General features: G+C 46.1%; 2 long non-coding RNA genes and 1 pseudogene across 4 annotated transcripts; 2 read left to right on the plus strand and 1 right to left on the minus strand.

Moving 5' to 3' along the window:
- The first annotated feature begins 12,894 nt into the window (after positions 1-12,894).
- On the plus strand, positions 12,895-57,036 carry LOC124901156 (uncharacterized). 3 transcript variants are annotated; one of them, XR_007059090.1, is made up of 6 exons: positions 12,895-14,010; positions 33,178-33,279; positions 39,725-39,904; positions 48,860-48,987; positions 56,368-56,502; positions 56,965-57,036. It is a non-coding gene; the product is annotated as an uncharacterized LOC124901156 (long non-coding RNA). The 3 variants fall into 3 exon arrangements; XR_007059091.1 differs by lacking the exon at positions 48,860-48,987; XR_007059092.1 differs by lacking the exons at positions 12,895-14,010; positions 33,178-33,279; positions 39,725-39,904; positions 56,368-56,502; positions 56,965-57,036 and adding an exon at positions 45,134-46,301 and having other exon boundaries at positions 48,860-49,418.
- LOC124901157 (uncharacterized) lies at positions 48,518-54,895 on the minus strand. The gene is made up of 2 exons (XR_007059094.1): positions 54,383-54,895; positions 48,518-49,381 (listed from the first exon to the last, which is right to left on the minus strand). It is a non-coding gene; the product is annotated as an uncharacterized LOC124901157 (long non-coding RNA).
- On the plus strand, positions 66,110-66,637 carry RPL23AP45 (ribosomal protein L23a pseudogene 45; annotated as a pseudogene).

Below are 72,089 nucleotides of genomic sequence, written 5' to 3' on the forward strand. Positions count from 1 at the left end.
AAGTTTTGGCATGAGTTTAGTAAAACTGTCTGTGAAGCCCTTGTGGACTGCTTGGTCCATGTAGGCATTTGATAAATGGTGGCTTTATATAGAGTAGGGAAATGCAAGCTATCTCAAAAAGAAATCAGGGAAATAAGAATGCCATCTGAAATCTGTCATATGAGAATGAAAGGAGCATAGACAGGTTTTGAGTGTGGGGTGAGGAGTAGGGGAGGGGAGGAGATAAGTGAACTGCCCCTCAGACTTCCAGGGAGGAGAAAAATGATGTCACTGGGAACTGCAGTCATTTGAAAAGATAGCAATCAAGCATTTCTTTCAGAGCCCTGTTCATCTTTCAGTGGCTTTGCTTCTCCAGATGCTTTTGCTCCTTCAATTATCTCTGCCTTCTCCCACCTCCTCTCCAACCATCTCTTCCCTTCCTTAATTCACAATTTTTCTCCCTCTTTTCAAGGCATAGTGCTTTGATTTATAAATTAGTTCTATGTTTCTGTTTTCTAATTTATTAGTTTCTGCTTTCTTATTTATTTATTTTGAGATGGAGTGTCACTCTGTTGCCCCAGTTGGAGTGCAGTGGCATGATCTTGGCTCACTGCAACCTCTGCCTCTCAGGTTCAAGAGATTCTCCTGCCTCAGCCTCCCAAGTAGCTGGAATTACAGGAGTGCGCAACCAAGCCTGGCTAGTTTTTGTATTTGTAGGAGAGACAAGATTTCACCATGTTGGCCAGGCTGGTCTGGAACTCCTGACCTCAGGTGATCTGCCTGCCTCAGCCTCCCAAAGTGCTGGGATTACAGATGTGAGTCACCGTGCCTAGCCTGCTTTCATATTTATTAACACATTATTTCCACTTTCCTAAGGATAGTTGTTGTTCAACCTTTACTAGCTTTTTTGTTGTTCATACTTAATACATTTATTTTTATTGTGCTATAGCTATTTCCCACATGTGATTTTTTTTTTTTTTTTTGAGATAGGATCTTGCTCTGTTGCTGAGGCTGGAGTGCAGTGATATGATCATGGCTTGCTGAAGCCCTGAACTCCTGAGGTTGGGTGATTCTCCCACCTTAGCCTCTCAAGTAGATGGGATTACAAGAAGTACCACTATACCTGGCTATTTAAAATTTTTTTTTGGCGTGTGTGGAGATGGAGTCTCCCTATGTTGTCCAGGCTGGTTGCGAACTCCTGGTCTCAAGTGATCCTGCCACCTTGGCATCTCAAAATGCTGGGATTACACATGTGTAATATTTTTATTGTCACTATTTTCCACATATTCTGGAAATTTTATTTGGATTTCTTTTTTTTTTTTTTTTGACAGAGTCTTGCTGTGTCACCTAGGCTGGAGTGCAGTGGTGCAATCTCAGCTCACTGCAACCTCCACCTTCTGGGTTCAAGGAATTCTCCTGCCTCAGCCTCCTAAGTAGCTGGGATTACAGGCATGCGCCACCAGGCCCAGCTAATTTTTGTATTTTTAGTAGAGACAGGGTGTCGCCATGTTGACGAGGCTGGTCTTGAACTCCTGACCTCAAGTGACCTGCCCACCTTGGCCTCCCAAAGTACTGGAATTACAGGCATGAGCCACTGTACCCGGCCTGGATTTCTTTTTGACATAGAATTATTTAAGAGAAAGCTTTTAAATTTTCATGCTGTAATTTCTAGTTTTGTTGTGTCATAATCAGAGAATATAATCTGTAGCATTTCTACATTCTCTACTTTGCTTAGATGTTTTTAGGGTGGGGTGTGTAATATGTACTGAATTTTGTAAACATTTTATGGACATACAAATTTCAATGTTTACTTTTTCAGGCTATAGGCTTTGCTACATAATCTTTGTGTATTTTTTGGTCCTCATATAGATTTTTTAATTACCTTTTTGCTGTGATAGAGATTAGAAGGGTAAATTAATGTCTCATTTACCATCATTTTTCTTTCTGTATCTCTTTTCATTTCCTGATGCTTTGGCTTTATGAAATCTTTATGTATAAAAATTGTGCACACATATCTTTATGCACAGTGTTTTGGATTTTACCCTTCATAATGAGCTTTTTTCTCTCCTTTGAATTTGACCTGGCCTGGTGTTAACAGCCCAGGTGTAAAATTCCAGTGAGAAAGAAGTCTGATGAGGAGTCAGTAGGATCTTTGTGTTGCTGAGAACTGCTCAGTAACACGGACAGCTCCCTGCACTCCAGGAAACATCCTGATTCAGTGTCTTGAGTATTGTGAAACACAGTTAGAGCAGAAACATGGAGAATCACCTTAAAATGGCAAATTGGCTTCTGGTCTTGCATAAGACTTCATTGAGGCCTAATGGGCTATGCAGGTCTACTGTCCAAAGTACAGAGGTTATTCCTAGTGTCTTTAATATTACTGTCCCTTTAGGCAAGAGTATCCTTATGATAAGGGAGACTGAATTAAGCTATTTTGGCTGAGGTATATTTTTATAAATTCATCCAATTAGCTTCCCTTGTTGTAGTTTTGGCTCACCAAACATTGTTCTGATTATAATTTAGCATCCCATATAATTTCATCTGCAGGGAGAGTCTGTACTAGGCATGGCGATGCTTACATGTCAGCCCGTGTGACTGCAAGAGTCTCAGTATAATTTGATAACATGGCACTCAGATTCTAGACATTATTCTCTGTGTGCTTAGTGAGTGTGATGACATAACCTTCAGAAAGATTCATCCTTTCTCACATATTGATAAATCAACTTTTACATCTACAAAGTTGAGAGCCAGAAATTAAAACCTGATTAATTCACTAAGGCATCCCTATGACGGCAGTCTTCCAACTAGCTCCATTCTGGGGCACTCTGACATCATTATACACTTTCCAATGAAAGCAGGGAGTGTATGTGATTAAAGGGAGAGCCCTGTGGCACTCCTGAAAAATCTCCCCTCCCAGTTCACAGTGACTTATTAACCAACACTCATGATCATGTGAAACTCTAGAACTGGATCTGGGTGCCTGGCAGGATGACATGGTGTGAGGCTCAAGCAGCACTGTGGGAATTCAAGCATCTGTTTATTTCTGAGAGAAAAAGTGTAAAGCAAAATAATATCTTTTAACAAATGTTTGTATTTGACTAAAAAGGAAGCAAGCACTTAATTTATGAATTTGCTAATTGCTCTTCTGAGCTGAGAATATCTGTGTTGAATATTAGTCATTATCCATATTTGGCACAGAATAATCCCGAGGGCTAAATGACATTGTTCCTACAGTGGGCACCTGAAGACTGGCTATAAAAGCAATCCTGGCCAGGGGCGGTGGCTCACGCCTGTAATCCCAGCACTTTGGGAGGCCAACGTGGGTGGATCATGAGGTCAGGAGTTTGAGACCAGCGTGGCCAACATAGTGAAACCTCATCTCTACTAAAAATATAAAAAAATTATCTAGGCACGGTGGCAGACACCTGTAATCCCAGCTACTTGGGCGGCTGAGACAGGAGAATCACTTGAACCTGGGAGGCAGAAGTTGCAGTGAGTCAAGATTGCGCCAATGCACTCCAGCCCAGGCGACAGTGTGAGACTCTGTCCAAAAAAAAAAAAGAAGAAAAAAAGAGAAAGGAAAAAAAAAGGAAAAATAAATAAATAAGTAAATAAATAAATACATAAAAGCAACCCTAACACTACTGAGGCTATTGACAGTGGCACTTTGCTCTTCTGTTAGAACCTTGGGAAAATGTTTTCCCCCTGAATACAGTATAATAAACTTGGTTCTTATTTCTCTTTCTCTCCCCCTCCTTTTTTCTTCCCTCCCCACTACCACATGCACACACACAAATAGACAGATTTGTTTATATTTGACTTTCTAAAAACCTGTTACTAGAAAGGCACATTAATACATTTCTCCTGTGCTGATAGTAATCAGGCAACTCTGGTTTCTATCGGAGGCAATTTCTTACGTATTAAATGCCAGAAAAAGGGCATCCCTCCGTTTTTGTAGAGAGCCTTTCTTTATGAAGACTAATGACCACATTAGTTAGTCAGTCAGTCAATAATACTTACCAAATGTCAGTAGAGCCGAAGTGAACACCAACAAAAAATCACATTTTACAAATGCAATTTACTTGGTATCCTAACATGCCATGTCATAATAATTATTGAGGCTTTTCTTCTCTGCTGCATTGGTCTAATGAAAGTGGCTAGAAAAATATGGGTGCCCATGTAGCCTCCTGGAAGCACCTGTATGACTTTTCTAGAAGCGAGGTTCCTGGATAAAGATGAATTTTTAAAAGCTGGAATGAATGAGCAGCAATAGCAGAAGGAGAAAAGTGAGTGAGGGCTCTCCAAGAAGCCATCTGGCAGGCTAAGGGTTCTGAGGGAAGCTCTGGTTTCAGAAGCAACTCAGGAATTACTTCTGTCATATTAGGATGGGATGGTAGGAGATTGGGAACTCTAGGGACTAGAAGTCATTTAATTTCCTGTCTACAATCCTTAGAAGAGGTTTTGAGACTTGCAACCTAGGACCTTAACTAATCATCTTCCCTCAGCATTGATAGAATTCTTTATTATACATGTTAATATCAGATTAGTCAGGATGGGCTGGATTATGCTGTGTTAACAGCCATTCTCTAAATCTCTGTGGCTCAACATGGAGCTCTGCCTGTCATGGTCACTTGGGACCCAGGCTTTGGGTATAAGGCTACAGCACATGGAAAACGTATGAATGTCTCTCAGATTCTTAAAGCTTCTGCTGGAAGTGACATGTCATTCTGCTCACAGTTCATTGGCTAAATGAGTCACGTGGCTCTCTCTAACTTCAAGGATGGTATGAAATTGCAATCCTACCATGTTTCTAGAAGGAGAACCAGCCCTAATCACAATGCTACATGTTTATAGCTTGCCTCATAGAGTTTACTGTATTCTCCTGGTATAATTTTCTTACATGCTCAACTGGAGAGGAAGCTCTTAAATAGAAAAAAATCACAGTAAATTTCCTTTAAAAGATCTATTTTACAACTCTAGCATGATGGAGCACAATGGAGTCCTTAGTAATGGACTCCATCTCTTCCATCAGATAAAATGTTGAGAACTGAAGTTAAAATTTGAATAATGAAACCAAAGGAAAAAAAATTAAATGAATTTTAAGACAATTGAGATAAGAACAACTGTGGCATCAGCATAATTCAATTTAATAATGTATTAAATATTTTGCAGAAAAGTGAAAACAAATTGATAGCCAAATCAATGCAGCATTAAGCCACCATGTGGTCTAATTTCTTGCTGAATTGACAAAACAAAACACTAGTTTAGTTATATAAACATGGCTGATGTTTATACAAACAACAGAATTTGCCGGTAGCATTATCACTGGAAAATAAGATGTGTACTTAATTCTTGTATGTTCTGAGCCCATCTAGGAAGAACATAAAAGACGAAGAACAAAGCAATCACAGGATGTTATCATGAAAATATCACCTTTGGCTGGAGTAAAGTTTTGGCTAAATGTGGCACTAGTATTTATTACAGCTCACCTTTTTATAATGAAGGGCTATGGACTGAACATTCTTATTATTTCCCATTTTCTTACCACTCTATCCCAACACACATGCACATGCATGCACACACGCACACACACTGGCACCCACACCCATGCATGTGGGACACACAGAGCAGCCCAGGCAATTTCAATTGTTGGCAGCTTTGCTTTTATTAGGTATTAGTCTACCAACTTGCTTTCTCTTTAGAGAGACTAAGTGAAACCAAACTCATTTCCACCCAGTTATCCTGCTGGAACCTGTAACAGTTACTGTAATGTTAAAAGCAGTAAAACAAAATAAAAACCAGTCAGTTCACTTACTCCCGAAGTCCGCAGTTTGGTGTTCAGCTTTAAAACGTGCTCTGGGCGTCCTGTGGTGGCTACCAGAGGCTTTGGTGAGTCATTGTCAACCCAGTAGCTAGAGAAGTGCTGGAATGCCCCTGTTAAATACAGAGCCAGTTTGTCCTTCAGAATGGCTGCTTGAACGAATTTACTGCTCAACTCGAAAGGCCATTTTTTATAACCCACTGCAGTTGTGCTTCATGTGTTTCTCCACCTATCCTGTAAAGTGTATTGTGAAATTAATTTTGTAGATTTCCTCACACTGCAGTGACTAGGGAAATCACCCATTCATTATTATCTAATGAGGAGAAAGTGGAAACATCTAGAAGCACTGCTCCCATCCTCCTCCCCAGCCCACACAGACACCTACCTCAGGCCCTCCCTGTCCCAGGTGAGCAGAGGGCCCCACCTTCGGAGGTTGCCTCCCTTCCACCTTCACCAATCCTATGACCAGATTATCCCCAAGGAAATGTCAATCTCCAGGCAGCAAGGGAATCATATAAAGATAAGATCATTGAGAGATTTTTTTCCTCCGTGATTGGCAGTTTATATTTTCTTGGGTCTACAAATCTGACAGCATTTATTAAATTTTCTAGTTTGATACTGACCTCTGTCTGATGCTGGGCTGTCACCATGCCCAAGACTGAGGGGACCCACAGTCTAGCTAGAAGGCATGGATCAATTCCAACTGCCCTACCCCTAGCCTGTGTGCAGGAGAAAGCTCTCAGGCTCTGGCAGAGGAGTCCCAGGGGAAGGATGCATGATCTTCCACTGTGCCTCCCAGCCATGCTGAGCAGCAAAGCAGACCATGAGCAGGTCTCCCTTAAATTCATTTGCTTGATTTGTCCTTGAGTGTCCTTGGATGGGTTTGTTCCCTCCTTGTCCAGTATGTCTTGGTCATCCTGATTCCTGGGCTTGGCTCCCAGGTTGATTCTTTCCCTGACACAAAACAGGCACTATGGGCAAAGACACCTGCAGCCTTGGAGAGACCAGTGATGCTGGATGTTTCCTGTTAGCACTCAGGAAAGCTCAGAGCTTTTGATGAGCATCTTTTGATCCATTAGTTAAAACCACGCTGGGTTCTTTATAGTGGTTAGTTAGCTCTGGGCTATGGGATTGTGGAAGACATTTATTTCTTCTTTGGATTCACCTGGATTTTCTGCAACGGACATGTATCGATAAAATACATGGTGCTTTTCAGAAATTGCCCCATCATCATGTTGCTGTTGTTGTTATTGATATTGTTGTTTCTGATGGATAGAGATCTAGGCCTGACACTCCAAGCAGTGTGAACAGCATTTACCTTGATAAGCATTCTTACATCTTAACCCTCAGGAATTTTAAATAGAAGTGTTCCGTGTGATTAAATTAACAGGTTTAGAGATGGGTGTCCTGGTTATTTCCTTTGTTCTCCTCCTGGTAGCTGCCTGCACTCACAGCGTGTTGGGAATGGTGATTATAAATGTAACCATGCTCTCTTCTTGTAAGTGGAGAGCCCAGGTACCTCTTATCCAGCATGTGACCCTCTTTCTACCTCAGGATAGTCATACTCTTAGGCTTCCTAGATTTATTCAGGGCCAAAGGAGTGGTCAAGGTCCTTTTTGTTTTGCCCTATTCCCTTTGGAAAACATTTAGTTTATGCCCATGTTACAGATTGCAAAATACAGGCACATATTCTCACTAATGTGGTCTGCATGTCCCTTTGCAAGGACATGCAATGTGACTTCACTACTCCTTTCATCAAGAAAAGGAGCCTCTTGGTCGGGCACGGTGGCTCACGCCTGTAATCCCAGCACTTTGGGAGGCCAAGGCAGGCAGATCACGAGGTCAGGAGATGGAGACCATCCTGCCTAACACAGTGAAACACAGTCTCTACCAAAAAATACAAAAAAAAAAAAAAAATTAGCCAGGCGTGGTGGTAGGTGCCTGTAGTCTCAGCTACTTGGGAGCCTGAGGCAGAGGAATGGCGTGAACCCAGGAGGCAGAGCTTGCAGTGAGCCTAGATCGCGCCACTGCACTCCAGCCTGGGCAACAGAGCAAGATTCTGACTCAAAAAAAAAAAAAAAAAAAAAAAAAGAAAAGAAAAGGAGCCTCTTTGCCTCTTTACCCTAATCTGGGCAAGCCTTGCAACCTGATTTGCCAAAAAAAATATGAAGGAAGCAATGTGATGTGATTTTCCAGGCTAGAATGTAAGAAGCCTTGGAGCTTCTGCATTTACTGTCTTCAGATGCTGCCTGAAACCACTGTAAGAAGCTCTAACCTACTGGAGGATAAGGGGTGAGCCCAAGAGCATCAAGGCTCCCATCAACAGCCAGTCCTGTGAGTGAGGCCATCTTGGACCTGCCAGCTCAGTAAACCCTTTTGCTGAACACAGCCCAAGGAAGGAACCCTTGCAAAATGAAATCATGTGGTCAGTTTGCAGGGTGGTTATTACACAGCAGTAGATGATTGAAAAGGCCCAGTGTCTTCCTGGGGACTGAAACACCCACCTCCTGTTCATGTTGATACACGGTGAGCAGAATATGGATGTGGGAGTGGTGTTGGTTGCAGGTGAGGTAGAGAAGCACTGAACAGAGCACAAAGACCTGATGTTCCAGGGTCGGGAGTTTAGACTTGATCCTAACAGCGGCCATAGGCGGATTTAGGCAAGAGAGTAACGTGGTCAGATTTTCATTTTAGAAAGTTACTCTGACATCCATGTGGAGAATGAACTTGAAGGTCACAAGGCTGATGGAGCCAGGAAGACCATTTGGGAGGTGATCGTAGTAATCTACTTAAGAGTTCATTACGAGCTGGGGAATGGGGAGGTGTTAGAGAAGAGAAAATGGATTTGAAGAGCTGAGGGATGTTAAAAAGGCAAAACTGGGCCAGGGATGGTGGCTCACGCCTGTAATCCCAGCACTTTGGGAGGCCAAGGTGGACAGATCATGAGGTCAAGAGATTGAGATCATCTGGGCCAATATGGTGAAATCCCCTCTCTACTAAAAATACAAAAATTATCTGGATGTAGTGGCACACACCTATAATCCCAGCTACTTGGGAAGCTGAGGCAGGAGAATCGCTTGAACCCAGGCAGTGGAGGTTGCAGTGAGCTGAGATTGCACCACCGCACACCAGCCTGGTGACAGAGCAAGACTCCGTCTAAAAAAAAAAAACAACGGAAAATTGTTGGGACTTGTAATTAATTGGGTGAGGAAACTGAGTGGCAAATGGTCTCAGCTCTACACATGGAGAGCCCTGGGGACATAGGGAGAGCACATTTGGAAGGAAAGATGATGATTTTAGTTCTTAAAATTTTGTTTGTGGAGGAGGCATTCAGACAGAGAATTCTGTTGGGCAGTTTTATGTAGAGAACTACATCTAAAGAGGTCAGAAGTGAACTTCAATAAAATTGAGGTGACCAATGATCATCAGTTTTAAAGAGGACATATTTTCTTTTTCTGTTAAAGGGAACACACCTATGAGTCAGAAAGCCAGACATTTATTTTTTCTCGCCAAAGGTTATTGTACAACCTACGGAAGAGAGTGTAAACACTGGTCTTTAAGATGAATTGTAAAGCTCTAAAGAGAATAAGAAAAATTGTGTTTCATGATTTATGATGGATAACATTTTAGAGTTGATTTCATAAGAGAATTCATTAAGCCAATAGACAACCATGGCATTTTAACTGTAGTGTTTAAGTATCTTTAGCTCTGATTTTTTAATTAGCAGAAGCAAATAAAGAGAGCTTCATTTTAACCATGAGAAATCTCTCTTCTGTATTTCATGTGACTAAATTTGTCCAGACGCTGAAGTTCAAATAATCACAGTGATTGCCAACATAATGGTTAATTTTCTGAGAAGTAAGTTCATGCTTTGCCACAGTTTGCTCCCCTGTAAGATCAGACAGAAAAATAAGAATAAAACCGACTAATAGCTATTGATTGCTTCTGGAACAGCTATCAATATAAAGAGCCAGACAAAACACATAATAAAGAATTGTGTTAGTGCCAGAGAGACTTTAGAGATCATTTGCCCATCTCTTTACCTTCTCCCACTTCTTTCTGTCCCTCCACCCCACCAGCTCTGATACAGACACACAGGATATTAGTAAAGGATAGTATTTGTTGAGAGCCTTTTGCATGTCAGGCACTGCTTCTAAACGTTGTATAATACCAGCTCATTCAATCTTCAAATCAATGCTATACAGTAGGTACTCTTCTTCTTTTTTTTTTTTTTTTTAAATTTTACAGCTGAGGGACTGAGGTATGGAGAGGTTAGGTAACTTGTTCAAGGACACCAAGCCAGTCAGGCTGCCACTGGACCTAAGACAAGGTAACCTGGCTCTGAGACCAACCCCACAGAGAAGTATGTGGATGCTGACAACACTGTAGGAAGTTACAAGGAGCAAAAGAATAGCAGCCTCAGCCCTGAATTCCACTGTAAGCTTCCCTCTAATCTTCCCTGCCTCACTCTCAATCGAATAAAGAGCTGATCAGGAAGCAACTATGCACGGTCTTCCCCTCCACACCTCCAGCCCCAGCTCCCTTCCCCAGACTCAGTGCCAGCCTGTGCCAGCCCCCAAGATGGCAGTGTGGAGCCATGCACTAGGTCTGCCGCGCACCCAGCAGTCGGCTGTGGGTTCTTTGTATCTGTCAGAGTCCTGGCAGGAAATGGTTTCATTCTCAAAGGGTTAACTAGGAAGAATTTAGTGAAGGGTCAGTTTACAAGGTTCAGGAACTAACGGAAAATGGTGAAGCACCCAGGGACTGGCACTGGAGCTTCCCCACAGGAGCTGAGGCCAGAGAAGTATACATCCATTGTTGTCTTAAAGAGTGGTTAACTATCTATTTGCTCTTACTTTCAACATTTCTGCTGGGGCCTTGCATTGAGCAAACTCAACTGTAATCTAGAGAGCAGGGACTCCTGAGTGGCACATTCAGTGGGAGTCAGCTTCCTAGGGAATCATTTATTTATTTATTATTTATTTATCAGAGTCTCACTCTGTAGCCCAGGCTGGAGTGCAGTGGTGCGATCTTGGCTCACTGCAACCTCTGCCTCCCGGGTCTCTGTTCAAGCAATTCTCCTGCCTCAGCCTCCTGAGTAGCTGGGATTACAGGCACGTGCCCCCATGCCCAGCTAATTTTTGTATTTTTAGTAGAGACGGGGTTTCACCATGTTGGCCAAGCTGGTCTTGAACTCCTGACCTTGTGATCTGACTGCCTCAGACTCCCAAATTGCTGGGCTTACAGGCATGAGCCACTGAGCCCTGCCTTCCTAGGGAATCTTGTAGGAAAGACAAAGGTAGAGAATCTGTCTGATGGCAGAAGCAAATGAATGCCCATCACATGCACTTTCCTCCAACAGAGCAACTCGGATGCTATGAAACAATGCTAAGTCAGTCTCAGTGTCTGTTGCAGTAATATTGTACATACTGTAGGTCTTAATCATAGGAAATTACATGCCCATTGCCCTGTGCATGGACCGGAGCGCACTTATGGGGGGCCGGTAGTCCTCCTTTCAGACATCTTTTTTTTCTCTGCCCCAACAAGTGGCCTTTCCATAGAAGACTGCCCAGAGAACCCTATGGCAACCCTACCCTCTTATTCCACTTTATTTTTCTTCAAAGTGTTTATTACTCCCTGTTGTTATGTTAGACTCTATATTTCTGTATTTGCTGTCCTCCAACTTGAAAAGAACCTCTGAGAGGGGAGGGACTTTCCTGGTCACATTCACTTGTCCCAGCACCTGCGATGGTGCCTGACATATCTCAGGGGCTCCTTAAATATTTATTGCTAGACAATGGGTATCATGGCTCAGCCTCCTCTGGGGTTACGAGGCTGGAGGAAAGAAACTTTAGCATGAGTGCAGTGAGAGTAAAAGAATTCAGCAGCTCTAATCAGGGAATGAATCTGGTGTGTAATAGGATCTCAAGGCTTGACTCCTAGTCTAAGACCATTTCTGGAGTTTGCTGACTTGATCCCCATCCTTCATCATTAGCACTTTGCAGGGAAGGAGCTGAGCGTGGATCTTGACTCTGAATTGGCTGGGACATGCAAAATCGGGGGCATGCTTGGTGTTGCCCAGGCTCAGCTCTGCCTAGACACACGTGAGGGCCAAGATCTGGTTTGTGTTTCATGAGCTCTCCCAGGATGAAGACCCAGCCAGGCTGTCTGAAGAAGGGGTGTTCTTGAGTAGGAGGGAAGTACTGCTCCAATACGAAAAATCTAACAATAGCATAGTCCTTAAGAGCTTGAGCTTTGAAGAGGGAGAACAGACCCATTTAAGGCATGAAAAATAAAGGAAACTCTTGAGTCCCTCCAAGGAAAATTCCAGCCACCTGGCTAGCCTCAAGAAGTAGATGAGCACCCTGATAAGTAAGAAGGTAATAATAGCTTAAAACAATAGTCAAGAAAATTAGAGCCACAAACTAATCTTAAATGACGAGTTAATGGGTGCAGCACACCAACATGGTACATGTATACATACGTAACAGACCTGCACGTTGTGCACATGTACCCTAAAACTTAAAGTATAATTAAAAAAAAAAGAAAATTAGAGCCACAAAATGTTTGTTTCCCTATAGAAACTAGAGATAACATCTTAACATATGTCCCTGAGTTGTTTTGTAGAAACCCAGACCCCGCTAAATGGAAAATACCACCTGTTGGCTCGTAGATCTCAGATAAGGAGGAACTGAGGACTGAACACTCACAACTGTTCTTTGTTCTAAATTTCTTCCTGAGGGACCTGGAGGAAGTCACACCCACAGGCCAGAGCAGAACATTCCTTTCTGCTGACCCCAAGTTTGTAGCCAAAACTTAACCAATCACAAATCAGAAAATCTTTGGGTTTTTGTTTGTTTGTTTGAGACAGAGTCTCACTCTGCTGCCCAGGCTGGAGTGCAGTGGCACGATCTCAGCTCACTGAACCCTCTGCCTCCCACGTTCAAACGATTCTCATGCTTCAGCCTCCTGAGTAGCTGGGATTACAGGTGCACACCACCATGCCCAGATAATTTTTGTATTTTTAGTAGAGATGGTGTTTTGCCATGTTTGTCTGGCTGGTCTCAAACTCCTGGCCTCAAGTTATCCACCCACCTTGGCCTCCCAAAGCGCTGAGATTACAGGTGTGAACCACTGCACCTGGTCTCAAATCAGAAAATCTTTGAATTCATCTAATGGTCACCTATCCTGTGGGCCCTCACTTTGAGATATTTTGCCTTTTTTGGCCAAACCAATATGTAGCCTCCATGTATTATATGACCTTGCCTGCAACCTCTGCCTTCCCACCTTTAAAAACCCTTACACATAAGCCATCAGGGAGATTAGGCCTTAAGGATTAGCTGCCTGATACTCCTTGCTTGCTGCCTGCAATAAATTCCTCAACTTCTGTCTCAGCAATGCCGATATCAGTGCTTGACTTTGATAGGCTGGGTGGGTGGACCCAAATTTGGTTTGGTGACCCTTTGAGCTTAGATTCAAAATTCTAGTTTTGTCACTCTGCAGTTTTGTGATCTTGAGCAAGTTACTTAACCTCTCTGAGCCTTGTTTGTCATGTGTAATGAAAAGAGCTATACTTACCTTGTGAGGTAGTCCTCAGGATTCAATGAGATAATAAGTACTCACTAAACAAAACTCGTTATTACAAAAGAATCACTTTGTCTCTGAAGTGGGCAATTCAACCCATTTCTAGGAGATTTTAAACATGATTTTAGATATTTGGTGTGATTTTGTGAATGGGTTTATCGTTAATAGCTTTCATGCTCCAGAATTTTCTTGAATAATAGGTTTTTGCAAAGTGCATTCCATGGAATACTCATTTGGGTGACGTTAATAGACATCACTCAAAAGCTGGGTGAATATTACAATGTTTACTTCATCTGTAACAAGCTGAGTAGCTACAGTACATATCTAAGAGGGGGCTCTAATTCTCAATATTTTCCAAATTTATTAGATCACAGACTTTTCTTTTAGTGAAGTGCTTAATGAAACTTAAGTTCTGTGAAAAGTACTTTGAGAAATATTGCTTTAAAAAGAAAAAGATTGAGCCCTGTATCAGGGGAAATATCTAATATTATATTAAACAAAAAAGTCCCACTGAAGAAAATCATCTTATTGTTCATAGACCTTAGTTTAGGTATTGGGGCCAAAGGATGGATGACCATTTCAAACGATCCAGGCTAAGCCAGGAGGAGAGCTCAAAGTCTGATCTGGTGAGTAAGTTGTGAAGGGAATGTGATGAAAAAGTACACTTCTATTGCAAAGAAATCATGAGCTAGGTTTATACGCTATGCTGTGAATGGCCAATAGATTATAAATTCAACAGTCTCCCTGTCACAGCTATGGTAATGACGACTGTTTAGGCCTTAGGGGAGCTTTAGGGAGAGGCAATTTCATACTTAAGTCACACTGACTTAAAAAGTGAAATATTTGAAATCATTGTTGAAATCACGTGGAGGTCGTCAGCAAGCGGATGAGGTTGGAATGCCTATCATTTTCCTCAAGCTCATGTCCTCTCATTTTCTTATTTGAAAATCTATTTGGCTCAGAAAGGACACCTAGGGTTAGTCAAAAATCACCTCCTGATGTTCCTTTTAAAGGAAGCTTCCAAGTTATTTGAATAGCTTCCAAGTTATTCATCGAGAAACAAAGCAAATTCAAAGATTATGTCCGTAAGCACAAACTGGATTTTAAGAAATCCTGGCTGCATAAACAATTGTCTTATAGAAAAGAATTTCTGTTCCTCTTTTCCCTCCCCTTGTCAATCCTATTTGTTTCAGACCTGGGTTCAAACACTAGCTGTAGAGGCTATAAGCTATTGGAAGCACATTTGAGCCTGAAATAAACTGAACCTCTTTTGCCTTGGTTTTCTCACTTGTAAATGGGGATTTTTGTGTCTACCTCAAAGGTACGTTGCAAGGATCGAGGGACAGAGCGTGCAGCAAGTGGCCAATGAATAGAAGTCTGGTTTTCTGAGCATCCTTGCAGCTGCAGGCTTCAGTCTACCAGAGAATGTGAGGTGTTATTCTTCTAGGGCAGTGGTTAGAAAAGAAAATGAAAGTAGCAGTACTCTTTTCCTAATGCAACCATAGATGGATGATCAGAATTTGTAATCCATAAGGTAGAAGCTGCTGTGCCTGAAGAAATAGAAAGTGGGCAGAGGTGGAGGGGCAAGGTAGGGAGTGGAGTGGAAGGTAGGGAGAGTTTGATCCTAGCCTGCACTGCTCCTCAGAGGTACTTTAGCCTCTTTGGAACAGTATTAGAAAATCATGGTTCTATCAACTCATGTCTGAAAATCAATTGCTATTTCAGAGCAGGAGGTGACCAATCTTGGAAATAAGGAAGGGAGAGAGGCAGCCAAGCCAGCAGCTCCTAGGATTAGTCACTGCCTGGAGCCAGCTCTTGGAAGTTCCCCAGGAGCTGTCCAGTCTTATGTCATGTCTAGTCAGCAGAGTCCCAAAGAAGCTTGTCATTCTCTAGGCATTTGTGCTTACATTCTGATGGGCCTAATAGCAGGGAGATGACATGGAGCCCAGGCAGAACAGCTGAGATTTCTACTGGTCATGACCTCCATCTTCTCCTTCACACCTTTCCTACCTTTCTTTTTCCATGCATTCAACAGACATTTATTACCCAATAAGTGCCAGGTAGTAAGCGAGGACCTGGGGAGAGCAGATGAGTAAGACACCGTCTCTGTCTCTCAGGAGCTCTCAGATTCTTAGGGACACATGTACATCCTAATAAACACAGTGCATCTCATGAATGTGTAAGTTTAAGTTATTGATATAGGCACACACAGACAGAGGGACTTCGTTCCCTGCAGGTTCTGTAGTATTTCGTGCCCACTCCCCTTTCTTCCCTTGCTGCTCACATCATCCTGCCTTCAAGGAATCTGGGGGGATGGTAGACTGAAAGTGGCCCTTTCTGCATAATTCTTCTTGAAAATAAACATTTGCTCTCTTCTTAGAGGCTGACTATACTGAGAGCTACCACTCCTTGGCTGCTTATTAGCCATTGGGTTATTGCTAAGCCCTTTACATATGTTATATCATTTAATTGTATTGAATCTTCACCATAACACTTCAATGGAAATATTTTTCCAAATAAGGAAAGGTGAGACTCAAAGTAGTTGTATTAGTCTGCATTGCTATGAAGAACTACCTGAAACCGGGTAACTTATAAAGAAAAGAGGTGGGCCGGGCGCGGTGGCTCATGCCTATAATCCTAGCACTTTGGGAGGCCGAGGTGGGCAGACCACGAGGTCGGGAGTTAGAGACCAGCCTGGCCAACATGGTGAAACCCCGTGTCTACTACACACACACACACACACACACACACACACACACACACCTGTAATCCTAGCTACTCAGGAGGCTGAGGCAGGAGGATTGCTTGAACCCTGGAGGTGGAGGTTGCATTGAGCCAAGATCACACCACTGCACTCCAGCCTGAGTGACAGAGCGAGACTCCATCTCAAAAAAAAAAAAAAAAAAAAAAAAAAAAAGAAAGATGTTTAATTGACTCTATGTTCCACAGGCCATACAGGAAGCATGGCTTGGGAGCATGGCTGTACTCCAGCCTAGGCGACAGAGTGAGACTCTGTCTCAAAAAAAAAAAAAAAATCCCCATATCCCCATTCACTGTCCTTTTCTCTAGAAAATACCCCATTTCATATAACTGTCTAAACAACGGTTTAAGGTCTACACAAGATTGTGAAGTGAACCTGCAGGATTAGGAGGGTAAGGATTCCCACCTAGGTGGGCTCACTTGCTCTGCCATACCTGGGTAGGATCCCAGCCTGCTTCTGTGATTGTCAGGAGGCACCAAAAAGGCTACCCTAGGTTTTCTGTCATTCGGCCCAAACATTTCCTCTGCTGGGCAAATGTGGAAAAGAGGCATTAAGCTGGTGCTCCCACAACTGAAAGGAAAGCAATTCTCTTTCTGTTGTGGTTCCTTCCTCTTTGGACTCTTTTCTTCCATTCCAGCCTATCCCCTTCTTGGAAAAGCTGTTCTACCAATAGCAGGGAAGAAACAGCGCCGTGTACCTGATACGCTACCCTGGGCACAGGCGATCAGACCAGGGATAGACACCTGAACTGATCTGGGCAGATGCCCTCTTCTGGCCATTGAGAATTGACAGCATCAGACATCTAGAACATAATAGTATTTTTAAATTCTGCAGGGACATCCACCAGGCTGAGGGGGACCAATTTTGTTTTAAAAATGTATCCTGAACTTGGCCAGGCATGGTGGCTCATGCCTGTAATCACAGCACTTTGAGAGGCCAAGGTGGGCGGATCACTTGAGGTCAGGAGTTTGAGACCAGCCTGGCCAACGTGGTAAAATCCTGTGTCTATTAAAAAATACAAAAATTAGCCAGGCGTGGTGGTGTGTACCTGTAATCCCAGCTGCTGGGAAGGCTGAGGCAGGAGAATTGCTTGGACCAGGGAGGTGGAGGTTGCAGTGAGGTGAGATCATGCCACTGCATTCCAGCCTGGCCAACAAGAGCAAAATTCCATCTCAAAAAAAAAAGTATCCCAAACTTGGAAGTAAAAATAGGATGACTGCACGTCTTTCTAATGCCATACTGGAAGGTTGCCTAACAAACCACCAAAGCTTTTTTTAACTCTCTAAGGGAAGGTACTTTTGTTTGACTTACTATTTACTATTGATTAGGGCCCAGACTCTGCCAAGTTACATGTTAATTTTTGTCTGGTAGAGATACAAATGATTTTTGTCCTGTAAAAAGATTTTATTGCTCCACAGGACATTAATGAGTGAGGTTTCCAAATTAGCAAACTTATGTCAGCATGCTGTTTCTGATGGTCTATCCAAATCTTTCTCCTTCCAATTCTCTTTTCAAACAGCTTTACCATCCTCTGGTTCTTTCTTTTGTGAAGTAAACAGATCTTTATACACACTCCCTATAGACTTATATAAGAATCATGTTTTCACTTTTTGAAAATGATGCTTTGACAATTCCACTGAACAGGCTGGGGAAAATTTTATGAGAATTGTTGGATCCTGCTCAGAAGCAAAAAGATAAAACCAGGCTATCCTCTATCATGGCTGATCTGGGGTTCATTCCCAGAAATGAGGGTCTTGGATCAGGGTCAAATATGTGGGTGGGGTGGGCTCAATTACTGAGATACCCATCTCATGAGGAAGGATGGGACCCATATTATGGGAAACAAAACAGGAAGAATGAGAGTGAAAAGATTAATCCTTTCACTAAATTGGGAAAACAGGAGAAAGTGTTGTTGGATAAAGAAGGAACTTTAGCACAATGAGCAGAGACAAGACGGTAAATGTTCCTTATCCAGTAATCTCTGATGAAAGGCCAGTGCTCACATCATTAGTAATGTCCAGAAATGATAATATCAGTAGTAGCAATACTCACAATGTAAATAAGTAGCTCTCATGTTTTGATTGCCAATAGTGCTAGCAACCTTACATGTATCACTCTCTACCCCAGCCCTGTTAATTGGTACTATGATGAAGAAAGAGACTCAAAGAAAATAAATGACTCACTCGCGTATTTTTACACAGCTAGAATTGCTACAGAAAGGATTAAAGCCAAGTCTATCCAAATCCACTGTCTATGTCCCTCCCTCCCTCCCTCCCTCCCTCCCTTCCTTCCTTCCTTCCTTCCTTGCTCCTTCCTTCCCTCCCTTTCTGCCTCCCTCCCTTTCTGCCTCCCTCCCTCCCTATCTCAAACATCTATTGAGTGTCTACCATGTGCCAGGCACTGTGTCAGGCTCTTGGGATACAGCAATAAGCCAAGTCCTTGCTTTCAGGGAGTTTACATTCCAGTGAGAGGGTCACAGAAACAAATGTATCTCTATGGCAGCAAGTGCTATGAAGAAAATCAGCTTCATTTTTATTGTTTCATGCCCATCATGCAGGTTTCCCACAGTCCATCATCCCCACTCCACCCCCCACCCAATGTAGTGCTTTCCTCTGTCCTGGAGAATCGGAAAGACTTCACAGCAACATCTGCAGTCCCTTTGTTTCAGTGACTTTGGCACAGAGAAGTGGACATGGTGGCAGACAAAGCTGCTGGAAGCTGTCAGGCTACTGGCAGCCAAAAGCTTAATCACACATTCCAAAGGCAGTGTGTGTGTGATGTTGCATCTCTGGCCCTGGAAGGGAGATAGAGGTCACCTTCTTGGGAGTCAGAGTTGGCCCCTCAGCTCCCAGGGGTTCAGCTGAGCAGCTTCAGAGGGCTGACTGCAGAGACCAGGAAGGGGCCATTCACTCTGATGGGAATTGGGAATCATTGATGCTCGAGCAACAGCTGAGTTAAAATTCATGCTAAGAAATCAGCATTCACATGTGTACATATTTAAGTCAGGATCTCAGTGAAGAGGGCATGACAGCAGTGAAAAGAGGTGCCAGACCTGAAGTAGGCTACCTTATGGTTGCTGCTTCACCTGTTGCTCTACACACACACACACACACACACACACGATTCCAGAAGATAGTGGGACAGTAGCAATTTGAAGGCTCTGCCAGAAAAGCATTTGCTTAAAGTGTTGGGAATTTTTTGTTGGATTGTTGTTTCATTCATAGGGCTTCTAAATTTCACTTTTGCATTTTAACCATTTCAAGGAATTCCCCCTGATTTTGAGTGTGAATGGGTACAAAAGACCAGGGGTTGTTAACCAAAAGCCTGGAACATTCAGGTGAACGGCTGTTCTGCAGGGAAGGAGGGAAACAGCAGGGTGAGATGGATGGTCAACCTTCAAAGGCCTTACACAGTCCCGGCCAGGATAATCTTCGCCTCTCCCTTCTGCTGGGGAAAAGTCTGGATTGCTAAGACCAGGGTCTCTATAGTGGCATCTCCAACACTCAGGCCGAGCTTCATGGCTGGGTTCCTGTTTTTTCATTTGCTCATGCCCCTCAGTGGTATCATCTGACTCAGCTCCTTTCCCTCCTGTTGGGCCAGTACTTACAGTGGGTCTCCTGATGAAGCTGAGGTCATGGGTTCATGAGCCCAATTATCACCATGCTGACCGCACCACTAACCTGGCTCCGTGTAGTTGCAAACTTGGCTGCACATTGGAATTCCTAGGGAGAGTTTTAAACATCCCAACGACCAGGCTGCAATGAAATAAGACCGATGAAATCAGGATCTCAGGGGTGGAATGGGACTGGTAATTTACAGAATCTCTCCAGCTGATTCCATATTCAGACAAGTTAGAGCACCAATGCCCTCAGTCCTGAGAGTGAGGGCTGGTCTCATGAATCCATTCACACAGATGGAAGTCCATCCTCACAGCGGTCAGGCCTCACACAACATCGGGCATGTTGGTAGGCATATGCCTAAGTTTCTGTGCAATGAATGCATGCCTTACTGGTGATGCATCAATAGCAAGGCATTCAGGGGAGAGAGTACCCTGCCTCAGTGCCTAGCATGAGACATACATCCAGGACCATGTTTTTATTCCCATCTTATGGATGAGAAAACTGAGGTTCAGAAAGGGTAGGCAAAATCCCCTAGCTCACCTGGCTGGAAGGGGGCAGAACTTCCCTGTACGTGCTGAGAACACCACTGTTCGAGCAGAGGGGAAACCTCTGCAAATTTCACTCTGTGTTCAGTGGGTGACTTGCCAAAATGACTTGCCAAAGCCCTTTAGGGCCAATAAATTAGAGTGTTTGCATCAAATTTCCATGCACAAGAGCCAACTCAAAACCTTAGATCCAATTCCATTGGTTCCCATAGCTCTGAAGTGGAGAGATGCTAGTAATAAATCCTACAGGCTGATGGCAGGACTTTGATATATAATATTAACTCTGATCTTGGTGGTGGTCTGACTCAAGACAGAGGGAATATTAAAAGCAGTAGTAATCCTTCTAAAAGTTCCATGCGCTTCTGCCCAGATATCCAGGGTTTCTGGCTGAATTAGCCTGCAGAAGCAATTGTGCAGATTAGGTGATGTTGAACCACGAGAAAGTGTCTTCCCACTTAGCAAATCAAGGGTCCATGGGATGGAGAGAAAGGAGGGAATAGAGTTTGTCACTTGGGCTGTACTGACCCCAGTGGTGATGTCTTCCCTTTGATGGGTGGTGTTGGGACAGCAAGGCAGTCATCATTTAGCCCACTAGTGCTAAGGCGGAAGGCATCCGCAGTACATGGTCTGGCATCCCCAGGCAAAGACAAGAGGATGGGCCCTGCAGAGTGTTTTGGGTTAGAAACAAGCTGAGTGAACTGAGTGTTTCTTCAGGGAGCGCACTAAAGATGAGCCGACAAATCCACGACAGTGGGGAGTGAGGTGAGGCAGGGACACAAATCCACAGCTGACTCACCCAGCACATTCCCACCTCCTCAGCATAGAAAACCACAGGGACAAACTGACCAGAAGGCTATTCATCCATGGGTCTATCCCGTGCCTTGATCAGTCTTCCTAAATCCCACCTTTGCCAAAGTCACTCCAGTCTGTGAATTTTCCATGGCTTCCTGATGCATATGGAAAGACGTTCAGACTCCCAATCTGAGGTCCAATGCTCTCCAGAATTCCATCTTTCCCTACCTTCCTGGAATCATTTCCCATTGACTTGCCATCTACCTGGACAAGCTGGAATGGCTGCTTTGGCTGTCTTCTGAAAATGCCCTGAGGTGTCTCTGCCCCAGGCCTGTCTCCTGTGCCCCCAGAGCTGCCCAGGCCCCTGCTTCCTACAGAGACCAGCTCACAGTCTTCTTGTCAGTGGTCATCTAACAGTGGTCTTGTAAAAGCAGAGCAAGTTCCAATCTTATTTATAGCATTCAGCAGTTTTTTTTTTTTTTAGAGCTGGTGTCTTGCTCTGTTGCCCAAGTTTGAGTGCAATGGCTCAATCACAGCTTCACTGCAGCCTTGAACTCCTGGGCCCTAGTGATCCTCCTCTTTCAGCCTCCTGAGTAGCTGGGACCACAGGTATGCACCACCATGCCCACCTAAACACAGTCTACCTTTATGTGTGTGTGTCCATCCATCACCAGATGCTCACGGAAGGTAGGGCAGAAACATTTTGAAAAATAATTTTTACCTTTGAAGAGTAATCTTAATGATAACCTAGCAGGTGCTCAGATACATCGGGTCGATTCACTTCCTATGGCTGTGTAACAAATTACCACAAACTTGGTGATTTAGAGCAATGCCCATTTATTATCTCAGGGTTTCTATAGGTCAGAAGTTTGGGTGTTGCATGGCTGGATTGTCTGTTTAGGATCTCACAGGGTTGAGATCGGGGTAGCCAGGGTTGCTTCTCATCTGGGGCTCCAAGTCCTCTTTGCAAGCTCACTGGTTGTCAGTAGAATTCAGTTCCTGTGGTTGTAGGACTGAGGTCCCCATATTCTTCTTGCTGTTTGTCAGTCTGGGGTGCTCCCAGCAACTCAAGGCCACTCTCAGGTTGTTGACACAGGGTGCCAACATCTATCTTCAAAACCAGTAGGAGGATTTCTCTTGCACTGAATCTCTTTTGCATCTCTGACATTCTCAGTCTCTGACCTCTAGATCCAGATTTAAAGGGTTCACTTGATTCTGTCAGACCCACTCAGGACAATTATTTTGTTGTGCGTCCCTTTTTCTGGGAAGTGGGTCTACCACTTCTATCACGTTCTTAAAAGGGTCTGGGAATGTTCACCCATCACAGACATCCACACCAGGCCAGTTAAGTCAGAACTGCTGGAGATTCCACATTCTCCTGGGCAGCCTGGGTGGAGAACCACCTATGTGGAAGGAACACTGGGCTCCAAAGATAAGGGGCCTTGCATTTTATTTCATTACCAGTGTCTATTGGCTCTGAGACCTTACAGAAATCACTCAACTTCTCAGGGCCTCATTTGCAAACACGGATGATAATAGTAAGCTCCATCTCTCACGGTTGTTAGGAGGATTAAAAGTGTATAAAGATGCTCTGCAAGCTCTGAAGTATTAGCCAACCGTCTAGTCAGTGTGAAGAGACACTGAAAAGTGAGGTGGGACAGAGCATTTTAAGTGAAAAAGAAGGGAGAAGCTTATCTTTATCAAAGTTAAATATTAGATACTGAGTACTTTGTAAAGTCTGTTGCTGCTGGGGATCAGGCAAATTGTTATAACCTTCCTGGAAGGCAATTTCCCATAATTATCAGCAGTTTACAGAATATCCAAGCCATTTGACCCTAAGATAATGTTTCTAGGGATTTCTCTTAAGGATTTAATCAAGGACACATACACAGATTATAGCAGTTCAAAATTGGAACCCATCTATTTAACAATAAGGGATTGTTTAATTACACATGAAATATTATTTAAACTTGAACATTATATTGCCTTTAAATATTTGACATGGAAAGAAGCTTAAAACTCAGTCCTATTTCCTTATCAATGTTCTATCAACAAGGGGCAGGAGGTGTCACCTCCTTGGGAATCAGAGTTGGCCCCTCAGGTAGGTGTTTGGAGCTTCCTGGTAGGGGCTGGGGACAAAGTGTGGATGGGGCACCTGCTGGACCTGTGGCAAGATCATCAGGGATTGCTATTGGTCTCAGCAAGGGAGTGAGGCTGACCAGTTCTCAGCTGCATTTCAGAGAAGGATGAAATGCCCTAATCAGAAGTCAGCTCCCCTCATGACCCTGGAGGGAATTCTGCCCACTCACAGACTCTTTCTTATTCTGGGCCTCTGCTGTTATCTGGGTCTAGCTCCCTGTCACAGTCAGTTTGGGGACTGATCCTCCAGGAAAGTCCTGGGACCTCTCGGCAGGCTGAATGCTTCTCCTTTGTGACTCCCCTGCCATGGCGGTTGTGCCCCTTCTTACCTTCTACAGACACGACTTTTCATGGGCCTCTTCCTTTCTCCCCACCGGTAAATCACCACCCTTCAAAGGCAGGAACTGTCTCTATTTCATCTTAGTATCCTACGGGCCTGGCCCAGAGTAGATGCTCCAAAAAACTTGTCCTGAACTGAATGGGCGTGAAGCCGGGGCCTGTTGCACTGTGTTGTTGTGGGGTGGGGTGACTTCCAACCACACTGGGAGCCATCTCCCTCTCTCATTCCGAGGGAAGAGTCCGCAGCACAGATGGGTGCAACCCAATGTCAGGAGCTGACACTGTGATCAAAGAAAATCATTTCCATTGCTCCTGTAGACGAAAAGAGTCAAACTCAGTAAAATATTTGAAGAGATGTATTCTGAGCCAAATATGAGTGACCACGGCCCTTGCCATAGCCCTCAGGAGGTCCTGAGAACATGTGTCCAAGGTGGTCGGGGTACAGCTTGGTTTTATGCATTTTAGAAAGGCATGAGACATCGATCAAGTACATTTAAGAAATACACTGGTTTGGTCCAGAAAGGTGGGACCAAAGCAGGAGGAGAGGGGCGCTTCCAGGCTATAGGTAAATTTCAGTGAGTTTGTCTAAAGACCTGGGATCCATAGAAAGGGAATTTTCAAGTTAAGATAAAAGATGGTGGAGACCAAGGTTCTTTTGAAGTCTTATAGAGGCTGTCCTCAGAGACAATAGATGGCAAATGTTTCCTATTCAGATCTTTAAAAGGTGCTAGACTTGGCCAGGCACGGTGGCTCACGCCTGTAATCCCAGCACTTTGGGAGGCCCAGGTGGGTGTGGATCACAAGGGCAGGAGTTTGAGACCATCCTGGCCAATGTGGTGAAACCTCATTTCTACTAAAAATATAAAAATTAGCTGTGTGTGGTGGTGGGCGTCTGTAGTCCCAGCTACTCAGGAGGCTGAAGCAGGAGAATCGCTTGAACCCGGGAGGCAGAGGTTGCAGTGAGCCGAGATCATGTCACTGCACTCCAGCCTGGGCGACAGAGTGAGACTCCGTCTCAAACAAAAAAAAACAAAGTGCTAGACTTTCAGTTAATCTCTTTAGGATTGGGAGGGCCTGGAAGAAAAATATCTAGCTATGTTAATAGAGATTCTTTACAGATACAAATTTTCCCCCACAAAGGACAGCTTTGCAGGGCCATTTCAAGATATGGACAAAAAAGCCTATGTTTTGGGGTAAAATATTTTGATTTTCTTCCTTGTCTCATAATGTTATGACAGAGTCAGTTTGGAAAGTAAGTCACAATATATAGGGTTAAATAAAATCCATCTGATGAGAATTTATGGTTTGTAGGACATCACTCCCCAGACCCTTTAGATAGGGAATTTGGGTAAGATAAAAAAAAAAATCAGAGCTTAGTCTTCACTTGCAAGGGTGCCCCTGTGTTCCTCCACTCTCCATCCCCAAGCTGGGCTGGGATTTCTTGAGCCAGATGAGTTGAAGATGCTGCAAAGTTAAAATGGCCTTGCCTTCCTGTGCAGTCAGATGGAGCACCCCCTTCCCTCATCTGGGCCTGCTGAGTAGGGTCTCACTGATCCCCGCACTGTGTGTCCCTTAGACCTTTCCTGAGACCCAGCCCTTCCCCCGGTGGAAGGGAGAATTATTTGAAAAGTGTGGGTTTTGGTGTCAGACAGACTGGGACCCAGGTCTAGGCTACTGAACCAGTGAGCTGTGTGGCTTTGTGCATGCTATTTAGACACTCTGAGTTTTAATTTCCTAATTTCTAATTGCCAGACAGGTTGGTTGGGAGGAACAGCTTAGATTGACCTATGAAAGCATTTGTAGACTCGGAAGTGTTCTCATGGCACTTTGGATGAAATCGTTCCTGCTGCTTCAAACTACTGTGTGATGAGTTTCCAAAAATCATTGCCTGTGATCTGCAGGCTCGTTGTATGTCACAGATCACCAGATGTGCTTCCATTCCATGCTTGCTTCTGCAGTCCTGTTCTAAGCTCTGGCCTAATATTCTTCCCGCCCACGGAGCTCTTGCCACTGCCTCACCGCAGAGACTGGAACCCTGTCCTTTAACTCCCAGCTCAGAGTGTAGGGAAGTGTTTCTCAAAGTATTCTCTGTGTTATCTGCTTCCAAATTGCCTGGATATTGGTTAAAAACCAAACCTCTGGTTCCCCTTCCAGACTGAAGGATGAGAATTGGCTGTGGGAATGAGTGGGAATCTACGCTGTTGTGAAGTTCCCCACAGGGATCTCCTGCATCTTAAGGCTCAAAGGCCATGGACCTAGCCCCTGGATACTGGGCATAGGCATCTCAGATGCTGTCTGTTTCTTCACTTCCCTGACTGGCCTGGGCTCTGGGGTTGGGCCCTTCTCATTTCTGGATTTGTGATACTTGTCTTGTATCCCCTTTTATCATAGTGTGCTTTTGCTTACAAGTGAACAAAAACCCAATCCAAAGTGATTTAAACAAAAAGAGCACTTATTGTAAAAGTTCAGAATAAACTGCCTTCAGGCATGGCTTGATCCAGGGGCGCACACTGTGTTACCAGGAGGCAGTTTCTCTCTGCCTCCTCACTTGGCTACATTTTTCTCTCACTTGTGCATCCTGAGCCATTCACAGAGCTCAGGAGGATGAGTGTTCTGATGGAGCAGGGTACGCTGGTGGTTAGTGCCATCAAAAACAGAATGAGATAATGATATGGCTCAGATGACTGGAGGAGCACCAGGGTTCTTGGTCTAGCACACACTTGGATAAAATGACACAGACACACCTGGAGTGGTTTTAAGGAGCGAAAAGTTTAATATACAAGAAAGAAGGAAGGAAGAAGAAAACAGCTCCCCAGTACAGAGACAGAGGGAGAGGGGATTTGAACAGAGAGAAAACCCCGGTGGGGAGAAGGGATGTGGGGGGAGGGCGTGTGTGTGGTGTAATCAGCTAGTTATATGAGGAGGCTGGAGGAGGCGGTGCTGGCTTGCATAGGGCTCAGAGGATTGGTTTGACCAGGCAGGTCATTCACATAGCCTGCGAAAAAGCTGGCCCTCACAGTCTAGCCTTTTAAGAATGCAAATGCAGGGCGCCATGATGTTCTACACACGTGGGGATATGTGGGGGCGGCCATGTTGCCAGCCACCTGTTGGGGCAAGGAAGAAACCTGGAATCTCCATGTTTGGGTGGACTCAGTTTCCAGTGGCCTGCGTTTGCATATCAAAGCTTGCCAGTGGCTCTTAGAGCTGGCGCTCTCCTGTTAGACAAGAAAGGTTTCTGGATCTGCTTTAAAAGAAACAAAAACTTCCCAAGGACCTCTTTTCCTCTCTATCTGCCTAAAATAATTTCTTAATAACTCCTATAACAATAAGGGGGTGGTCCATTCCCACATGTAAATTGAGGCTTTTCCCAGAAATAGGGTGAATAGATGCTGAGTTACCCCAGTCAGCAAATGTCCATTTATCTCATTTGTGAACTCTGGACTCTGCACAGAGATTGTGGTGACACAGGCTGTCCTGTGACCCTGTGGCTGGGTCAGCTCCTGTGTCTGCGACAGGATGCCCTGAGTCCCCATGGATTCCTCAACCCCACACCCTGTCCTACTTTTAGCCAAGTCAGCCATGCCCCTCTGAGGGCTACGCTGCTTCAATAGGCCTGGCTTCCTAAGTACCTTTCATTATCACCCAGGCTCATACCCAGAAGCAAAGCAGAAATTTCTTTTGAGATCCAGGGTGGGAAATGGTCAGTTGAATTGAGTTGCAACCGAAGGTGAGGAAACGTCTTTTATGAAAACCCATTTCCCTCTGTCGGAGGTGATTTCAGTCACATTTTCCAAGCTCAGGATAATTTACCCCCTACCAGGGTGCACTGCAGAAGGTCTGGCTGGAAGGCCCCGAGCACAGGAGTTGATTGCTAGCTGCTAAGAGGCTGCGCTTTGTTCCCGAAGGAGAAAGCTGCAGGTTAAGAGAACATTCCCCACCTTGCCAGGGGTGACAAAGCAGGGGACTGCTTGAGGGCTGACACTGGAGTTAGAGATAATGAAAGGAGAGGAGGAAGAAGAAGCCAGGGCCTGGCTCAGCATCTCACCGCATTGGTGGGGAGAGGAGCTGCTCACCTTCTCGCACCTGTTGTTGGGCTGAGACAGATTTTCAGAGAGCAATGCCTCCTGGACAGAGGCTCTTCCCCACAGGGCAAATGTAATTAGATGAGAGAAAAACAAAGCTCTGAAACCCTAATTAGGTGCCAAGCCCTCAGGCTTTATACATCTAAACAGCTAAGGAACAGAGGATAAGATTCTCCAGTCGGCACTCCCTTGCCAGTCCTGGCTGAGCTAATGGTGAAGTGAGAGCTGTGCCACAGATCCCATGGTTGGCTTTTTGTTGTTGTTATTTCAGATGGAGTTTCACTCGCCACCCAGGCTGGAGTGCAGTGGTGCAATCTTGGCTCACCACAATCTCCGCCTCCTGGGTTCAAGTGATTCTCCAGCCTCAGCCTCCCGAGTAGCTGGGACTACCAGCGCCCGCCACCATGCCTGGCTAATATTTTGTGTTTTTAATAGAGACGGGGTTTCACCATGTTGACCAGGCTGGTCTTGAACTCCTGACCTCAGGTGACCTGCCCACCTCAGCCTCCCAAAGTGCTGGGATTACAGGCGTGAGCCACTGCACCTGGCCCCGTGGTTGGCTTTTACTCCTTCCATTCTGCCACCCTGAAGCTGATCCTCTGGAATTTGCTTGTTTTTGGTGTGTCCAGAAATGAAGGTCTATCAGTTCTTGAAATTGGGTTGTTTTAAGTAACTGATGTGCTGGGATGACAGTGAAGAAGACAAGATAGGGATTCCTCTTCCTAAACTTTAGGGCCTGAAGGGACTCCTCATTGACAGCAGATGGGATTTTTAATTTCACTCTGGGATGGAGGAAGTGGAGAGGTGATCCAGGCTGGATTGAAATCTCTCAAGCCTGGGAGATTTTGCCCAAAGACTTTTGACATGGGAACAGTAGAAACATTGGGAAAATTGGACTTTCAGGTCAGCATTCTGGGTATTTCCCCAGTCTTCCCAGGGTGGGATCATCTGGCCCCAGTTATGGGAATAAGACCACATAAATAGAAGATGACTTGGGAAGTCATCTTCCCAAGGTGTCAGGGAGGAGGTGGAGGACCACTGTTCTGATCAGCCTCCTTCAACCTCACAGTGGGGTTGGTCTCAGATGGTGCCCAGGAACCTGCCAGCAGCGGCACTTTGATGGCACCAAGATCGTGGGTGCAGGGACCCAGATTTGCTTCCTACTCATGTCTCCCTACCCACTGAAAAATGGAATATCAGTGAGGAATATCTTAGAGGGCTGCCTTTGCTCCTTTTGCCAGAGAACCAATATTGGTTATTAACAATTGGGCCACATCTGGTGTGCAGAAAAATGAATATTTTAATAGTGCTTCATAGGGTATCGTAGCATCTTATAAAAAGTGGCCCATCAAATTATTGATTCAATCATTTAAAATGCATTAGCAGAGGATGCCTATCAGACTAAGACATCCATGTTTCTGATCCAGTGAAAAGGGTCCAGGTAAGGAACACATATGAAGCCTCTTGGCATCCTTGTGTGAGCACGGTGCATGACGTGGCCATCAGTATCATTGTTTTCTTTGAGTTTTTGCTTGAGTGTTGAGATGTGTGAGGGATAGAAGATCCTTGTTTGCTTCTAGTCCTGACCTACACTGTCCATTAGGGAAATAATTTGTTTTCTTGAACCCATTATATGAATAATTTTGTTTTTAATCAATAGAAACAAATGGTCTTTATTTAACTAACAGAAAAAATTCCAATGAGGCCAGGCCACATAGGGGTTTCTGTAAATGTCATATCATTTCTCTTCTGTCCCCTCAGCTAAGAGTATAAAAAGTTCAGGCGACCTCCAGGGGCTTTTGCCTACTTAAATAGTATTACTTAGAGATGAGCTAGTACTTGGTTTTAAAAGTAATTTTTTTTTTCTTTTTTGAGACGGAGTTTCGCTCTGGTCGCCCAGTCTGGAGTGCAATGGCACAATCTCGGCTCGCTGCAAGCTCCACCTCCCGGGTTCAAGAGATTCTCCTGCCTCAGCCTCCCAAGTAGCTGGGATTACAGGTGCCTGCCACCATGCCTGGCTAATTTTTGTATTTTTAGTAGAGACGGGGTTTCACCATGTTGGGCAGGCTGGTTTCAAACTCCTGACCTCAGGTGATCCGCCTGACTGAGCCTCCCAAAGTGTTGTGATTACAGGCGTTAGCCACTGCTCCTGGCCCTAAAAGTAACAGTTCTAAGCTTTGTACTTACGACACCAAAAACATACAGACTGACATCTAAGTAATTAAGTCAATCATTAAGATATTTAGTTATGTCATGCAAAATAATAATCTCCAAGGAGTTCTCAAAGAATTCAGTAGTTTGATGTTATTGCCAGCACAGCCTTTACTGAGTCCTCTTATAAATCTTAAAGAAAAATTTAAGATTTTTAATTTTTAAAGATTTAAAAATTTTTAATTAAATTTTTTTTTTAGGGCTGGACTCTTGGTCTGTCGTCCAGGATAGAGGGCAGGGATGCCATCACTACTCACTATAACCTCAAACTCCTGGGCTCAAGCAATCCTCCCACCTCAGCCTCCGGAGTAGCTGGGACTACAGGCATGCCCCACCACATTCGGCTAATTTTTAAAATTTTTTTGTAGAGACAGGGTCTCACTATATTGTCCAGGCTGCTCTCAAAATCCTGGCCTAAAGTGATCCTCCTGCCTCAGCCTCCTGAGTAGCTGGGTTAGATCCTGGCAAATGAAAGGGCCCCAGCTTTGAACTACCTTTGGGGACGATCTCACTGCACACGGGTTCTCACACAGCACACCCCGTCACACACATGAACTCACACTGAGAACATATGAACACTACACACATGTTCTCACACAGCACACGCCCCGTCACACCCATGAACTCACACCGAGAACACAACATCACACACAGGGACTCACGCACAGAGGACATGTGAACACTACACACACGTTCTCACACAGCACACCCCGTCACACCCATGAACTCACACCAAGAACACAACATCACACACAGGGACTCACGCACAGAGGACATGTGGACACTACACACACGTTCTCACACAGCACACGCCCCGTCACACTCATGAACTCACACCGAGAACACAACATCACACACAGGGACTCACGCACAGAGGACATGTGAACACTACACACACGTTCTCACACAGCACACACCCCGTCACACCCACACCCCCACATGCCTAGACACACACATCCTTACTCTGCGTGCATCCCTGGCCTGGTGGACGGAAGATCGAGCGCTCTGGGTGGACTTACGGCCACAGGACGGGGGCAGAGTCGGCAGGGAGGCCCCTCCGAGGCCCAGTGGGCCCTGCGCTGGCCCCGGCCGCAGACGCCCACCTGCTGCTGTGCTGGCTGCGGCGTGTGCCCCGGGCTCTGCGGCTGACCTGGCCTCCACGTCTCACCCATGAAGCAGGCATGAAAGGCTGGCCAGGTTGGCTAAATGGGACCACAGCAGAAGCATGAGCCCCAGAATGTGCACGAAGGAAGAGAGAGCCGGGGGAGGTGGCGGGCTGGGTGTGCAGAGTGGGCCTGAGCTCCGGCCTCCTCCCTGGACGCCCTCCCGTGGCCGCAGCCATCCCCGCACCCACTGGTGTGGCCTGACCCTTCACCCTGAGCCCACCCTTCGCGGCCACTAGGGAACCTCAGGAGAGGCCGCCGCGGTGGGGTGGGCGGATTCCCCCGGAGCAGGCCCAGGCCCCTGCTCCTGAGCTCTCCTGCAGCGCCGTCTGCTGGCCACAGAGAACCCACGTGCGCCGGCCGCCAGGCCTGGGCATCTCCTCTCCTGCAGCGCCGCCTGCTGGCCACAGAGAACCCGCGTGCGCCGGCCGCCAGGCCTGGGCATCTCCTCTCCTGCAGCGCCGCCTGCTGGCCACAGAGAACCCGCGTGCGCCGGCCGCCTGGCCTGGGCATCTCCTCTCCTGCAGCGCCGCCTGCTGGCCACAGAGAACCCGCGTGCGCCGGCCGCCTGGCCTGGGCATCTCCTCTCCTGCAGCGCCGCCTGCTGGCCACAGAGAACCCGCGTGTGCCGGCCGCCAGGCCTGGGCATCTCCTCTCCTGCAGCGCCGCCTGCTGGCCACAGAGAACCCGCGTGCGCCGGCCGCCTGGCCTGGGCATCTCCTCTCCTGCAGCGCCGCCTGCTGGCCACAGAGAACCCACGTGCGCCGGCCGCCTGGCCTGGGCATCTCCTCTCCTGCAGCGCCGCCTGCTGGCCACAGAGAACCCGCGTGCGCCGGCCGCCAGGCCTGGGCATCTCCCCGGGCCCTAGTTCCCCCCCTCACCTAAGGGGAGGGACTCCCGTCTTTCCATCCACCCCCTCCTTGCCTCTGCAGAGCTCCAGGGAAGGCTGGCACCCGCTCACTGCATTTAGACTCCATCAGGTTCAGACAGTGGGTCAGGGTACAAGGCTTCAGTGGCCAGGGATGTGGCCTCTAATTTGTAGAGAGAAAGAAGGGCAGAGGCAAAGGTTTGGGCCCAGGGACTGGGCTCCGTTTCCAGAATCACTCTTGGAGCTGGTGAGCAGAGGGCTGGACACTGCCCTCCATGACCAGCACTGCCCTCCACCCTAGCTCACTCCCCTAGCTGGCCCAGGGGTTCAGGCTTTCCTTTCATAAAGTGGGGTCGAGGAAAGGCAAAACCTCCTCCCCTGGGCCACACGAACCGTGGTGCACAGGCTCCCACTAGGTGGGCCAGTCAGCTCATCCCATGGACACACCAGGGGCATCGAGAAAGGAATAGCGACCTGAACCCCATACCCGAAGGGTGGCCCTCAGGACCCCCAAGGCAGGGAACAGGCTGCAGAGGGTTTGGGGGAGCATCTTGGTGCATAGAAAACAAACACTCTGGGAAGCCGCTGTGAGTGTGTGTGGCTCTCAGGCCTGTTCTGTCCTGGGTGCGCTGCGTTCCCCAGGCGGCACCATCTCTCTGCCTCTGTACCCTTGAATTCCCTCTGCCTGCACCCGGTCCCCACCCACCTCCTGCCCAGCCCCACAAGCCCTTCCAGACCACTGCTGGGGCATTCCTGGGCCCCCTCGGTTCTTGGTGACTACCATGCAGTTCTCTATGGAAACTGACTCTCACTGAAAACAAGTGTAACCGTCTACCTAAGAGACTCACACAGAGTTCTCAGCCAGGTCTCCAGGACAATCAGACGCAACTTGTCATTCTCACTCATCCCATCACCCGACTAGCTTCTCAGCCCAGCCCTGGGGGAGGTTTTCCCCTTACTTGAAATGTCTCTTGGATTTGAAAAATCCCAGCGTTCACCCCTGGTGCCGACACTTGCCTCTGTAACCTTCTGCCTGCTGCTTTGCTCTCATCCAGACCGGTTGGCACTTGGCCCCCTCTGGCCAGCTGGTTCCCCAGAGACAACCATCTTGCCCACCTTGTGGAAGGCCCCATGGCCTGCCTCACCCCTCACTCCCATTTCACAGCTCTCGTGGTGCTCTACAAGAAAAATCTGCTTTATAGATGAGGAAAGACCCTTGGGGCAGACAAGACAGTCCCTGTTTGACATAATTCCTTTATCTCTTCTCCCCCAGCTCTGCTGCCCCCTGCCCCATACACGTGATGGAGCAGAAAACGTGCTGTGTGAACCTGTGACTTCAGGGCCTGTTGACGTGGTCGTGCTTGCATACTCTCTGGTGAGGGGTGGGGAGAGGGGGTGGGAGACGGGTAGAAATAGATGAAGTAGATGATGGGTGGATTGCTGGCTAGATAGATGATAGATAGGGATAGGTGGTATATGGGTGATAGGTAACAGGTGATGGATAGATGATAGAAATAGATGATGGATAGATACTTGATAGGCAAATTAGATAATAGATAGCAATAGATGAACTAGATGATAGATGGAAAGGTAGGTAGGTAGATATATGATAGATGGTTGATAGATAAAAATAGATGAAATAGATGGCATGGTTAGATAGGTGGGTAGGTAGATAGATGACAGATAGAAAGACAATAGACCACTGGGGGCTGAGCCTGGCCTGAGCCAGAAAGGTGAGAAGGGGACAGCGGTGAGGACCCCACAGGTCCCTGCTCTCACCCCTATTAGCCCCAGTGTTTGGCCTGAGCTCTGACTGACAGCTCCCTCTTTCCGAGATGAGACTCAAGAGGAGGAAGAGGGGACTTCCTAAGGACAGGGATTCTTGGTGTCTCCTTGGGGGTGGTAGACACTGCCTGCCTCGCCTGCTGTGGCCTCTCTGCACACAACCAACGACCCCTAAAGGGCTCCATGGGCGCCCATGCTGCCCCCATCAGCTGACACCCCCTGTGCGAAGATTCTCCTCCTCCTCTTCCTCCTGCCTTTCTGTCCCCTCATCCTCCTCTTTATGGAATTAACTTCCCTTGGTCAACATCTTCCTGCTTCACTCACTTCCCTAAACTCCTCCCTATCCCTTCTCAATCTGCAAGAAAAATGTAGAAAGAATATGGTAAAGGAAAGCTTTGAGCCCATATTTGGGTCCAATGCCGACACCACATGCCCCAAAGCCCCCTTGAGAGCATCCACGTCCGTGTAGTTGAGTATTGCCCGAGCTGGAGTGAGATTTGCCTCTCTACGGAGCTGCCTTCCTGCAGTTCAAGAGCACTGTCTCTTTTCTGGGCCTCCTGCCTGGTGCAAGGGCCCCAGCTGAGCCTCCTCCAGCTCTGACCTCTGGTGGTTCCGGGCTGCCCCAGAGGGTCTTGCCCAGGCTCTGACACTTGGCATGGTCTGGGAGCTCCAGCAGCCACAGCCCAGCCCTGGGGAGGCTTTGTGGTCTCTGAGGGGGCAGGTGCACTCCCCCAACTCCAGTTCATGTTTTTCCCTCCAACTCTAAGCCTTTTTCTTCCTCTGCTATTACCCAGGCACCCTACCCTGTCAACAACACTGGCCTTCAAGACCCTTTGTAGCATAACTCCCACCTATAACTCCCACCTGAAGCCAGCCCTTCCCACCTCTGCGCCTCTGATGCCCAGGACAGCTCTGACCATGGGCAGCTCTGACCCAGGACAGCTCTGACCTTGGGCAGCCCTGATCTGGGGCAGCTCTGACCTCGAGTAGCTGTGACCCTGGGCAGCTCTGACTCTGGGTAGTCGTGACCCTGGGGAACTCTCAGCACGGGGGTTGCATGCTCCTGTTTAGACAGCTGCTGTCCCCCAAGCTGGCTCACTATCCCATGTTGGAGTGCACTGTTCGGGGCTGCCTGCCTGGATTGATGCAGGGAAACTTGGTTCCAGCCCACCTCCTCCTGCGGAGGCTGAGTCAGGGGCTCTTCCCTCGGCCAGGCTGAAAGGCAGCTGTTGGTCCCCCTGTGAGGTCTTCCACATGGCCTGGGAGAGTCTCCCCATCTCTTCAGGCAGAAGGGAGGACAGTCCATAATGTTCCTTCCAGTCCTCTGACTTGTCATTTTTCTACCCCAAATCTTGCACTTTAACCCCATAGAGAGCTCCTGAAGGGGGAATTTTAACTGGCAAAACTCAGAACTCCATCCAAACACAACCGAAACCATCCTGGGTGGCTTAGAGGTGGCTGCCTCCCAGACAAGTCCATAGCCCCACAGAAACGTCTGGTCCTTCACCTGCCAGAGCTCAGGCTTTTTGGTTGAAGCCGGAGACAGGCCCAGCTCAGAGTGTGCCCCGGTTTATCCTGAACACCGACTTGGTGCGGTGTGTGTGACAGACCAGCGAAGCGGGTCTTGCTGCCTGTCCTGTGGTTGGCCCTTGGCTCCCAGCCTCGAGTCCTACCCTTAGGCCAGGTCAGAGCAGGTTCAGCAGCAGGACTGGCTAGGCACCACCCAGGCTCATGAGGTGGCTTTGTGGGGAGGAAATGAGGTTTTTTTTTTTCCTCTTGTAAAGTTGCTTGTTGTTAATTTAAAATTTTAATTTCATTTCTGAATTAACATTCAGCAAAACTGCTATTTTTTGGTGTACAGTTCTATGAGTTTAACACATTTATAGATTCATGTAGCAACACTGTGGATACAGAACAGTTACATCACCCCCAGAACTCCGTTCACAGTCACGCTCCCCGACCCAGCCCCGGCAGCTCTCCCTGTGGTTTGTCTTTTGCAGAGGAAATCCCGCAGCTGGCGGCACCTGGAGACCGGCTCCTCGCCGAGCCGACCGCGCGTGCGCGGCTCCCTCCTCGTCCGTGCTGAGCGCCGCGTGGGGTTCCGCGTGGAGGCGCCTGTGCCGCTGAAGCGTGTTTGGGTTGCTTCCAGGGTGGGATGGTTGTTGGATAGAGCTGTTTGTGCATTTGCGTTGTAGGTTTTTGTGTGAACATAAGCTTTTGTTTCTCTCGGGTACATACCCAGAAGTGCAATTGCTGAGTCATGTGGGAAGCGTGTGCCCAACTTTACAGGAAAACACCACAGGCCGCCCCTTCGCTTTGCGCTCCCGCTAATCGGGAATGAGTGCCTGCTGCTCCGCGTTCTTGCGGGCACCCAGCATTTTCCGTGCTTACATTTCAGCCATCCCGGAATGAATGAAAAGCGTTTCCTAGTGGCTGTAATTTGCATCTCCCTGGTGGCTGATGGAAGCTTATTTCCCATCCATATCCCTTGCTTGGTGACGCATCTGTTCAAGTCCTTCCCCGGTTTGTAACTGGATTATTTGGTGTTTTTACTGTTGGATTTTGAGAGTTCTTTATGTATTCTAGATACAATTCCTTTGCCAGATATGAGATTCACAAATATTTTCTCCAACTCTATGTCTTGTGTTTTCATTCTCTCAACAGTGACTTTTGCAGCATTCATAGGGATTTTATGTTTTCTTCTCAAAGTTTTATAAACCACTATATTTAAAATTTTAATTTAAAAACTATAAACCTATTATAGTTTTTAAATTAAACTGTAAACCTCTTATATAGATTTTCTGTTTAAACTTATGATTCCTTTTAAGTTAATTATTATGTAAGTTGTGAGGGTTGGGTCAAGGCATTCCTTTGCTTAAAATCCCCAGCTTTTCATTTCTCTCAGACAGAAGTCTTGACCTGCAGGGTCAGGCTCCCCTGCTCTCTGAGCTCGCCCTCCCCACGCAGCGCTAGCCCCTGGACTATTCTCACCACTCAGGCCTTGGCCTCCATACCCGCTTGGCACCCACCAAAGGGTCCGGGGACCCCTCCACAGGGCAGCGTTCTGTCTGTGAGGTGAAGCGGGAGCAGAGGGCCAGGCAGAGCCAGGCTGGGACCCAATCTCTGCTTCAGGCTGGTCTTTTTTTTTTTTTTTTTTGAGACGGAGTCTCGCTGTCGCCCAGGCTGGAGTGCAGTGGCGCGATCTCGGCTCACTGCAAGCACCGCCTCCCGGGTTCACGCCATTCTCCTGCCTCAGCCTCGCGCGTAGCTGGGACTACAGGTGCCTGCCACCATGCCTGGCTAATTTTTTGTATTTTTAGTAGAGACGGGGTTTCACCGTGTTAGCCAGGATGGTCTTGATGTCCTGACCTTGTGATCTGCCCGCCTCGGCCTCCCAAAGTGCTGGGATTACAGGCGTGAGCCACCGCACCTGGCCAGGCTGGTCTTTTTTGCCAGAGTTAGTGTTGTATTGAGGGACATGGAGGGAGAAAAGGGGGTCAGTTAGGGGCAAGTTTACTTGTGCAGGTAACCAGGGTGAGGGCTCGAGGGGAGAAGAGAGATAAGGAGGGCAGAGCTCAGCCAAGTTGGCCTGATGACATGACCAGAATGTGATCACTAGATCCCCTGCCTGGAGGCCCAAGTGTGGCCCCAGGTCTGGATAGTTGCAGCCACTGTGGGGAAGCTTCAGTTTGGGAGCCACAGAAACCAAGAATATTGTCTGGGAAGCTGATGTGCAGAGAGGAGAATGGAGCGGATGGAGGTGCGGTGGGGGAGAGAGACAAAGAGACAGAGAGGAGAGTAAAAGCCTGTTGCTGGCTCCACTATGTTGGGCTTGTCAGCCCAGCTTCTTCTTGTCCCATCCATAAAATGGGCTGGTGTCGCCCATCCTGGTTAGGAGGCACAAGGAAGTGTTGCGCTGTGTGCTCGGCCCAGCTGACTCAGCAGCTCTCCAACCTTGGGGACTCTCCAGACAGGTGTGTGCAGGTGAGGTGCTGGACCAAGGAAGGGCAGGTGGAGGACATGGCCGAGGGGAGCTCTGTGAGCTGAGCTGCCTGCTTCGAGGGTGCCCTTGAGGCCCAGGACTGACCCCTGGAGGGAGAGGCTTCCTTCCTTCTGTTGGGGCTCAGAAAACAACGCCCCAAAATGAAGTCCTCAGCAGCAGCCTCAGAAGCAAAAGTTGTCTCTGACCTTCTCCTGCCCTCCTGTCTCTCAGTCTCATTCTCCCCGAAGGCGCTGTAGAAACCAGACTCTCTTTTTCCCCAAGGCCGGTCACAGAAATCAGAACCCCTTCTCCCCAAAGCTGGTCAGAAAACCTAAAAATATTACTCAGTTTTCCGTCTACCTTTCTATATAAGAGCTGACTAGAGAGAAATGATCCAACATCCCTTGTTTGACTGTAGGTCATGAGACTGTCATTCCAGAGAGGGCCCTGCCCCACGTCCAGAGAAGAAAATGCTCAGAGACGAAGACAAATCTAGACAGACCTTGCTGGGTTCCCACTCAGTCTATTCACATTAGATCAAGCCCTTTGTGTCCAATCCTTTTTTTAGAGGACTGTTCATACGTTATTAAACCTAAACATAAAAATGGACAATTTCCCCCATCGTTGGGTCTTCGTTCTAAAGGTTCTTATATGTACACATCACATAAATTTGCATACCGTTTCTCCTATTAATCCATCTGTCTCATGTCAGTGACTTCTCAGCAAACCTTTAGGGGCCAAGGGGCCCCACACTCTCCAGCGGCAGGCACAATGGGCCTGGGGTGCAGTTGTGGACACTCGGACCCTCCTTGGAGCTGGTTTAGCTGTGCTGTGTGCTTGTGGGAATGGATTGCCATGATTTCTGGGCTCTAATAAATTGTGCTTCAATCGACTCTTGAGGAGTTAATGAGAGGCCTCACTTCAGACCATAAACACCCTCCCTGTGTGGGATAGAAACACACATCGTCACAGCCAGGAGGTCAGTCGGGTGAGGGTCTGCTTTGCTTACAAGGTCCAGAAACCCAGCAGAAAACCCTCGAGGCCACATCAGTGAAGAGTAACTTATTTCAGCAACATTTCCATGTGTGACACAAGACACACATTTCCTGCATCCACCTTTAAAGTCAAGAAGTTGAAGCTGAATAAAGCCAGCAGGCAGCGAAAATCACCTGCACTCAGTTCAGTTGTGGCAGGAAAGGGAAAGAGCCATGAAGAAAGGAGAGGGGGATGGAGAGGGAGAAAGGAGAGGGGGATGGAGAGGAGAAAGGAGAGGGGGATGGAGAGGGAGAAAGGAGAGGGGGATAGAGAGGAGAAAGGAGAGGGGGCTAGAGAGGAGAAAGGAGAGGGAGATGGAGAGGGGGATGGAGAGGGGGATGGAGAGGAGAAAGGAGACGGGGATGGAGGGGGGATGGAGAGAAGAAAGGAGAGGAGGGTGGAGAGCGACAGCTGCAGAGGGAGGCAGGGAGGCTGGCTGGGCGTGGACAGCTGCAGAGGGAGGCAGGGGAGGCCGGCTGGGCATGGACACTGCAGAGGGGACACAGCCACTCTGGGAACAGCAGCCAGTGGCGGATCTGCCTGGAATGCTGTTCCCTCCTGTCCAGGATGGGCCTGTCTCTGCAGACAGGGGCCCTCCCCTTCCTGGCCTGGCTGTGCACTCCCCATGTGCATGGTGGAAGCTCTGCAGAGGCCGTTCTGCTCCAGAGTGGGGCATAGCCTCGGGCGAGGTTCACAGCTTGGGGGGCTGGTCCTGCCCTGTCCCACATGTGGCTGTGTGGGCAGCATGGATCTTCTTCCGCGGTGACCCTGTGTGCCCACCCCCCCCAACTTATGCCTGCTTCCCAAGGCCATGGGCCTCACCCTCAGACTTCACTTTTGTGTATATGGAAAGACACAATTATCGGGACAGAAACAGATCAGTATTTGCCAGTGGGTGAGTGAGGGGAGAGGAGTTTACTACCGAGGGGCCGAACTGGGGCCATTTTTGAGGGATGAAAGTCTTCTGTGTGGCTCTACAGAGTTGGGTACGTGATGCTGTGCTTGTCAAACCCCACAGGACTGGACCTCACTGTGGGAACAACAAGATCAACAAGAGGAGCAAGAACAACATCAAGAGTCAGGGCCCGGGGGTCCTGACGGGTACAGGACGGGTACAGACCCACACAGGAATCCCAGAGTGTGTTCCACAGCAGGACACGCCTGCGCTGAAAGAGTGGGCAGAAAGGAGCTGACCTGGGTAAGTCCAAAAACAGTGTTTTGATTAGATTCTGGAAAGAATCAAATAACTCTGCATATCTAAGCACTAAACTCCAATTGGTAAAATTGTTTCCCACAGCAATACATGTTAGCAACTTTGAAACTACTTTTATATATACTAAGGTTTCACAAATAAGTCAATACAGTAGTAAGAGTCAGGGTTCTCACAGCTGGATAAGGAAGTCATGGAAAAGCCAGCGGGGACCCTGAGGTCCATATATAATATATATTATACATATATACAGATCAGAATGGACCCTAAGGTGGTCGGTTATAGACAGATATGCCAGCAGGAACTCATGTTTACATGATACATATATACAGATCAGAATGGACCCTGAGGACCATATATAATATATATTATACATATATGCAGATCAGAATGGACCCTGAGGTCCATATATAATATATATTATACATATATACAGATCAGAATGGACCCTAAGGTGGTCGGTTATAGACAGATATGCCAGCAGGAACTCATGTTTACATGATACATATATACAGATCAGAATGGACCCTGAGGACCATATATAATATATATTATACATATATACAGATCAGAATGGACCCTAAGGTGGTCGGTTATAGACAGATATGCCAGCAGGAACTCATGTTTACATGATACATATATACAGATCAGAATGGACCCTGAGGTCCATATATAATATATATTATACATATATGCAGATCAGAATGGACCCTGAGGTCCATATATAATATATATTATACATATATACAGATCAGAATGGACCCTGAGGTGGTCAGTTATAGTCAGATATGCCAGCAGGAACTCGTGTTTACATGATACATATATACAGATCAGAATGGACCCTGAGGTGGTCGGTTACAGTCAGATATGCCAGCAGGAACTCGTGTTTACATGATACTTATATACAGATCGGAATGGACCCTGAGGTGGTCAGTTATAGTCAGATATGCCAGTAGGAACTCGTGTTTACATGATACATACATACAGATCAGAATGGACCCTGAGGTGGTCAGTTATAGTCAGATATGCCAGTAGGAACTCATGTTTACATGATACATATATACAGATCAGAATGGACCCTGAGGTGGTCGGTTATAGTCAGATATGCCAGCAGGAACTCGTGTTTACATGATACATATATACAGATCAGAATGGACCCTGAGGTGGTCGGTTACAGTCAGATATGCCAGCAGGAACTCGTGTTTACATGATACTTATATACAGATCGGAATGAACCCTGAGGTGGTCAGTTATAGTCAGATATGCCAGTAGGAAATCATGTTTACATGATACATATATACAGATCAGAATGGACCCTGAGGTGGTCGGTTACAGTCAGATATGCCAGTAGGAAGTCGTGTTTACATGATACATATATACAGATCAGAATGGACCCTGAGGTGGTCAGTTATAGTCAGATATGCCAGCAGGAACTCATGTTTACATAATACATATATACAGATAGGTTAAATATATACACACACACGTGCGTGTGCATACATGGCTTAGCACACACATCTGTAGATCCTGGGTTTGTCCTTTGAGAGGGGACACCCCAGTAGCAGCAAGCACATTCCATGCCCAGATGTTAGTTTCTAAATTTCATCTTCAATAAAAGGAGCCAAGTCTCCCTGGAGAAATGGCTGATAATTGGGATGTGGGAGAGAAAATACAAGATGAACCTGGAGCATCTTGTAGTCCCAGGAAGTAAGAAAATGCTCAAAAATAAAATTTTTAAAAAGCTGTGGGCATTTCAAAAGGGCATGGAACCCAAAATGTAAGAGCTCCCAGTGGCCACAGCTACAATGATTTGAGTGCACACACACTCACACAGACATACACACACACACACACACAAATCGGATTATGCCCCAAAGAATAAAATGAATGTCCATGGATTTGTAAGCATATAAATAAATTATTGAATAAATTAAAACTGAAAGGGTAGCCGGGCGAGGTGGCGAGCGCCTGTAGTCCCAGCTACTCGGGAGGCTGAGGCAGGAGAATGGTGTGAGCCCGGGAGGTGGAGCTTGCAGTGAGCCAAGATCACGCCAATGCACTCCAGCTGGGGTGACAGAGCAAGACTCTGTCTCAAAAACAAAACAAAACAAAACAAAACAAAAAACTGAAAGGGACAGGCCTTTCTTGGAACAAATTCCAAACAAGAAATGTGGAGTAAATAGGGAAAATCACCATCAGGCTGGGCACAGTGGCTCGTGCCTGTAATCTCAACACTTCGGGAGGCTGAGGCAGGTGGATCTCCTGAGGTCAGGAGTTCGAGACCAGCCTAGCCAACATTGTGAAACCCTGTCTCTACAAAAAAATACAAAATTAGCTGGGCCTGGTGACACATGCCTGTAATCTCAGCTACTTGGGAGGCTGAGGCAGGAGAATCGCTTGAACCCGGGAGGTTGCAGTGAGCTGAGATTGTGCCACTGCACTCCAGCCTGGGCAATAAGAGCAAAACTCTGTCTCAAAAAAAAGAAAGAAAGAAAGAAAAGAAAAGAAAAAAAAGAAAATCACCATCAGTGCTGCAGGCAAGCTCCCCTGAGGAATGCTAAAATTCCTGTGCAAAGTTTAAGGAGAAAGAAGATATTTGTATACTGTCAAAGTGTCTCCCCTAAATGTTCAGTAATTACCATGGTGCCCAAATTCTTTGATGCTCCTTCCTGTGGGAGTTGGAGCTCATGCTGGACTTCATGACTCACTCTTAACCAGCAGGACATGGAGAGGAAAACAGTCACTCTCCCGTGGGGAGACCTGGCAGGCCTCACCTTGGCCGTGTGATCAAGGTCCAGACCACCAGTGATGAGGCATGTTGACATCGTGGCCCCTGAGAGCACGTGATGAGAAGAGCGCTCCACCTCTGCCGTGTTCTTCCGCAAACGCACAGTTCCAGTGTAATCAGAGAGAACATCACACACACACCAATTGAGGGGCATCTTGCAGAATACCTGAGCAGCACTCTGCAAAGCTGTCAAGGCAGTGAAACGAAGACAGGCCAGGAAAGGGTCACAGGTGCAGGGGACTAAGGAGGCGTGAGGGCCAGTGCAGCCTGGGGTCCTGGACGTGAGCTGCTGAGACGGCACCCGCGTGAGTGTCGCAGTTTCCACACCGTGAGCTGCTGAGACGGCACCCGCGTGAGTGTCGCAGTTTCCACACCGTGAGCTGCTGAGACGGCACCCGCGTGAGTGTCGCAGTTTCCACACCGTGAGCTGCTGAGACGGCACCCGCGTGAGTGTCGCAGTTTCCACACCGTGAGCTGCTGAGACGGCACCCGTGTGAGTGTCGCAGTTTCCACACCGTGAGCTGCTGAGATGGCACCCGCGGGAGTGTCGCAGTTTCCACACCGTGAGCTGCTGAGACGGCACCCGCGTGAGTGTCGCAGTTTCCACACCGTGAGCTGCTGAGACGGCACCCGCGTGAGTGTCGCAGTTTCCACACCGTGAGCTGCTGAGATGGCACCCGCGGGAGTGTCGCAGTTTCCACACCGTGACCTGCTGAGATGGCACCTGCGTGAGTGTCGCAGTTTCCACACCGTGAGCTGCTGAGACGGCACCCGCGTGAGTGTCGCAGTTTCCACACCGTGAGCTGCTGAGACGGCACCCGCGTGAGTGTCGCAGTTTCCACACCGTGAGCTGCTGAGACGGCACCCGCGTGAGTGTCGCAGTTTCCACACCGTGAGCTGCTGAGACGGCACCCGCGTGAGTGTCGCAGTTTCCACACCGTGAGCTGCTGAGACGGCACCCGCGTGAGTGTCGCAGTTTCCACACCGTGAGCTGCTGAGACGGCACCCGCGTGAGTGTCGCAGTTTCCACACCGTGAGCTGCTGAGACGGCACCCGCGTGAGTGTCGCAGTTTCCACACCGTGAGCTGCTGAGACGGCACCCGCGTGAGTGTCGCAGTTTCCACACCGTGAGCTGCTGAGACGGCACCCGCGTGAGTGTCGCAGTTTCCACACCGTGAGCTGCTGAGACGGCACCCGCGTGAGTGTCGCAGTTTCCACACCGTGAGCTGCTGAGACGGCACCCGCGGGAGTGTCGCAGTTTCCACACCGTGAGCTGCTGAGACGGCACCCGCGTGAGTGTCGCAGTTTCCACACCGTGAGCTGCTGAGACGGCACCCGCGTGAGTGTCGCAGTTTCCACACCGTGAGCTGCTGAGACGGCACCCGCGTGAGTGTCGCAGTTTCCACACCGTGAGCTGCTGAGACGGCACCCGCGTGAGTGTCGCAGTTTCCACACCGTGAGCTGCTGAGACGGCACCCGCGTGAGTGTCGCAGTTTCCACACCGTGAGCTGCTGAGACGGCACCCGCGTGAGTGTCGCAGTTTCCACACCGTGAGCTGCTGAGACGGCACCCGCGTGAGTGTCGCAGTTTCCACACCGTGAGCTGCTGAGACGGCACCCGCGTGAGTGTCGCAGTTTCCACACCGTGAGCTGCTGAGACGGCACCCGCGTGAGTGTCGCAGTTTCCACACCGTGAGCTGCTGAGACGGCACCCGCGTGAGTGTCGCAGTTTCCACACCGTGAGCTGCTGAGACGGCACCCGCGTGAGTGTCGCAGTTTCCACACCGTGAGCTGCTGAGATGGCACCCGCGTGAGTGTCGCAGTTTCCACACCGTGAGCTGCTGAGATGGCACCCGCGTGAGTGTCGCAGTTTCCACACCGTGAGCTGCTGAGATGGCACCCGCGTGAGTGTCGCAGTTTCCACACCGTGAGCTGCTGAGATGGCACCCGCGTGAGTGTCGCAGTTTCCACACCGTGAGCTGCTGAGATGGCACCCGCGTGAGTGTCGCAGTTTCCACACCGTGAGCTGCTGAGATGGCACCCGCGTGAGTGTCGCAGTTTCCACACCGTGAGCTGCTGAGATGGCACCCGCGTGAGTGTCGCAGTTTCCACACCGTGAGCTGCTGAGATGGCACCCGCGTGAGTGTCGCAGTTTCCACACCGTGAGCTGCTGAGATGGCACCCGCGTGAGTGTCGCAGTTTCCACACCGTGAGCTGCTGAGATGGCACCCATGGGAGTGTCGCAGTTTCTACACCGTGAGCTGCTGAGATGGCACCCGTGTGAGTGTCGCAGTTTCCACACCGTGAGCTGCTGAGATGGCACCCATGGGAGTGTCGCAGTTTCTACACCGTGAGCTGCTGAGATGGCACCCGTGTGAGTGTCGCAGTTTCCACACCGTGAGCTGCTGAGATGGCACCCGTGTGAGTGTCGCAGTTTCCACACCGTGAGCTGCTGAGATGGCACCCATGGGAGTGTCGCAGTTTCCACACCGTGAGCTGCTGAGATGGCACCCGCGTGAGTGTCGCAGTTTCCACACCGTGAGCTGCTGAGATGGCACCCGCGTGAGTGTCGCAGTTTCCACACCGTGAGCTGCTGAGATGGCACCCGTGTGAGTGTCGCAGTTTCCACACCGTGAGCTGCTGAGATGGCACCCGTGTGAGTGTCGCAGTTTCCACACCGTGAGCTGCTGAGATGGCACCCATGGGAGTGTCGCAGTTTCTACACCGTGAGCTGCTGAGATGGCACCCGTGTGAGTGTCGCAGTTTCCACACCGTGAGCTGCTGAGATGGCACCCGTGTGAGTGTCGCAGTTTCCACACCGTGAGCTGCTGAGATGGCACCCATGGGAGTGTCGCAGTTTCTACACCGTGAGCTGCTGAGATGGCACCCACGTGAGTGTCGCAGTTTCCACACCGTGAGCTGCTGAGATGGCACCCGTGTGAGTGTCGCAGTTTCCACACCGTGAGCTGCTGAGATGGCACCCACGTGAGTGTCGCAGTTTCCACACCGTGAGCTGCTGAGATGGCACCCGTGTGAGTGTCGCAGTTTCCACACCGTGAGCTGCTGAGATGGCACCCGTGTGAGTGTCGCAGTTTCCACACGTGCATCATTGCTGTGTAAGATGCTCAAGTGAGAGGAAGCTGGTGAACGGGTCTGTGGGAAGTTGCAGTACTGTCTTTGCAACTCTTCTGGACATCTTTTTTTTTTTTTTAAATAAAACATTTTTAACATGAAAATATGCAGAGCACGGTGGCTCGCACCTGTAATCCCAGCACTTTGGGAGGCCGAGGCAGGTGGATCATGAGGTCAGGAGTTCAAGACCAGCCTAGCCAACATGGTGAAACCCCGTCTCTACTAAGAATACAAAAATTAGCTGGGCGTGGTGATGGGCATCTGTAATCCCAGCTACTCGGGAGGCTGAGGCAGGAGAATCACTTGAACCCGGGAGGCAGAGGTTGCAGTGAGCCGAGATCGCGCCCCTGCACTCCAGCCTGGGTGACAGAGCAAGACTCCATCTCAAAAAAAATAAAGGAAATATGCGTCGTTGGATGCTGTATGACAATCAAGCTACTTATAACAAACAAAATTGAGAATGAAGGTAAATTAAAAATAATTTATAGTCTTTAAAAAGCAGGAACTACAAAATTTACATTTCTGAAAATGGCAGAAAAATCCCACATGGCTGTATATGTATGTGTGAGATTGTGTATGAATGAGCGCATGCATATATTTTTGTGTGTTTGGATTATATGTGTGACGGTGTGCATGAGTGTGTATATGATTTGGGGGTATGTGTGAGTGTGTATGACTGTGTGTATGAGTGTGTATGATTTGTGTGTGTGAGTGTGTACATGTATACACTAGTGTGCGTATGATTTGGGGGTATGAATGTGAATGTGTACATATGTATTTATGATCTGAGTGTGTATGAGTGTGAATGTGAACATGTGTGTGTGAGTGGGTATATGATTTGGGTGTGTGCAAGTATGAATATGTATTGTGTGCATTAATGTGTATATTTTGGGCTGTGTATGAGTGAATGTGAACATGTGTGCACGAGTGTATATATGATCTGGGTGTGTATGAGTGAGCATGAGTGAACATGTGTGCATGAATGTGAGTATGATTTGGGTGTGTATGAGTGTGAATGTGTGCACGAGTGTATATATGATCTGGGTGTGTATGAGTGAGCATGAATGTGAACATGTGTGCATGAATGTGAACATGTGTGCATGAATATATGATTTGGGTGTGTATGAGTGTGAATGTGTGCACGAGTGTACAATCGGTGTGTATGAGTGAGCATGAATGTGAACATGTGTGCACGAGTGTATATATGATCTGGGTGTGTAGGAGTGAGCATGAATGTGTATGCACAAGTGTGTGTATGTGTGTATGATCTGGGTGTGTAGGAGTGTGAATACGAACACGTATGCACAAGTATGTATATGATCTGTGTATGTATGAGTGAGTGTGAATGTGTGCATAAGTGTGTGTATGATCTGGGTATGAGTGATTGTGAATGTGAGCATGTGTGCACGAGTGTGTATATGATCTGGGTGTGTGGGAGTGAGCATGAATGTGTATGCACAAGTGTGTGTATGTGTGTATGATCTGGGTGTGTAGGAGTGTGAATATGAACACGTGTGCACAAATGTGTATATGATCCGAGTATGTAGGAGTGAGTGTGAATGTGAACATGTTTGCACGTGTGTATATGATATGGGTGCATGTGTGGGTGTGTTTGTGCAGGTGCACTGGGAGCTTTCAGCATTGAGTCTGTGTGGCATCCAGGCTTTTCTGGATGATGTAGAATCAAACCCCATAATTAATTCCAGTAACTTAGAAATTTTCACTTATGAATACTAAATTCTCCTCACCTAGCAACTGACTGAGCAGGTTGAACAGCACCCTTCGCCGTTCTCCTGCAGAACCCCGTGGAAGGGCCCTGCTTTCTCAGAGTGCTCCTAGCGGTGATGAGGGAGCCCAGCTCATTGCGGTTCGTGCAGAAGGCTGTGTGCCATCTCCGGGACTGCACGGAGAGGCGGAGGCTCAGGCGTGGGATCTGAGCTCAGTGGGCCCTTTAAGGACCGCTGCCTCCTTTCCTCCCTTTGGCATTCAGCATCGACTTACGATGGCTCCCAGTCACAGTCCTTGTCACTGCCTGGCATTACACAGGGCCACAGTCCCTTAACTGAAACACTTGGGACCAGTTGCATTTTGGAATTTGGAATGTTTCTTGATTTCAGAGAGAGAAGAGGGGATGGACTGTTGGGCAGCCCTGATTAACCCTGCAGCGTCTTGGCTCTAGAGGGGCCTACACGGCTGGGAGCGTCTCGGCTCTAGAGAGGGGCCTGCACTGCCGGGAGCATCTCAGCTCTAGAGAGGGGCCTGCACTGCTGGGAAGCCTACACGGCTGGGAGCGTCTCGGCTCTAGAGCCACAGCTGATGCATGGCAACGATGAGCTCTCCTGCTTAGTGCTGATGTGCCTCAGCCCCTAACCCCACTGGTGTCCAGATGAGGAACTTGAGGCTCAGAGAAGCTAGGTCAAGGTGAACACCAGTGTTGAGTTTCAGCCCCAGGTCTACCTGATGCTGCCTCCACATTGACTGAGTTGGCCTGGTCCATTGTGAGGTCAGGTAGAGCCAGGGCCGAGGTGGGGATGCCAAGGTCCCATGCCGCAAAGATGGGTGGGACGGCACAGGAGCCAGTCATCATCCCCAAAGACACAGCTCCGAATACCTCATCCTGAAATCCCAAAGATCAAAATCCCAAAAGTATAAATCTGGAAAAAATAATGTCGATGTTATTTATTTACATTTTTAAAAGGTATGTATTTGAGAAACATAAAAACACAACAGAACATTTCATAGGCCACTTTACACAATAAAATAGGCAATGATAACAGGTATTTTTGCATAAACACTGAGGTAACTAACGACGGCGGCATGGGTGTAGCAGTTATAAGAAGACAGACCATAAAGAAATAAGTCAAAAGAGAAACGTGTACACGTATATCGCTACGGTTACTAATTGTGTGCACCTAGCCCTGTAGCTGTGGTCATCTGAAATATCAGGGATTTTAGACTTGAGGGATTTTGATCTTTAGGGATTTCAACATTCCACATTATGGTGCTTGGGATTGTGTCTTTCAGGATTATGATCCAAACTCAGCTGGGCCTCCCCTCCCTGCCCCAGGATTGTGGAGTGAGAACGTTGCAGCAGGAGAGAACAACGCAGCAAAGCACAGCAGGGGAACCGGAAATGCTCACCTTTTGACAGGGTACTTTTAGTTCTGGGGCCTTATCTTAAGGATATTCCAACATATACAAAAAGATTCATGCACAGAGATATTTACTTTAGTATTATTTACCATAGGAAAAAAGTTGGAAACAATACATTTTATGTTCTGTAAAATGAAAGAACAGTTAAATAAATCATGGCTCTAAGACGACTCCAGGGCTGTGTACGGAAGTTCAGGGACAGAATCAGTTGAGGCTGTTCCACCTGAGCCTAAGGTTCCTCTGCTGTATGTCGGGAATCAGGTGGGGGCCAAGCGAGATCACCACAGTGCAGGCCAGTGTGCAGGGCACAGGTGGGCGCCAGGGAGGGGACGCCGCACAGCCCCATGCTCTCGCCAAAAACGTGCAGCACAATTTGGAAGAAAACGTTTCCATCTGTTAATAAAGAGCAACGGCCTCTGGTCATAAGTGACACATGACCCTTTGCCTGAGTCTTTTTAAATTTTTCCATATGTTCCATATTTTCTACACCAAATGTAAGCTACTTTCATAATCACAAAAACTTAATGGAAAGAGGAGGAGGAGGACGGGGGTGGGGAGTAGTAGCCATGGGTTCGAGCCCTTCCTCTCCGCATGACTTGGATAACACGGTATATTCACACAGCTATTTCCCCATCTATGAACTTCTGAGGTGCTTTTATTAGTTGATGTCTGGGACCCCTAGGAGCTCTCTTTATACCTCATGATATCAAATGCCCACCTTTCCAGCTCCTCTTGGCCTCCTGCCCTTCCTGGAGGGAGATGCGCTCCCTGGAGCTGCTGACTAGGTGGAAGCAGACTGGCTCCTTCAGTGGGTAGGCCAGCCTGCCTGTCTCCCTAGCCCAGTCCCACCGTGCTGGCCTCAGTGGTGGAGGCAGGCATGGAGCCTTGGAGGAACCACTCCTCCCCAGCCGCCACCAACATTTGTGGCACCGAGAAGCACCCGTGCTATTCCGGACAGGGATGGGGTTGGACACCCATGCATAGGGGACCCTACACTCCTAGGCTTGGCTCTGGGCTAAACAGCAGGTGTGGATTTGGGCCTAGGCCTCGGAGAAGCCATCAGCTAGGGCAGAATTCCCATGTGGGCAGGATGTTATTTAGGAATTCCAGGGCTTTCTGTATTCCAGATTTCCTGTATTGTGCATATGTGCGTGCATGTATGTGCCCTCAGCCATGATGTAAAGTGTTTTTCTGGCTGGGGTTGCATCACAGAGTTTGGAAGCCACTGCTCTGCAGATTCTGAGGACCACCTCCCTTATTTCTCACCAAATTCCCATTTCTTCTGTTTTTGTTCCACCCAATGCAAAAAGCATACTGCCTTCTCTTCTGCATTGGTGGGCAGCGGGTCCTGCAGCTCAGGTTTCTCCAGCCAGGGCCCTGAACGTGAGCCTGGTGGCGTGGGCAGGGGGCTGACTCCATGTGGGCCAAAGGCAACCTATCCAGCTCTTCAGAATGGCTTTTCTCTCCTCCCTATAAAACATATTTTCTCTCCTCCCTATAAAGCCTATTTTTGTATTAGGGTGTTTGTTAAAATGAAAACATGAGATCATTGATGCATAACGAGAAGCCGTGTCATTACTTCCCAGGCCCTGTGCAAGGTGCAAATTGGCGTGTTAGTGGCTGTTTGCATCTTTTCAGTTCCTTTCGTCTTTTCTCCTTATCCTGCCCTTTATATGGTTTCTGCTTTAAGTCAAACATTGTGAGTGGATTGATGGACATATGTGTGTGTGAGCGTGTGTGCACAGATGCATGAGAACTGCAGAGAGAGATGGGAGGTAACCAGGGGGATCACTGTTCTCTTCTTCCCAAACATTAGCGTTAGGCTGTTCCGCTTCTGTTCTTGAGAGGGCACCCACATTACTGCTTGGGAGCCTGGAAATGGCCCCACTGAAGCAGCTCTGAGGCCCTGGACACCCTTTTCCTGGTTGTGGCCAGCTGAGTTGTTCATGGTCCTCCCCGTGGGATGTGCTTGGAGCATCTGCTGGTAGCAGAGCCTCAGTTCCTCTCCTGCGTTCTTTCGCTACAGGTGTTAGACCTGCTGCCCACCTGTGACCTGTTTACTGCCAGGGATAGACCTGTGGCCAGTGTGGAAAGCGAGATGCTTTGTCCATACAGCCTGCGGGGCTCAGCCTTCCCGGGGTTGCCCACAGCTAGGCTGGGCCAGGACCCCCAAGCCTGGGAACTTACACCTTTCTCACCTGCTTTCCTAAAGGTGGTTTTCCTTTGTGATCTCTCTCCCTGAACGGCTAAACCACACTCTGAATAGAAAACTGTCTTGAAAACTGCTTTGCACGTACATCTGATAAGGTCCTCTGGAGGGCGACCTCCACTGTCTAGTGGGCGAGGATTGTTTAGCCGCCTTGGCTGAGTCACCGAGCTGCCAAGGGCAGACTGTACCCTGGGCTCACCAGCATGCAAAGATATTTTATTCATTTATTTATTCCATAAATATATATTTATATTATTTATATTTAGAGCCAGTGTATCTCTCTGTCGCTCAGGCTGGAGTGCAGTGGCACTATCTCACTGCAGCCTCAAGCTCCCGGGCTCAAGGAATCCTCCTACTTTGTCCTCCCAAACAAAAATATTTTTAAGGAGCCCACTAGGAGAGTGCTGAGTTTAAAATCTAAGTTCTTGTTTCTTTTTTCTTTTTCACTGATGCATAATAGATGTACATAGTTTCAGGGTACATGTGATAGTTTAATGCATTCATATAATTGTGAAAATCAAATCAGCCTACTTGGAATATCTATCGCCTTAAATATTTGTTTTTGCTTTATGCTAGAACCGTTCCGATTCTTCTCTTCTAGCCATTTTGAAATATACAGTAGGCAATTGCCAACTATGATCTATGTAACACTAGGTCTTATTCCTTCTATCAAACCACGTATTTGTACCCTTCAATCAACTTCTCTTTCTCCCCCTCTCCCCGCTACATTTCCCCACCTCTGGTAACCACGCGTCTACCCTCTGTCTTCACGAGAGCTACTTTTTTAGTAGGTGGGAGAGAACATTCAATGTTTGTCTTTCTGTGCTTGGCTTATTTCACTTAACATAATGATCCCTAGTTCCATCTTGTACAAATAACAGGCTGTCGTTCCTCTGTATGGCTGAATAATATTCCACTGTGTATACACACCACGTTCTGTTTATCCATCATCCGCTGATGAACTCAGAGGCTGATTCCGTATTTTGGCGATTGTGAGTAGTCCCGCAGTAAACATGAGAGTGCAGATGTCTTTACGATATATTGATTTTGTTTCTTTTGACTATAGGCCCAGTTAGTGAAATTACTGGATCATACAGCAGTTTTACTTTTAGATGGTTTTTTTTTTGTTTGTTTGTTTTTTGAGATGGAGTCTTGCTCTGTCACTAGGCTGGTGTGCAGTGGTGTGATCTTGGCTCACTGCAACCTCTGCCTCCCGGGTTCCTGTGTTTAAGCGATTCCCCTGCCTCAGCCTCCCGAGTAGCTGGGATTTATAGGTGCGCACCACCACGCCCAGCTAATTTTTTGTATTTTAGTAGAGACGGGATTTCACCATGTTGGCCAGGATGGTCTCGATCTCCTGACCTTGTGATCCGCCCGCCTCCACCTCCCAAAGTGCTGGGATTACAGGTGTGAGACACCGCGCCCGGCCAACTTTTATTTATTTATTTATTTTTTAAGGAGGAGTCTTGCTCTGTCACCCAGGCTGGAGTGCAATGGTGCGCTCTCCGCTCACCGCAATCTCCACCTCCTGTGTTCCAGTGATTCTCCTGCCTCAGTCTCCCAAGTAGCTGGGATTACAGGGTCGCACCACCACGCCTGGCTAATTTTTTATATTTTTAGTAGAGATGGGGTTTCATCATGTTGGCCAGGCTGGTCTCAAACTCCTGACCTTGTGATCCCCCTGCTTTGGCCTCCCAAAGTGCTGGGACCACAGGCGTGAGCCACCGTGCCCGGCCCCTTTTGGTTTTTTGAGGAGCCTCCATCTGTTTTCCATAGTGGTTGTACTAATCAACGTTCCCACAACAGTGTGTGAGGGTCCCCCTTTCTCCACATCCTCGCCAGCATCCCTTATTCCCTGCGTTTTTGACGAAAGCCATTTTAACTGAGGTGAGAGAAGACCTCATTGCAGTTTTTTATTTGCGTTTCTCTGATGATTAGTGATGTTGAGCATTTTTTCATGTACCTGCTGGCCATTTGTACATCTTCTTTTGAGAAATGTCTACTCAGGTCTCTTGCCCATTTTAAAATTCGATTAATTGTTTGCTATTGTTTGAGCTCCTGGTTATGAATCCCTTTTCAGGTGGGTAGCTTGCAAGTATTTTCTCCCATTCTGTGGGTTGTCTCTTCAGTTTGTTGACTTTTTCCTTTGGTCTGCAGAGGGTTCTTAGCTTGGTGTGATTTCACTTGTCTGTTTTTGCTTTGGTTGCCTGTGCTTTTGGGGCCCTACTGAAAAAGTCTTTGCTGAGAACAATGTCCTGGAGCACTTCCCTAATGTTTTCTTCCAGTAGTTTTATACTTTCAGGTCTCAGTTTTACCTTTAATCCATTCTGATTTGATTTCTGTGTATGGTAAGAGAGACGGGTCTAGTTTCATTCTTCTGCATATCTTTATCTAGTTTCCCCTGCACCACTTATGGAAGAGACCGTCCTTTCGCTCGTATGTTGTTGGTGCCTTTGCTGAAGATGAGCTGGCTGTAAATGTGTGGATTTATATCTGGGTTCTCTATTCTGTTCCACTGGTCTATGTGTCTGTTTTACGTGATTACCAGGCTGATTACCAGGCTGATAGGTTGGCTCATGCCTGTAATCCCAGTACCTTTGGAGGCCCAGGTGGGAGGATCACTTGAAGCCAGGACTTCAAAACCAGCCTGGGCAACAAAGCAGGACCCCATCTCTACAATGTTTTAAAAAATTATTTGGTGCAGTGGCATACACCTGTAGTCCCAACTACGCAGGAGGCTGAGGTGGGAGGATCCTTTGAGCCTAGGAGTTTGAGGCTGCTCTGAGCTGTGATTGTGCTACTGCACTCCAGCCTGGTTGACAGAGCAAGGCCCTGTCTCTTAAAAAAAAAAAAAAAAACTATTGCAAGAGGAGAGAGAGAGACTGAATTCAACTCTCAATACAACAGAGACAAGTGGGGATAGCCAATGAGCAGGGTGAGGGAGGTGATGAAAAGTTGTTGAAAGGAGCTTGGTTAGTTAGCAAGGGTGGGGAAGATTCTCACTAAGGACCTTAGCAGCATTCCTTGCTAGCACTGAGCTCAGCAGGCCAAGGATGAGGCTTCATCAAGGAGAAGGCTCAAAGGAGCCTGAGTGGAGTTTGGTCAAGGAGAGCGTCTTTGTCATCCTTGCAATGACTCATTTTATAGGTAATTAAGTAGGGGGTTCAGACAGGTCAAAGACTTACCAAAAAGAGGAAATTGTGTCCATGTGGCTGGTGGCTCACCCCAGGAACTGACAGTGGCTTACTCTCAGAAACTCAGAGTGTGCATGTCTCTTTGAATCCGTATCTGTGTGTGGGTGGGTGTGTCTGTCTGTGTGCGTGCCTCAGTCTCTTCTGAATTTCTCTCCCAATCCCCGTCTCTCTTTCCTCGGGTTGGTGTTTCCCTCCTGCTGGCCTCTGGCCAGCTATTTCTGGAAGTGTCAGCTGCTCTGTCTTCCTGCCCCTGTCTCCACCATCACGTCTGTGTCTGACTCCCTTTCTTTCCCATACAAAACCCCTAATGCAAGTCCTACTGTTTCTGTAACTGGCCACTGCCTATAACAAATCTTTGCTTAGGTTGTGTTTCTTTGTAGAATAGACTGATGTACTGTGTGCTTGATTTTTACAAGATGAGCACAATACCTTATCTTTCTTCTTTATTAAAAAAAAGGAAAAATCCAAACACAAGATTAATATCTCGTCATGGACTGTGCCCCGCTCGAGCCTCTCCACATGCAGCAGGAAGGAAAGTGGAGGGAGCTGCTCCTTTCCGTAGCCGGGGTGCCCACCCCAACCAGGCTGCCTCTGCCACCCAAGACAGAGGTTCTCTGATAATAATTTGTGGGGCTTGTTTCCAGAGACCACACCTGAAGCTGCCAACTCCCCGGAGGGAAGGTCCTGATTAATGGCCGATGAATTTCTCCTTAAGGCCCTGAAACTGCCTACTCAGAACCAAGCCAGTTTTTCCTGCCTGTCCTGTTTGGGCAGGCAGAGGAGGCAGCTAGAAACCCATTATGCAGGGGATGGGGGTAAGTGGAGGAGGGAGGGGTCGGGGGAGGAGTGGGGAGGAGGAGGAGGGAAACAGGAAACCCCAGGCTTTGGCTATGATGGGGTCAGCCTTTCTACACCATTCCGGGATGCTGGTGTCCACCACTGCTGCCTGGGCACGGGGAACAGAGAATCTGCCTGGTGGGAGCAGACAAGAGGTTCGAGGACCAGAGCTCATCCTCTTCGGTGTGTGCCTGGGAGGAGGTGTAGGTGCAGCCAGTGGGGTATGATTAAAAAGAAGGGACGCGAGTTTAGGGGACAGCCGCCCACGTGCACCAGCTCTCCGTGTGCCAAAATCTTGCCTGTCAGGGACCAGGATCCCACTTCACAGTTAGCAAATAGCAGCTCAGGGACATTAAGCAACTCGCCCAGCATCCCACCAGCAGACAGTCTCGCCTTCAGGGTCGTCTGTGTCTGTTAAAGTCGAGTCTAGTTTCGGGTCTCAGAGCACCTCCCTAAAGCTGCCGTAAACCAAGAATAAAATTCTAAGCCCCACAGCCGATCGCGTGGACCCCGCCTCTGGGCCAAAGGGATTCCAGAGAAACCTGAAGAACTAGTTCAGGCCGTGATGAGGAGGAGTGGGGGCTGGACAGGCCTCATTGTACCCTCCTCCCTTTGGAATTTGGGCAGAACTGACCAGAACCAACATTAAAACAGAGATCTGAAGACTGACAAGGCTCTCTAGCAATAAGATACCAAATTCCAACCTGATTCCAGTGCAGCATCACATGACAGACAGAGGCCATGAAATCAATATTTTACCTCAAAATATATTTCTTTGACATACTTTGAAATGGCCCTGCCAAGCTGTCTCTTGTGGGGGACATTTACATTCTGTAGAGAATCCCTTCCCTTTCCAGGTCTTTCTCTGATCCTGAAGACATTGGCTGAGAGCCTAGCACCTTCTATGGGTCTGAACAGGAAACATTTGCCATCTATTGTCTCTAAGGGTGGCCACCTATGAAACTTCATCTACATAATAAGAACCTTGGTCTGCACAGTCTCTTATCTTAACCCAGACTCTCCTTTCTATTGATAGCAGGTCTGTAGATAATAATTCTTTCAACCAATTGAGAATCAGAAAATCTTTGAATCTATCTATGACCTGTAAACCCCATTACTTTGAATTTTCCTCCTTCCAGACCAAACCAATGCACAACTCCTACGTACTGATGGTGGTCTTACGTTTCCCTAAGTTTCTGCCGACTAAACTGTGCACACGTTCTCAGGACCTCCTGAAGCTGCGTCACAGGCGCTGATCAAAGAACACAACCAAGGTGAGTGTCAATCATTTCAAGAAATCTGTTTGCAAGGTTAAGGACACACCTGAGAAAAGAACAGAGAACCACAGGAAAAACTGTGGTCCGTGCTTTTCCCAAAGATTGTCTGGGGACCTCAGTAAGTAAAGGGGAGAAGTGTGGGTGTTGGGGAAAGGGGAAGAAGTGGAAAAAATGGGTGTGGGTAAATCAGAGGCAAATGGTTGCATTCTTCTGTCTTTGGTCAGCGTTCACTGAATACACATTTTACATGTGATGGAGGTAGAGGCAGGGATGTAGCTTTTTTATCTTTGTGTAATAGCTATCTTATTTAGGAACCAGATGGGAAGCAGGTTTGCATAAGCCAGTTCCCAGCTTGGCTTTTCCCTTTGGCTTAGTGAGTCTGGGGTCCCAGGATTTATTTTCCGTTCTCACAGGTTGTGGTCCTCACATTTGGCTCAAAATATTCAAAATTTTTTCCAGAGTTTGGCCTTTTCTTCAGCACTGGGAATTGTGATCCAAAGCTTTTCCTGATGAGGCACAAAGTTGGAGAAACAAAACGCAAACTAAGCAACAATGAAACAGAACAGAGTGAATCTGCTGTAGCTCAAGAGAGGACGTAGCTGCCCCCACCCCGCATCCCTGGGCTCGGGTTTGCCTTGCTGACCTCTGCTGCCACCTGGTGCCGCACAGAGAAACTGAGGAGAAACCACATCAGTCTCCTTCAGCCTCAGCTTCACATCTGTGGGTCAAGCAACCCTTTCAGAAGCTGTATAATGTGGGAAAGCTTTCCTCTCAGGAAAATGCACACATCCAACTTTGAGAAGATGCCCTTGGGGGTGCTTCAAGGATCCTAGATAATAACCCCCTTTCCCGAACATCCAAGAACCTAAGTTTTTTTTTTTTTTTTGAGAAAGTCTCGCTCTCTCTCCCATTCTGGAGTGCAGTGGCGTGATCTTGGCTCACTGCAAGCTCCACCTCCCAGGTTCAAGCCATTCTCCTGCCTCAGCCTCCCAAGTAGCTGGGGCTACAGGCACCTGCCACCACACCCGGCTAATTTTTTTGTATTTTTAGTAGAGACGGGGTTTCACCGTGTTAGCCAGAATCGTCTTGATCTCCTGACCTTGTGATCCACCCGCCTCGGCCTCCCAAAGTGCTGGGATTACAGGTGTGAGCCACCACACCTGGTCCAAGAACCCAACTTTTAGATCTAGAGTGATGTCAGCATGACATTGATTTCCTGAGGCCCAGGGGTGAAGGAGCTGAGGACAGCAGAGGGGTGAAGGAAGTCAGCTACAGACAGCAGCAGCTGATGCACAGGCCTCCCAGCGCCTGAAGTCACCCGGAATTGGGAAGTGCTCAGAAGCTTACAAAGCTGCCTCGAGGTGGGAACACAACATTAATCCAAGAGTAGATCCCTGATCCTATAAAAATGTACTAGATGCAGTGGGGGCATTTTAAATGAGCAGGGCAGGACAGACAGATAAACAGAAGGACAAACAGTATTGGGATTGGGATAAATGCTCAGCTTTTGCCCAAATCTTAGTGACTTAAGCATCACTTATTTGCTCACGATTCTGTGGCTGGACCATTTGGTTTGGCTCACAGGGCAGGGACTGTGCTGGTCTTACCTGAGCAGACCTGCATGTCTGCGGTCAACTGGGTTGGCAGAGACAGAGTGACTGTCTTCCTCCAGGAAGCAGCAGGTTAACTGGTTGGCAGAGACAGAGGGACTGAGGGACTGTCTCCCTCCAGGAAGCAGCAGGTTAACTGGTTGGCAGAGACAGAGGGACAGAGGGACTGTCTTCCTCCAGGAAGCAGCAGGTTGGCTCTGGTTCCTTCGTGGGGCAGCTGGTCTCCAGGGCAGCAAGAGAGACCAAGCCCCCGTGCACATTCTACAGCCTCTGTGCACATCAGACTTGTTAATATCCCATTGGCCAGTGCAAGTCACACGGCCAAGCCCAGATTAAGGAGTGGAAAGATGGACGCTATCTCCTCCTGGGAGAGGAGGCAAAGGAGGTGAGAGCATTATGTGGCCACTTATGTTTGCAATCTACCATACTTAGCCCTTTGAGAAAAGAATTAACTGAGAAACTTGCTTCAAATAGGGCATTCAGTAAAATGAAGCCCCAATTGAAGTAAAATGCATATATAAAAAATGAAACTGTGACCGATTTTAAGGACAGTATTGGCAAATATTTCTGTGCTCTTGGAGGAGAAGACCCTTATTGGCATGACGTGTCAGAAACCACAATGAAAGAATTATTTTAACTTGCATTCATAAAAATTAAAATTATTCATTAAAAACATCGTGAATGAAATTAAAAGTCAAAATGTAAGCCAGAAAATTATTTACAACATATGTGTCAGGAAAAGACAATACCCTTCAGACTTTGAGAGTTTACATCAGAAAGAAAATAGCAAATGACATGATCCAAACTTGATAAAGGACATGAAAAAGAGCCAGCACTTAGTATGTTTTCTGAATGAATAAGTAGCCAACAGCACATGAAAATGTGTGTAATCCACTTGTAAGCAGAGAAATGCAAATTAAAACAGTAAAGTGTCATTTTCACTTCCTGGATTGGCAAAGGGTTTTATGTATTTTACTGACAGTGCTCAACATTAGCAGTAAACAACAAATGGTGAGTAAATACGAGCTTCGGAACCTCAGGGAAATGATCTCCTTATTTCAACCTGTAGATTCCTTCCTACAACCAGTGTAGAGCAGAGTACCAGGACGGGCCATTGAGCACCCTGGTGTTGAGAGCAAGTGGCCTCTAGTCAGAGTTGGGTCAGGGTCACTGTGAGTGGGCTGCCCCCAACATGAGTCAGCTGTCTAGGACTAGTTTATCTCTGCTTCTCACTTTACTGGTATTATGGGGCAGCTCCTGCTGTCTTCCAATTTGGTGTCTTCCAAATCGGCACCGTCTTTTAAAGTTGAGTTTCTTGTTATTCTCACCTGATATACCTTATTTATCCCACACCCACCCCAATAACATATCGTGCTCAGTGTTATCTTTGAGACAACACTTGAATTTTACTCAGCCTGGCGTGCTCTTCACATGTCTTGTCTAGATCCAGTTCGGACTCATTCTTCAGCCGTGCATCAGTAAATGGGGGCTAGGTTAAACTGTGGTGACAAACAACCTCCAAATTTCAGTGGCTCAAAAATCTTCTTCCTCATTTATTTACATTTCATCATGGGTCAGGTGAGAGGTAGCTCTGTGCTGTGTCATCCTAACACAGGAATCCAGACGGAAGGAGGGACAATCAGTAAGATCCCCATTGCTATAGAAAAGAGAAAAAAGTATGCGGAATAGAACTCTGTTTCTTGGAGATTTCTCCTGAAAAAGTCACATGTTATTTCTTCTCACCTCCATTGGCAAAAAAAAAGTCACGTGGCCATGTGAAAATGTAAGTAGGCGGGATGGAACAGTCAGAATGCATTCATAAAATATGAACTGAAAATATCTGGAGAACAGCACCTATGACTACCACGAATGCCAACATGCATCCCTAACAACCCAGTGCTGTCACCCTCCAAACTTTTTATGTCTTGCAAAGTATTAGAACTTCTTATCTGAAGCCATACCACTCAGAGGGAATGCAAAATACATATTGACATCTCCTTTAGGATGTCCTTAGAGAATTCAAGGAAAAGAAGTTAAATAATTTAAAAGTGCTTTTGGGTACAGCTATTTAGCACTAGAGGGTAAGATTAGACATAGATTGTAAAGATAATAATAGGGTTAGGGATAGGATTAGGATCTGGGTCAGAGTCAGGGCCAGAAGTATGGTTAGAGGTGGGGTCATGGTCAGGGTCGAGATCAAAGTCAGGGTCAGAATTAGGGACCAGGATAGGGATCAGGATTTAGGTTCAGTGTCAAAGTCTTGGGACAGGGTTAGGGTTAGGATTAGAACCAGAGCTTTGTTCTCCTCAGGACCCACCCGAGGACGGGTCACCATGGCTTTGGAGCACCTGGTAGTGTGGCATGTCCACAGTGAAGACCAGAGTTTCATTGTCCTTAAGACTGACCTGGGGAGACGTGGCTGCAGGCCATTGAGGAAGGTGAGGAAAAACTTCCTGTCTGCTCCCCGTGTGCTGAGGAGGGAGCTCTGCCGTGGGCTTTACTTTCACATGTTATATTCCACAAGTCTTGTTTTACAAAAGCATCCCTTCCTTGAGGCTTCGGCTGCTCATCGCTGCTCATCATCATAGCGTGCCATAACATATAGTAAGATTTGGGTTTGTTTCTGGGGAGAGATCTTGGTATAGAGAAAGGAGAAATGCTTAGAGCCACCATCAGGACAGTTGGGATGAAAGTTGGGTATAGGCAGAGGCTGGAGGAAACATGTGCATCCCCTGTAAACACTTTTATTCATGTTTTAATTACTCATTTTTCTTACAGTGTTAAATTAGTAAAGATAGTATTGAAAAATTGAAAAGTAGGCATATTAAAACCTGCAACACTATTTAAGCTTAGATATATTATTTGTACCTCATCAACATTTTTTATTTTGTTGAGAAAGTTTAAGGTTAATTGACAGCATATTTCTAATAGTAGATAGAATAACATCCCTTTTATAAACATTGACATCCTACATTACATGTGTGAACCCTGAAAATCTGAGACAGCTCTCAGATTTTTTAGAAAGTTTATTTTGCCAATCTTGAGGATGTGCACCTGTGATGCCTCCTCAGGAGATCCTGACAACATGGGCCCAAGGTGGTCGGGGCACAGCTTGGTTTTATACACTTTAGGGAGACACGAGAGATCAATCAATATGTGTAAGATGTACATTGGTTCAGTCCAGAAAGGTGAGAAGGCCAGACAGGGGGCTTCCAGGTCACAGGTAGGTAAGAGACAAATGGTTTCATTCTTTTGCATTGCTGATTACCCTCTCCACGTGAGGCAATCAGGTATGCATTTATCTCGGTGATCAGATGGGTGTCTTTGGATAGAATGGGAGGCGGGTTTGCCCTAGGCAGTTCCCAGCTTGACTTTTCCCTTTAGCTTAGTGATTTTGAGTCCCCAAGATTTATTTTCCCTTCGTAAGTGTTCCTATGAGTATTAATTATTCATTGTGTCTTTTATTACACAAATAAGGCACAGATTTTTAAGAAATCATCAACTTCATGGCTACCTATATAGACATAATTACATAGAAGCTCAACTAAATTTGCAAACATTCCAGAGTTTGGGTTTCCAATAATTCTTTGTGATTCTTTAAAAGGTAAAGTATTTTTTCCCATAAAACATAGCAACATTTAAAATCAACCGTAGAATGTCCTGCCATTTTTGTTTCTCTAGTTTCCTCATTTTCTGCAAAGCCTCACTGAGGAAATTGACTTTGAATATCCTTTTAGACTCTTGTTTTAGAAAGCATTGTGGTAAAACATTGAATCATCGTGGTCACAAGTTCTGTTCACATTCTTTCTTTCTTTGAATATTTTTTCCCAGTGGCCAATATTTGATTCTGTTGTATCATGGCTAAAAGGTAGGCATGGCAACAAAATAAAGACAAGAAGTCTTTGGAATAATTGATCCCATCACAATGAATCAATTTGCCATTGGAACATGTTTTTACAAAGTCACTCTTTTGAAAATATTCAGCTATGACTTGAAACAGAGTCTGTATGGTTAATATTTTTCCTGGTCTAAGATGAACAGCATTTTAGAGAATGAACCCAGGACACAACCACAGCACAAGAAAAACATGTGATAATTAAGTTTACACATGTGTGTTACTACAGTAACAGAAAACATGTAAAGAACATTTGATTTATGTATCAGTCTGCACTGTTTAATTTTTTGTGTCATAATTGCTCTTATTTTAAAAAACAGGACTAGTTAACAGTGTCAATTACTAGTAATTCATGGTATAAATAATTAAACAAGGAAGTGTTAAAAAAAGTGTTTTAAATAAAGTTTTATTTTACGTCTTTTTTTTACTTACACAGAAATCGTCAAAAAAAAAAAGAGATTTCCCATGTAGCCGCAACCTAGTTTCCTCTCTTATTAACATCTTCTATCAGTGTGTCTCACATGGCTTATTAATATCTTACATAATTTGCCGCAGTTAATGAACCAATACTGATAGACTGTTATTAACTAAAGTTCATATTTCATTTGGATTCCCTTAGTTCTATCTTACTCTGACCCAGGATCCCATCCAGGATCCCACACGACATGTAGTCATCACATAGGCTCTTCCTGGCTGTGACAGTGTGTTAGGCTTTCCATCTCATGATGACCTTCATAGCACTGAGGAGGATTGGTCAGGATTTTTGTAGAATGTCCCCCATTGTCACTTCATGTTCTCAAGGTGAACTGTCAGCTTTGGTGTTCACTTGGATCATTTGGCAGAGCTACTGTTTGTCAGATTTCTCCACTGTGAAGTTATTTTTCCTCCTTGTCCATACTGCATGTGTTCTTTTGGAGCAAGTCACTATGCAGAGCCCACACTTACGGAGTGAGGAGTTGGCTCCACCTTCTTGATGGCTGAGTGTCTACATCAGTTATTTGGAATTCTTTTGCAAAGGAGATTTCTATGCAACTCCATTTGCTTATTCACCTAGGTATACAAATACAGACACCTAGATAATTACTTTAAGCTTTAGTTATTATTCGACACTATAGCATTATGTTGCACAATTCCTTCCTGTGTTGGCCATCGGTAGCTGTTTTTATTGGCTTTTATTTTTGTTTGATATATTTTAATTTTTTTAGTACTTACTTTCTGATACTTCCAGATTATCCTGGCTCCTATATTTACTGTCCCAGTTCTAGTATCAGACATTTCTTCAAAGAGCCTGATTCCTTTCAGAATGGTGGGAAAACTTACATGTGGCTGCTGAATGCACATTGTATCTTGTCCCTCATTAGCAATGCTAGGAAGCATATGTGCGTGTCTAACCTACCTACACACACCTAATTATAAAGTTTTCTATGTAGAACTGTGTGTATCTATATTAAACTAAGCATAAGTTTACGTTGATGTCTCCACCTCTGATCTACTATCACAGGAATCATTCTAGCCTTCTCGTCTTGCTAATTTGTAACCTCCCACTTCAACAGTGAGAAAGCTGGTTCCCACCATCTGCGACTTATGTAAGTCATTGTTTTACTCCAGATACAGACACTGTGGTTTTACAATTGTTCACAATTGCTTCTGTTGGAAAGAACTTTATAAAATGGAATCCAATAATGAAGTATAGTTCACGTGCCTTCAGCCTACAGATTCTATTCATTTTCAAAGTTTTTACCTAGATTTGTGTCTTAGTCCATTTTGTGCTTCTGTAACAGAATACCTGAGGCTGCGTAATTTATAAGTAAAACAGTTTCATTTGGTTCACAATACTGGTAGCTGGAATGTCCGAGATTGGGCAGTTGCATCTGGCGGGGCCTCAGTCTTTTTCACCTCATGGTGGAAAGTGGAAGGGGAGCAAGGGGTGCACCAGAGATCACATAGCAGAAGTGAAAGCAAGAGGGAAGCCAAGGAAGCCAGACTCTTTTTAATTACCTACTCCTGCAGGAATTATCTATTCCTGTGAGAACAGAACTCACTCACCCCCATGGAGGACATTAATCTATTCATGAGGGATCCGTCCCCACGACCCAAACACCGTCCACTAGGCCCCACCGCCCCACACTGACACAGTGGGAGTCAAATTTCAACATGAGTTTTTGTGGGGACAAACCACATCCAAACCATCGTAATTTATAGCATAAATTCTTTTTCACATGATGTATTCTGTCCTGGGATACTCCACATCCTGAGTAATTTGATTTAATTTGAATAGAGTTTGCTTTAACCATTTGGCTGTAAAATTCTGCATATTTCGACAAATGCATTGTGGCAGATATCCCACTATTAAAGTATCATATGGAATGCCTCAAACCCCCACCCCATGGAGCCAATGGCTTCCCATCTGTGTAGTTTGCCTTCCCCAGTGTCTCATTAAATGAGGTCACACTGTGTGTATCCTCCTCAGACTGTCTTCTTCCACTTAGCAATGTGCATGCAAGATTCACTCATGTCTTTGTGTGTGTTGATATCTTGTTCCTTTCTATGGCTAAATAGTATTCCATTACATGAATGTAGCACAATTTGGTTATGCATTTTGGGGAGTAGAACCTTCCTCTTCTAACTTTGTTCCAGGGTTGGAGACCTTCAAATTAACTGACAATAGATACATTAGTAGGAGAGACAATACTTGGCTTCTTGTTCCCCAAGTATCATTGTGGGACAAAATTCATCAGATGGCAGGATCCAGTTTACAAAGAGGTAAAAATAGCCCAGAAACAAGAAACAAGACTAGAATCTGATAACTCTCAATGGCTATAGTTTTCCTTTAAAAAAATTTTTTTTGAGACAGGGTCTGGCTCTGTCGCCCAGGCTGGAGTGCAAAGGTGCAATCTCAGCTCACTGCAACCTCTACCTCCTGGGTGCAAACGATCCTCCCTCCTCAGCCTCCTGATTACCTGGGACTACAGGCACATGCCGTCATGCCCATCTAATTTTTGTATTTTTGGTAGAGACGGGGTTTCTACCAAAATATTCGATTTTTTCTGTGGCAGACAACATTTATTTATTTATTTATTTAGAGACAGAGTCTTGCTCTGTCGCCCAGGCTGGAGTGCAGCGGTGCGATCTCGGCTCACTGCAAGCTCTGTCTCCTGGGTTCACGCCATTCTCCTGCCTCAGCCTCCCGAGTAGCTGGGACTACAGGTGCCTGCCATCACGCCCGGCTAATTTTTTATATTTTTAATAGAGATGGAGATTCACCGAGTTAGCCAGGATGGTCTGGATCTCCTGACCTTGTGATCCACCTGCCTCAGCCTCCTAAAGTGCTGGGATTATAGGCATGAGCCACTGTGCCTGGCACAACATTTAAAGTAATAATTGGAATTATGACTCATTACTCTATAGTGGCACATAGCATGGATAAGGAGGACATTGACAAACTTCCAGGAATTTTATATAATTTCTGAAAACATAACATTTTACCCATACAAATATAACACAGGGAAGGTTAGGTATCTCTTTTTATTTGTATCTTCTGTATGGTTTTCCTTATAAAAAATGCAACCTACTTTACTTGCGAAACATGCCCTACTTTTCTTGCATGCTTTGCATAGAGTTGTTTCTAGTTATTCTATTATTTCTAGTAGTTTTATTTACATATATTGATTATAATTTTAATACTTAGTAATCTTTTATTTTCCAGAGAAAACTAGGAAGTAGACAGTTATAAACTGTCATATATTAGCATTCTATAGTAGGTTAGAAAATGTATGAATATACCATCTCCCAACATCTAGAGGGATGTGTTTCCTCATAATACAATTCCTCAGTGTGGCAGAAAAAAACATGTTTATTAACGGGCCAAAATATCTTTAGTCTCTCTGTAAAAACAGGAAGCCAAAAGTATATAAACTTGAATTATTTATGTTCAGTAATTAATGTTTTAGTATTGTATCTTATTTATAAATGGTCTAGATATTTAATGCAAATCTTTTACTTAGCTTAACTTTAAGGTTAAAAATTACCAAAAGTACTTTGGAAACTATTCTTAGGCAGATTTACTGTAGACAAATTATTTTTGAAATAATGTTTTTCGCTTTTCACAAGACGGCACCGAAAGCGAAGGAAGCTCCTGCTCCTCCTAAAGCCGAAGCCAAAGTGAAGGTTTTAAAGGCCAAGAAGGCAGTGTTGAAAGGTGTCCGCAGCCACACGCAAAAAAGAAGATCCGCATGTCACCCACCTTCAGGCGGCCCAAGACACTGCGACTCCGGAGGCAGCCCAGATATCCTCGGAAGAGCACCCCCAGGAGAAACAAGCTTGGCCACTATGCTATCATCAAGTTTCCGCTGACCACTGAGTCGGCCGGAAGAAGATAGAAGAAAACAACACGCTTGTGTTCACTGTGGATGTTAAAGCCAACAAGCACCAGATCAGACAGGCTGTGAAGAAGCTCTATGACAGTGATGTGGCCAAGGTCACCACCCTGATTTGTCCTGATAAAGAGAACAAGGCATATGTTCGACTTGCTCCTGATTATGATGCTTTCGATGTTGTAACAAAATTGGGATCATCTAAACTGAGTCCAGCTGGCTAACTCTAAATATATGTGTATTTTTTCAGCATAAAAAAATAATGTTTTTCATAAGAATGACAACTTAATTAGAATCAAATCTATAAGCTTTAAGATTTTACATTTCTAGTAAGTATAATATTAGCTTATTTGACTAGAACTCAAGCAGAATAGGAATTTATGCTTGTTTTATATTCAATAATGATAATTTTGAAGATATAGTTGTTTTATTACACCAAAAATACTATATTAATCTTATTTAACTAAGTTTTATCCAAATCATGTTAACTTAAGAAACATTTGATCAGTTCCTATATTTCTAGGAGTTTGGTGAATATTTATTTATAAATGCTTATTTTTTTCCAAGCCAAGTTAGAATAGAGCACTTTTAGAGGATTTCATAAATGAATTTTGCAATGCTCTCTGGAGTTAAGAAAATATCACATATACATAACATACATTAATAGATATACAAACACAAATAGAGATTTCATAGCTTTCATCCTGAAATTTCAGCCTTGAATCAGGCATAAATATTCTGATGGTTAATTTCAGACATCTACTTGATCCGACTGAGAGACACACATAGCTGGTCAAACACGATTTCAGCCATGAATCAGGCATAAATATTCTGACGGTTAATTGTAGACATCTACTTGACTGGATTAAGAGACACACATAGCTGGTCAAACAAGATTTCAGCCATGAATCAGGCATAAATATTCTGATGGTTAATTGTAGACATCTACTTGACTGGATTAAGAGACACACATAGCTGGTCTAACACGATTTCAGCCATGAATCAGGCATAAATATTCTGATGGTTAACTTTAGACATCTACTTGATTGGATTGAGAGACACACATAGCTGGTCAAACACGATTTCAGCCATGAATCAGGCATAAATATTCTGATGGTTAATTGTAGACATCTACTTGACTGGATTGAGAGACACACATAGCTGGTCAAACACGATTTCAGCCATGAATCAGGCATAAATATTCTGATGGTTAATTTTAGACATCTACTTGACTGGATTAAGGGACACACACAGCTGGTCAAACACAATTTCAGCCATGAATCAGGCATAAATATTCTGACAGTTAATTTTAGACATCTACTTGACTGGATTAAGAGACACACATAGCTGGTCAAACACGATTTCAGCCGTGAAGCAGGCATAAATATTCTGATGGTTAATTGTAGACATCTACTTGACTGGATTGAGAGACACACATAGCTGGTCAAACACGATTTCAGCCATGAATCAGGCGTAAATATTCTGATGGTTAATTGTAGACATCTACTTGAGTGGATTGAGAGACACACATAGCTGGTCAAACACAATTTCAGCCATGAATCAGGCATAAATATTCTGATGGTTAATTTTAGACATCTACTTGACTGGATTAAGAGACACACATAGCTGGTCAAACACGATTTCAGCCATGAAGCAGGCATAAATATTCTGATGGTTAATTGTAGACATCTACTTGACTGGATTAAGAGACACACATAGCTGGTCAAACACGATTTCAGCCATGAATCAGGCATAAATATTCTGATGGTTAACTTTAGGCATCTACTTGATTGGATTGAGAGACACACATAGCTGATCAAACACAATTTCAGCCATGAATCAGGCATAAATATTCTGACAGTTAATTTTAGACATCTACTTGAGTGGATTAAGAGACACACATAGCTGGTCAAACACGATTTCTGGGCATATCTATGAGGGTGTTTCTGGAAGACACTGAGATAACCATGACCCAATGTGGATGGGCACTGATATGGTTTGGCTGTGTCCCCACCCAGATCTCATCTTGAATTGTAGTTCCTGTAATACCTACATGTCGTGGGAGGGACCCAGTGGGAGGTGACTGAATCATGGTGGTGGTTACCGCCATGCTGTTCTCATGACAGTGAGTGAGTTCTCATGATCTGATGGTTTTATAAGGGGCTTTTCCCCTTTGGCTCAGCACTTCTTGTTGCTGCCATGTGAAGAGGGATAGCTTTGCTTCCCCTTCTGCCATGATTGTGAGGCCCCTGCAGCCATGTGGAACTGTCAGCCCATTAAACCCCTTTGTTCTTTATAAATTGCTCAGACTCAGGTATTTCTTCATAGCTGTATAAAAATGGATGAATACAGGCACCATCCAATTGGTTGAGAGCCCAGATAGAATAACAAGGAAGAGGAAAGGTGAATTATCTCCTTCTGAAATGGAAACATCCTTCTTCTCCTGCCCTTGACATCAGAACTTCAGGGTCTCAGACCTTTGGCCTCACAATCAGAGTTACACCATTGGCTTCCCTGATTCTGAGTCCTTTGTATCTGGAGTGAGCCATGCTACCAGCTTTCCTGGTTCTCCAACTTGGAGACAGGCTATTGTGGAACTTCTCAGCCTCCATAATTATGTGAACCAGTTCCCCTAATGAATCTTCTCTCATCTATCTACATATATCCTATTGATTCTGCCTTTCTGGAGACCCCTGCCTAATGTGATTACAATAACTACAAAATTCACTACTTTATATAGAAGACTTGGTTTTTGTCTTTGCCCCATTTTATATTTGTATTATAACTATGTATCTGGAAAATGGAACAAGTTTTTTCTTCTTCATATGAGGGCTAAGGCTTTTTTCTCACCAATATTTTTGGAGATTTTAAAGATTTTCTTTTTTTTTGACATAGAATCTTATGGAGGCTGAGAAATAATTTTTTTTCTATTTTATTCTTCAGCCCCAGGTGTTTGCTTTTGCAGATTCTTGAGCACATTGAGAGCTTCCAAGGCATGGAGTGGGGTGCCTGAAGTTTCAGTGATTATAGGGAGTTGAGAGACTCAACTGGGAAAGGAAAGGTCTAAAAGGAGGCAATTTGGAAAATAAAAATTTTCTCAAAGGAGCCATTAAAGTTGTAAATAATTCTTAGTAAAGTCATGCAAACAGGAAAAGAAGTAGAATTAGTTCCATATTGGTGGAACACATAGTCAGCAGAGGTTGGAGAAGGGAGAATTTAGTGAACTGAGAAGTTCCCATGAAAGCAGCAAGATCAAGATCACAGAGACACCTTGAAACAAAAAGCCAGGAATAACTTCCAACCCAAGAGGAGAACAGAGAGGCCTCAAAACCAAAGCTAGGATAAGAAACTTGTAGCCCAAGAGTTATCTTCCAGACAAAGAAGCCTGAGATTCCAACGCAGCTTCAGAGAGTACTCACTCAAAATGTTACTGAAACTGTAGGCTTTTTAATGACTTAGCCATGCCTGCAAAAGGCATTCCCTAAGGTGGCACAGAAGACGGAGCCCCCATATCCAAAGATAGCCAAGGAGAAAGAAAGACCCCTGTTGCCAGAGCCAGTGGGCAAAGGCAACAGAAAAGGAGACAAGGGTCCTAATGGGGTGAGATCCTTTCGGATTTAGGCTTTTACAAACTCCTGAGAACTGGCAGGTTGACAGCCATAAATGGGGTACCAAACTTTCTACTCATTGGATTACAAGTTCTCAGGCATCCAGAATGATTAACAAAATGACAATTTCTAGGGCTTCTGTGGGAGAGTATGGAAAGGTCTTTTTGAACCTTTTAATGCTGTCAACGGAAGAATGATGAGGTTCATAAATTTGGAAAGGAGACATTTCTTCATTTTTATGCTTATTTTTATTTTTTTTTGAGACAGAGTTTCACTCTTGTTGCCCAGGCTGGAGTGCAATGGTATGATCTTGGTTCACTGCAACCTCCACCTCCTGGGTTGAAGCGATTCTCCTGCCTCAGCCTCCTGATTAGCTGGGATTACAGATGCCCACCACCACACCTGGCTAATTTTTTGCAGTTTTGGTAGAGACAGGGTTTCATCATGTTGGCCAGGCTGGTCTGAAACTCCTGACCTCAGGTGATCCACCCACCTCGGCCTCCCAAAGTGCTGGGATTACAAGCATGAGCCACCCACCCAGTGAGAGATTTATTTTCTATAAAGGGTTGTAGCCTGCAGGGTTGTCCTTCTGACAGGCTGGGAAGCATAGCCTCCAGCCAGAAGCCAGAAACAGATGTTTCAAGGAGGAGGTAAAGGAAATAGCAATTTATGCTGAGTGGAATGGCCAAATAGATTTATTTAATAAGCTCTAGGAGGAGTCATGAATATTTATGGAAGGAGAAATGCATGCACGCACAATTGAGTTTCTTGCTTCTTCATGGGTCCCATGTACAAAAAATGGCAGTGTTAGCATGATCCCAGGGTGGAGTTTTCAGCCCTCTGACATTAAAAGGTGAAGCAGAGGAAATGAAAACTCGCTCTGTGCATCCTCTGTACGCTGGCCAGAACCTCTCCATCGTGGGTGGTCTCTTATCAGGCAAGAAAGGAGAGGTTGATATCAGTGGTGGAGGCTTTGAAAGGGCTGGTTTCTGTTAAATCCTTAGGGAAGAAAGCCTCATCATGGTTAGCAAAGGAGGGGGTATAACGATGTGTATCTTAACCCCATCATCCCATCCTAGCAAAGCTGAGAACTCAGTTTTGAAAGTTACTCTGGGGTCCCCTCAGCCAAGAGTGGGTCTGTTCAGTCAGTTGGGAGCTTAGAATTTAATTTTCATTTATCAATGCTAATGCGAAAGAGTACGCTGTCTTCATGGCAGCTGAATTTGCAAGAAACTCCTTGGATGGGGTTAATGGCAGCTGTATTTTACTGGGAGCTCTGCTTTAATTGGATAAAGTAAGTTCTGGTAAGATTTCTTCTTCTTCAGTATCTCAAATGTTTTCATTTAAATAATCTTTATAACAACTTTTGATGTCTGAGTGGAGTCCCACACAGTCATCTATTGTAAGACTTTCTGATTCCTTTTTTTTCCTTTGGTCATTATGAATAGGGCTTCTGTAAATAACTGCATGGTAGCTTTTGATGGGAAATAACATCAAAGTAGTTGTCAAAATACTTAGGAATGTTATTTTTGGATTGTAAGGTGAGACTTGTTTAGCTTTGGAAAAAAATGCCCAACTTGTAATAGGGGAGGAAAAATAATTTTCTGTTTTTGGAATTCTTAGATGGAACGCTCTGTAAAAAGTGACAGATTAAAATGAGAAAAACAGAAAAGTTTAAAAACATGTATATCTTATGGTTACATGGGATATACTCAGGGAAAAATGAGTAAATCTCCAACAGGTGGCTTTCAATTCAAGCATAAATACTATCTTCAACTTAAAGAAAGAAGATTTGAGGTGCAGTAGTGGGAAGTTAACCAGCAAAAGCACATTAGACAGAGGTAAGGTTCATTATACAGAGTTAAGTCCATGCATTCTCCATTGATAAGACTCTTCAGTGATTTAGTTATCCTTCTCTTCTTGGTGTCGAGAGAGGTAGCTTTTAAATGGTGATTTCCTTTATAGGTGTAAATTTTCCTTACACAAGTAACTTTTACTCTGTTTTCACAACTTCCTTTGTTAGCATTTTTTTTTTCAAAATAATTAGCTTGGAATAATTTTTAAGCCAAAGGGACATATTTTGGGGTTGCATATTCTG

This window comes from Homo sapiens, chromosome 5 (genome assembly GCF_000001405.40).
Source record: "Homo sapiens chromosome 5, GRCh38.p14 Primary Assembly".
NCBI lineage: Eukaryota > Metazoa > Chordata > Mammalia > Primates > Hominidae > Homo > Homo sapiens.